The sequence below is a fragment of the Chiroxiphia lanceolata genome, chromosome 22, assembly GCF_009829145.1.
Source record: "Chiroxiphia lanceolata isolate bChiLan1 chromosome 22, bChiLan1.pri, whole genome shotgun sequence".
In the NCBI taxonomy this organism is placed as follows: Eukaryota; Metazoa; Chordata; class Aves; order Passeriformes; family Pipridae; genus Chiroxiphia; species Chiroxiphia lanceolata.
Genome location: NC_045658.1, coordinates 2069863 through 2140137, shown reverse-complemented (window position 1 = coordinate 2140137; position 70275 = coordinate 2069863). Strand labels below are relative to the sequence as shown.

General features: G+C 50.4%; 1 protein-coding gene and 1 long non-coding RNA gene across 2 annotated transcripts; one reads left to right on the top strand and one right to left on the bottom strand.

The window, feature by feature from the left end:
• Window positions 1-26587: 26587 nt before the first annotated feature.
• Window positions 26588-27377, bottom strand: LOC116797515. The gene is made up of 2 exons (XR_004360669.1): window positions 27193-27377; window positions 26588-26906 (listed from the first exon to the last, which is right to left on the bottom strand). It is a non-coding gene; the product is annotated as an uncharacterized LOC116797515 (long non-coding RNA).
• A 6528-nt stretch (window positions 27378-33905) lies between these two features.
• ZBTB40 (zinc finger and BTB domain containing 40) lies at window positions 33906-64523 on the top strand. Its single transcript, XM_032709311.1, is given in 20 exon segments — window positions 33906-35454; window positions 35457-35917; window positions 36063-36118; window positions 36258-36284; window positions 36407-36509; window positions 36511-36535; window positions 42377-42602; window positions 43121-43259; window positions 47938-48032; window positions 48132-48148; window positions 48196-48388; window positions 49616-49619; window positions 49823-49886; window positions 50479-50643; window positions 54823-55001; window positions 55003-55070; window positions 55552-55761; window positions 56617-56796; window positions 56799-56824; window positions 57989-64523. Coding segments are annotated over 20 exon segments (2940 nt in total). The 5' UTR covers window positions 33906-35079; the 3' UTR covers window positions 58316-64523.
• The last annotated feature ends 5752 nt before the right edge of the window (window positions 64524-70275 follow it).

The window sequence follows — 70275 nt, the reverse complement described above, 5'->3', positions numbered from 1 at the left end:
AAACCCACTTGTCCTGGGGGGGGCAGGTGGCTGCCAGCCGGTCTCGTGGCTCCAGCTCTGCCAAGCTTCTGGATGGGGTGGCTCTCCCAGCTCTCCAAGCCTTGCTCGGGTCAGTGGGATGGCAAGGCTGGAAATGTCAATGTTTTAGGCCCAGCTCTGTGCCTGGGCTCCTGTCTCTGGGCTGCTGACCTGGCCAGGCACGTGTTCCCATGTGTCCATGCTTCTCCACAGCAAGCCCTGAGCTGGGATGGAGCTGGTGGTCATGCCAAGACTGACACACTTGTGGGTCAGACAGGCTTGGCTGGGAGGTGAGGGGTGCTCTCAGCACTGAAACAGGGTTTGTGAGGGATGGATGATAACTCGTTTTGGGAGGTATCCACTGAGGAAGACTGGAGAGGCTGTTGGTCTTATCATCTTTGCTCTTCCTTCTCCCCAGGAGACACAAAGTTGGAAGTGGTCCACAAAAGCTCCCTCACCCAGCAGTGCCTGAATGCAGACTACACTGTGTGGCACAGACCCCACAGGATGCAAATTGCTCAGCTCAGAGACCCTGCAACATTTCTGCTTTTCAGCCAGGGACTGTCAAATGTGATGTGCATAATCCACCCAAGGGGAGAGGACACATCTCAGGGCTTCCATGCTGAAGCTGAGGGCCAAAGCCTCCAGACTGCAGCCAGGGCCTGCCTGCCTGCTCCCTGCCTGTGCCTTGGAGCCTCTGCCTTGCTCATTGATGGTCTCTGGTCCAATGCTCCCAGTGGGGGATGTTGGGAAGCTGCCTGGGCCCCCTCCCCAGCTTCCCTGTCCACCACAGAGAGAATCCAGCCTTGCAAATCCATCTCTTGATCCAGATGCCTAAACTCAGGCTGTGCAGTGCAGAGCATCACAGCAAACCCCCTTCTTGGCTCTGGTCCTGTGAAACCAAGGGTGTGTGTTGACTTCAGACAGCTTCACAGAATCATGGAATCATTATGGTTTGAAAAGCCCTCCAAGATCACCAGGTCAAACCATTAACCCAGCACTGCCAGGTTCACCACTAAACTATGTCCCCAAGTGCCACATGCACATGTTTGTTGAGCAATTCCAGGGATGGTGACTCTATCACTGCCCTGGGCAGCCTGTTCCAATGCCTGACCACCTCTTCTGTGAGGTTCAGGCCCTGCAGTCATCCTGCTGCAGAAGCACAAGGACAAGTCATCCTCCCCACATCTGGTGTCCCATAAGCCCCAAGTGGTGCCCAAAGAGGCTCAGCCCATTACAGGAGACCAAGTTGAGGCTGGATGCATTTGCATTCCTTCTGAATGCAGGTCAGATGAGATGTGAAACATCACATGTCAGGAAGACTGGCCCAACAACCAAACCCACGTTGCTCTCAGCAAGATGTACAAACCCTTCCCTGTCTCCCTTAATCATCAATCTGCCTTTTGTTGCTCTCATAAACTCTCTTGCAGAGAGCACACGTGGCTTAAAAACCCCAGACCCACTCTAGGCTGAGGAGAAGCAAGAAATCACTGTGAGCGTTTAACGAAGGGATAAAGGGCTGAAGTCCCCAACAGGTACCATGGAAGACCTTCCCCAGATGTGTGCAGATGTTGCACAGGTGTCTGCAGGTACCCAGGCACAGCTCAGACATCTCATGGCTGTGTCGATCCCTGACAGCAGTGCTGGGTGGGTGCAGTCCTTTCAAAAAGGAAGATCCTTGCTCCACCTGGACACAACAGCTGGGAAGAGCAAAATAAATCAGGCTCCAAAGCCTTCCCTGCTTGTCTGATGAATGTGCTGAGGGCCTCAGGCTCCCAGCTCTCACCAGGGGTTGCACCCAGGGCTCCCTGGAGGTTGCAGGAACTTCTGATGCTCAGGGAAAGCTGGTGAGCGCAGGAATGGCTGTGGGAATTGGAGAGCACTGCAGCAGCCACTGCCTAGGGCAGGTCTGTCCATCACCAACACAGCCCAGTTGCTCTGGAGACCTCATCCAGGCATTCCCTGGATGCATTTGGGACCATCGGGAAATATACTTAGTTGAAAGCTGAAGAAATTCCTCCCTGGGAGGGTGGGGAGGCCCTGGCACAGGTTGCCCAGAGAAGCTGTGGCTGCCCCATCCCTGAAAGTGTTCAAGGCCAGGTTGGACAGGGCTTGGAGCAGCCTGGCCTAGAGGGAGGCATCCCTGCCCATGGCAGGGGATGGGACAAGATGGGCTTTAAGGTCCCTCCAACCCAACTCTCTCTGTGATTCTCTGATTCTCTGCTGCTGTCGCTCTCAGTGGGAATCCTGCAGCACCCCGGTGCTTGGGGGTGGCAGCAGACATCTCTCCACCTCCTTCCTTTACTTCCAAATCTCAGCATCTCCCCCTCAACCCCTTCTCTCTCCTGTTTGGAGCTCCCCCATACAGCAGCCTGGGCAGAGATGCTATAAACAGGATATGGGCTCTCTGGAAATCTGCAAGCAGGAATGGCTGAAGGTATTTAATAGTATCCCTGCAGTAAACAGGGATAAAGGGGGATCAGCTGTATGCAGCAGGGAGTGAGTATCAGATGGAGTTGCTCTACCATGGTGACTATTTACTGAAACAGGAAACAAATATTTTTTGGCTTTTGCCAGAGAAAGATTTCTTTAAAAATGTGTTAATATTAGAAGTAAAAATGGATCTTTTAGACATGTTAAGTGGCCGCATTCACTGGAGTTTTATTTACTATATAAAGGTTAACATTGGTCTGTTTATCCTACGGACGAGATTTCCAGCAAATTACAAGAAGGGTCATGTAACAGTCAGCTCCTGCTTGCCTGAGCTTATTTGCCAGAGCCAAATCCCTGGAGCCTGCGGAGCTGGAGCAGAGAGAAGGGATATTCAAAAGGACTCTGAGAATGGGAGAAAAGAAATAACAGGGACTTAAGTTTCTTTGAGTTTGCTCACTGGGAAGGTGGAGGCTGGGCTTATCCCCGTGCTGGGGTGGGGGTGAGAGGCAGAGGTGCTGCATTGGACCCCCCTGAGCTGTCCAGAGGGAGAGCGGCCAGTTGGAGGGAGGCTGAGGAAAACCCCTTGATGGTGCAAGAAAGCTGCTTTCCTGCTAACCCCAAAGAGCCAGTTTAAAGCCTGGATCAGGAGATCTGATCCCTTGGCCAACCCTTCTTATGTAATTTTACTATGATTACTCTGCTTGAGATATGGTTGTGCTCCAGAGAAACATCCAGCCTCTGTCCTTTGTCCAGGAAGGACATACTGGGACTTGTGCTGAGAGAACACAATCATTTAAATTTCCCTCACAGCCATGCTGTCCCTTTCCTGAGGGGTTAGGCTGTCTTCCACCTTGCCCTGTCCCCCAGGATCTGGCAGTCCCCTGCCCTGCATGGGCTGGACATCCCTTCCTCCTGCCAGTTTTGGGACTTACTTCTGCCTGCAGCTTCCCACACTGCCCCGAGGGGAGCCAATTGTCAAAACAGTTGTGAAAGTCCTGGAAAATTATTCTGCGTTAAAAAATACATTATAAAATGGCTGCATTATTAATGGTCCTGCTGTCAGCACCATGAAATCCTGACTGAACAGTGAGGAAAGGATTTTCTTTAATGAAGCAGTGTCGGTGCAATCCTCCTGGAAGAGGAGCTTGAGCCAAATTATTAGCCCTAATATAGAAAAATCAAGGTAAATATCAAAGGCCTGAGATACCTAGGAGGCTGGATTAGGTGGTTTACTGCTTTTCTCATGATTTGCATAGCCTTGTTAGCTGGAATCAACCACAACCTTGGGAGGATCCTGGCAGAGTCTGGCTGTGGTCTGGAGGTCTTGGCTCTCAGCTATGGGGTGGGAGCCCTGGGATCTGGTCCTGCTGTCTGTTTAACACCTGGGGACATCTCAGGCATGGACATTCCTCAGTGTTTGGCACCAAAAGGTGCAATGGGACCTGCTGCTCATTCATGGCGAGAAGAGGTACCCTGGGCTCGACTCACTGAGTCCTGGCAGCACTTCCATGGCACAGGTGAAAAACCTGGCATGGCCAGGGAGGGTGGGGGACGTGTGTCTGGAGGGGAGGGGCGGCCAGAGCAAGCCAACACCAACCTGTGAAAGTCAAGATATGGGCTGGGCTCTGCACCTGCCACCATGTGTGGTTCCATCTGGCTTCAGGCTTCACCATGGCTTCACCATGGGCTCTCATGGAGGGGGGCAGTTCATTTCTCCCTGCTGCTTTTCACTATCCACCCACATCTACCCACATGAAGGGACTGGAGCACAAGTCCTGTGAGGAGAGGCTGAGGGAGCTGGGGCTGTTCAGCCTGGAGAAGAGGAGGCTCAGGGGAGACCTCCTCACTCTCTGCAACTCCCTGACAGGAGGGGGGAGCCAGGTGGGGGTTGGTCTCTTTTCCCAGGCAACCATCAGCAAGACAAGAGGGCTCGGGCTTCAGCTGTGCCAGGGGAGGTTTAGGTTGGAGATTAGAAAGAATTTCTTTCCAGAGAGGGTGCTCAGCCATTGGAATGGGCTGCCCAGGGAAGTGGTGGATTCTCTGTCCCTGGAGGTTTTTAAAAAGAGACTGGATGTGGCATCAGTGCCATGGGCTGGGAACCACAGCGGGGTTGGATCAAGGGTTGGACTTGATGATCTCGGAGGTCCCTTCCAACCCAGCTGATTCTGTGATTCTATGATTCTATGATTCTATGATCGGAGCTGATAGACATCAAAATATCACAAATACACTTTCAGCTCCAAAACTGAAGGCTGGAGGCAGCCAAGAGCCACTTCACAGAGATGCACAGAGAAATGTCTCGGCTGCTGAAGCTGCTGCCACAGGCATTGGCTGTCACAAGAGGGAAAATCTGAATCAGAAATAATCAACCAATGGGAGACACCTGAGGATGGTAAGAGTGGAGACTGCTGTTCCCTGAACACTACAAGCACCCCAGCATCAGCCTGAAAGGGATTGTCCCTCTCAGGTGAACCTTTCCAGGACCAGTCCTCCTCAGGGGTTCAACTTCTTGCCTTTGTTGCCTGGTGAATAATGAGAGGCGTCCCCAGGCCCTCACTTTGTCAGAGAGGTGTGAATGACTTTCCATGACCTTCCTGGATCTGGGTTTCCCATGCTCAACAAGCAGGAAAGCTGAGCTGTGTCCTGCCCCAGGGAGTCACTGTAAGTGGAGAATCCCTGAAGGAAATCTCCAGCATGCCAAATTTCCTTTCCACCTTGTGATGGAGAGGCAGCCTGCATGGTAAAGGATGGGGAGAAGAACATCTACTCAGTTACATCCCAAAACATAAGGTTCATTGGGGTCTGTGCCTTCTTTGAGGGATCAGCCCAATCTACCATTAAAAAGGATGGGTTTCTGGCATAGGCTGGACCTTAATTTTATGCTGTTCTTTGTTTTGAGCTGCTCTTTATTTTCACAGTTGGCAGGTACTCACAGATGTGCTGCAGTCTGAATTGCCTTAGTGCCATAAATGCCTGATATTCTTCTATTCCTTTCGCCACTTTTTCCTGGGCTTTGACCCCTCATTTAGACTTTATGTACCTACTACACCTCTCCATAGATGCTCTCAGACAGGTCTTTTAAAGGAGTTGGCATGGCCTTTGCCCTCCTAGGAGCAGTCTTTTTTTTATTCTCCCCCAAGGAAGTCTTGATCCATATTTCTTTGACTGCTGGGCAAGGTGAAGCAGCCATGGGGAAGAGAGGAGTCATTGGGCTTCCAACCACTAATCCTCTACTGTCCAGCTGGCACAACTCTAGTGGCATGTCCCCCCTTGCTGGTCAGTGCTATCTTCACACCACTGCTGGAAATGGAGGATTAATAAACTGCAGCTCAGAAATGCTGATGAACGTGTGGGTTGGCTGTGCTGGACAGAAGATAATTTGTGGTGAAATCCACAAAACGTCTGGGATTTGTAAATGTTTTCATGATGACTTGGCTCTTCTCCAAACACTCCCATCTACTGACAAACATGAGCCATGAATCACTGCACACAGGAAAATCTTCCAAGCCCTTGACTTACTCCTCACCCAGTTCCACTACACTGCTGAGAGCACTCGCTGCCCAGTGTGGGGACAGGGGCTTCAGTGTCAAGGTGAAGGAGATGCTTGGCAGCCCCATGGATGCTCTGTGCAGGTCTCTGGGTGGAGGAGGTGGGGACATGGCACTGGGTGGCAGCCCACAGGACTGAACTGAGACTGTCCTGGCTGATGTCATGGTCAGGCTCCCTGAAACAGCCCAGAGATCACCTCCTTCCCCAGAGAGCGGATTCACTTTCCTTGCTGCAGGTGGGGCCCAGGAAGCTTTCTGCCTGATATCAGATGCAGTCAGTGATGTCTTTCTGCAGCCTGGGCTGTTGGTACTGCAGAGCTCCTTCTGGGCTGCCTGCAGCGTTTCCCATCAGTTCTGAGTTTTGGACTCAGGAGTAAGGCTCTGGCCAGCTGGCTTAGCATGAAAAACCCTCAAGAGCTGCTACATCAGGGCATCTTTGCCATCTGCCACCCTACAACCAGCAGGACCCTCCAGCAGGGTGGTGGCTCCCCCCAGTCAAGTAGACCAGCTCCTGGGGACTGATCACCTCAGCCCAAGTCATAAAACATGGAACAGTTGATTCACAAACACAGTGGTTGGCAGCAGAATGCTGGCTACCAGCACTCAGCCTGTGGGCCAGGGACAGGCTCACAAAAATAGCTGGTGATATGGGGGCAGGATGCCTTGTCCCCCTGTCCCATTCCTGACTCTGTTCCCATTCGTGACTCTGTCCCCTAGTGAGGGCAGGGGAAGATAAAGAGGTGATTCTGGTCTCTGGTGTCTCCTGGTCTCTCCAAGTGGAAAGCATTAAGAGGAACCCTTCCTTGTCAGAGCCTCTGATGTGGGCTGTTAGAACAGCCATGCTTTCCCTGGTGCCCTCCATCCCCTGCACCTGGAAAGCAGCACATCCCTGGGGGGTGGACGTCCTAGGGGGTGCCTTGGTGGCTCTTGTGGAGGACCACAGGCAGCAGCTTGTGCACAATATTACTCCTGGATGGCAACAGCTAACAGCACATCCTCCTGCAGGAGGGAAATGGACCTGGGGATCCTCTCCTCTCCCACTTCTGCTTCAATGAGCTCCAGTGCCATAATCTTCCATGAAGACACAACAAAGCTGTACCAAGGAGGGACTCCTCTGGCTTGAGGAATGCAGGCATTTCTGTCAGTATAGCCTGTAGGTGTGGCATGGAGCACTACAGCTCTTCCTCAGATGGATGTGGTATGTCCCCTAGCTGTAAACATGATGGAGCCCAGGGATCTGAGTCGACAGCAATTTCTGGAAAGATACTTCATGTTTCTTCCTAAATCACCTTCACTTTCAACATCAGACAGAGGGAATTGCCAGGTTTTCCCATGGGTATCCTGTGCTCTGCTTTGGCGAAGCCCCTTGGATCCTAGGGGTGGTTTGAAGACCCAGCTAGAGGCCAGTTTCTGTCTGGTCCAAGCAAATACCTCAGAAAGGGCAAACTGTGTCACTATTTTGTTGCCTGGGATCCCCAGAGACTTGAGCACATTCTCCCTACCTGCAGAATTTCTCCTTTCCTTGGATTACAGCAGATTTTTTTTCCCTCTCTCTCACTGTTCTTGTGATGTTTCCACCAAAATGTATCAATGAGCCAATCACAGCCTGTCTGGCACAAGGGAATAGTTGATCTGGAAGCAGGACTTCCAAGCACATGGATCACCTAGCTGGTCCTAGTGTCTCCTCAGAAGCAGGAGTTGCCATCCTGGCTGAGATGATGTGGAGCAGAAGGAAAGGAAACTTCCTCTGAAATGAACTACAGACAAACCCATCCTCTCTATTTGCTCCTTGCAATCCTCAGGTCTGGGTTTGCCACTTGGCATCTCTGGCAACCTTGTACAGATACTTCAGAGATGGACCAGGCACCTTTGAATGGCAAGTAGAGGACAGAAACATCTCTCCCAGCTCCAGCAGAGCAGTCTAAGGTTGGGATTTGAAAAGGACACCCCACAATTTCTACTGAAAAACACTGCCACTTGTGGGAAAGGCTTGGGAATTTTGGTTTGCTGCTTCCCATCTCCCTGTTAGTGACAGGATGTCAGACTGCAGCTGCCTTCCTCTCCCACAGGAGATGTGCCAGGAGAAAAGGAGAACAGAGCAATGTTTTGGTGGTCAGACATGTGCCCCCAAAGCCTTGCCAACTTCTTGAGAAAGGAGGTTGTGGACTCCCCATTCCTGGAAGGGTTCAAGGCCAGGTTGGATGGGGCTTGGAGCAACCTGGTCTAGTGCAAGGTGTCCTTGCCCATGGCGGGGGTGGAATGAGATGGGTTTTGAGATCCCTTCCAACACAAACCATTCTGTTATTCTATGATTCTTGGCATTGTCAGTATTTTGCCATTACATGGCAGAAGTAACCCTCCTGAAAAGTTTGAAATCTTAGGAAAATGCCTTTTTCTGAGCTGGACTGAGACAAACTTCATGAAACATTTCATAGAAGGAAAGCTACTGAGATGTTTTGTTTTGGAAATACCTGGAGTCCAAACAGTTTGGTATTCCTGAAACCAAACTATTCACAACTTCCTGCAAACCTGGAAGCCGCTGCTTCCTGCCAGCTGCTCTGGAAGTGGCTGAGGAGCACAGGAGGTCTGAGACTTGTGGTTGCCTCAGAGCCAGGAGGGCAGATGAGCCAGCAGGAGTGGGGGAGCTCAGAGATACCAGCCTGCACTCAGTCAAATGTGCAAGATGTCGTGCACTGCCAAAAACCATCTGCTAGAGAGCTCCCAGCCTGTCCCAGCCCCACCTCCTAAGGAGATAGGAGTCATTTAGCAGAATGCAGCAGAGAGGAACAGCAGCCAGGATGGGTAAGCAGTGGGCAGTAAGTGTGAAGGCTGAGCACATGGCTCTGACAAGGCAGTACCAGGTATATTCTTCCCATGCACCCCTGGAATTCCTGCTTTCAGAGCAATGCCACACAACCTGGACAGGGGCACCTTTATATCGGTGGTATGTGCCAGCTGTCTTCCCACAAGGACATTTTCCACTGACTGGTAGATGTGCCCCTCTGACTATAAATGTCAGGACATTCCCAGTGTTCTCCCACAGGTTTTCCTACAGGGTACTTGCCAAGGGGTGCTGTGAAAAAGGCCAGGATAAGGACAGGGTTGGAGAACCAACAAGCCAGGAACAATGAAATATTACAAATGCAGAGGCATAGAACATGTCTGCTGGCAGTGGTTTTGTCCAATGCCTCTTGGGCAAGTGCCACCCTTTACAGGTAGATGCTTTTCTTTATCAGCACACTTCCTTCCTGGGACTTTTATGTTTGCTGAACAGATTGTACCCCCAGGACATGATCCCTGATGTGGCAAAGGGAAAGGTCCTTGCTCCTGCCAGAACTGCAGGGACTGATACAATGATACCAGTCCATATCCTGGTTTTTCAGACAGAGTTCAGTTAAACCAACAGTGTAACAGGGATGCTCTTGGAAGCAAGTGATGTGTGGTCACTTCCAAAAAACACCCCTGATCACACTGCCTACGGTATCTCTGCAGGTCTTCCCAAGAGATCGTCTCTCTCCACACCCAAGGGTGGGTTTCAGATGAGATTTCAGTAATGGCACCGGGCTTCTAGAGAGGTCTTGCTGCACTGCAGAGGCCGGTTGGCAATTTGGAGAGGTTAGGGTGTGAGGTCTCACACCAACAACAGCCCTTGATGGAAAGAAGGTGCTTGGGTGGCGTTTCCAACCAGAAGGAGGTCACTAGAAGAGATGGTTTGGGGAACTCCATAGGGAGCCTGTGGTATGTGGAGAGCAGGTCTCCCTCAAACATGTGCAGTGTGTCTGTGGGGAAAGAGTCTATTTTCTTGGGATTTGCAATGAAGTTTTAATTCAGCAATGAAATTAAAATTCATTTTATTATGGGGCCTTTAAATATTTCCAGAGCCTGACCTTTCTGGAGGCTGTTGACTAATTAATGTCTGGTCTGGTGTTCTTCAAACTTTCCACATAGTTCAACTTGTTGCCAGCTGCTTTCAAACACATTTTTCAAGAAATTAGGTTGTAATTAAGTACAGTTATTAATGACTGTTTTTCCTGCATGTCCCATTGGGTTTGCAACTTACTTTGCTCCATGTGGCAGAAAATGGCCAATATTTCACAGGATGAGTGAAGGAATGCCTAATATGATCTTTGACATGTTGACTTGACACAGTTCCAACTCTGCAAAGCACAGTGGTGATCACCCAACCATGTAGGAGAGACCTGGGTAGAATATACAGAGTCAGGGTCAGGTCCCTGTGGGCAACCTAAGAAAGGGGGCAGGGAGCTCCTCCACCCTTGGAGAGCCCGCCCATGGGGCGAGCAGTTCATGCAGATGGGTTGGTGGGAGGATGGAGAGGAAGGAGGATGGAGAGGGGAGGATGCAGACCTGCTGCAACGATGGCAGTCGCTCTCCTGCTTAAAATTCAGGGCATGAATCTGGGAGCTCTGCAAAGAACGCGAAGCCCATTCGTGTGAACATTTGTCTCCTGCCCTGGTCCTCTCTCCGCCCAAGAGGGACCATCAGGGGAGACCCATGTGTGGAGAGAGCAGATGGAGCCGAGAGCAGCCAAGAAGGGAAGCGGCACTCCTACGCAGAGCCCAGAAAGGTTTTATACGCTCTCTGCTCTCCGGTGTCGCTGAGGTCACTCCTCTTTGTCAGGCACATGGCAGCAAATCCTCCTCTAAGCCCCAGATCTCCAAGGCATTATAATAATAAAAGCCTGGGCTGAAGCGTCTGAGCAAACACATCGGCTGAGCAAAGTGTTTTTCCCCGGCCCCGGGACCGGGTTATTCTGGGAACTGGCAGTGCTGAAACATCAAGGCGGCAACATCATCCAGTGAAATCTGCTGCCAGAGGGCCGGTGGGGTGCGGGGGGTGACGGGCAGGTGAGGGAGCCCACCCACGAGGGGGGGACAAGGGGGGTACATAGCACCTATTTCATTTCCTGACTGGCCTTCAACTGAGTCCTGGCAGCTCCGGGCAGCCAAGGCACAGGGGTGGAGGCAGAGAGATGCTGACAAGTCACATGTGCATATGTGCACAGACCCTGGGCACACACACGAACAGCCCCTTGCCAGAGGGCTAGGGTTTGTCCAGGCCTTTTACGTCCCCCTTGTTTCCAGGGTCTCACTCTTTTCCTTGGTCCACAGGCCATCCATTCCCAGTGGGACAGAGGAGCCCTGTGGACTGGCACCACCGTGGCCATGGGGAGCAGTGGAGATGCCCCCCACCCCTGCCACTTCTGGCACAGTGTGTCCCACGTGGTGCCAGCTGTGCCCATGCACTGGGTGATGGGCCAACATGGACACTGGTGCTAGAGGTATCCCAACAGCACAGAAACCCATCTGTGCTCTGCTCCCAAACACAACAGCTCTGCTTAGGAGAGAACACTGAAAACAAGCCCAGCAGCCACCTGCCTGGAGAGGTGCTGAGGGGCAGGTCAGCCCACAGAGCACCACTCCTCACCATGCAGCTCCAGCCACACCTGGGGCCTGTCCCCGCCTTGTGTTTTATCAGCAGATGCCCACACATCTCAGCCAGGCTGCTCTGCAGTTTATCAGCATCTACTGCTGCCCTTCAGCACCTGGGACCTGGTTTGGGCTGATCTTTGTGGGCTCAGTGATGGAAGAAGCAGCAGGAAGGAGGAGTTAGGAGGGAGGTGGTGAGAGAGGACACAGGGAGATGAGACACCAATGGAGGTGAATCTAGAAAGGTAGAACTTGACCTTGATCAAGAGCCAGGGCAGCCCGTGGTCATTCCTGGAATCAGAGCAAAGCTGGCGTCTCCAAAAGGATGAACAACAGGCCTGCTTCATCAGCTCAGCCGCTAGAAAGGAGGAGCAGAGCCAAAAATCCGGGAGAAAAATGTTATGCAAAATTGTTCATCTGTTACTGATTGGGAGGCTGAGAGCTCAATACAAACCACCCAATAAAACTGGCTTGGATGAGAATTTCCTGAATCCCAGATTAAGTGAATAAAGATGTTTCAGGAGTTCAGGGCCGTAGTTGGGTGGTTTGCACACAATTTGCTGTTGGTTTCACCCTTTGTTTCTTAATGAAGAACAGAAGGAGGATCTCCCATCTCATTCAAGCAAGGGAAAAAATTATTTCTTCTAAATTTAAATTAATTTCCTGTTGCAGTCACGGCTCTGTTTATCTGTCCTGCACAGGGTGTCCATCTTGGATTGTGGCTCGTTCTGCTCCTTGCAAGACACTGTTCCCCTCAGGGACTGTGGCATCCCCAGGCTGGTGGCATTGAGGCAGCTTGGCAGGATTTTGGCATGACAAGGTTTTTGTCAGAAGTTAATGGTAAGAAGTATTTTGAAAGCCAAGTCCAGTTCTGAGGAAATACCTGCAATTTTGCACACTCTGTGTGTGTGTCCCTGACTCATTCAAGGTCCTTCCTCTCCATACACCTCACTGCCACCAGTGTGCTCCCAGTCATGTCCTTGGAGGAAGCTGCAAGGAGCAATGGGTGCTCCTCTCAATCTATAGATCTACCTATCATGGTTTTTTTCCCTGTCTTTTACCTTGCAAGTAAATGCCTGTGTCTCTCTACAAACTGCAAACCTTTAAGTCACCTGGCACCTGGAACATTCCTTCAAGTGGCTCCATGAGCCTTGCTGGTGCTTCAAGCTCTAATTAAGTGTGGAAATGGGATGAAGATCCCTGGAGCAACCAGAGATTAAATTTTAAAGAAGGAAAACTAGATCAGAACAAAAGATAAAGAACTATAATGAGAAACTTGACCCAATGGCCCATCTCTCTAAGCCTCATCCTAGATTTTGCACAAAAATCTCTCCAGAATATTCCCCTTTGCAGAATGTCTGGGGAATACAGCTTCTTAGGAGGAGCCCAAAGGCTCCAAGGATGCAGAAAGCTGTTTGCAGCCTTGGGTCTGGAGTCCTTACCACCACACAGTGAAATGCAGCTTGTCCAAATGGCAACTCAGGGAAAATCTGAGCATAACTGTCAGCAGGAAGGTGATGGGTACAAACACCAAGGAGAGACGTGCTTTCAAAGAGTCCCACGGGAGGATCAGCAGGAGTAACGGGATGTGTGTGAGCAACAGCATATTTAGGCAGGATATCAGGAAACGTTTCCATCTCAGCTGTTAGTTTTATTAGGAAAAGTCTCCCGTGGGAAACTGGAAGCTGCATCACTTGACTCACTCCAAGCTCAGCTCTAGATAACATGAAGCAGAGAACAGGCGGGTACTGGCGGAGGCAGATGGCCCAGATGACCTAATGGTCTTTTCCATCACTCCGATTACAATCCAGAGGCTCTTCACTCGTCTCCATCTGACTCAGGGTAATGACAGGCTGGAGAATAACATCTGAGTTTGTTCCAGGGTTATATTCCAGTGTCTTCATTTGAGGTCTGTGGGCAGAAGATGGGCTGCAGAGTGACCTCAGCTGAAGTGACAATATTTCCCAGTCCTTTTGCCAGGTTCTCCTCCTCACAGAGCTTGTGTGTGTTGGTGTGGGGGCTGCAGGGTGGCCTGGGCTGCAAAGGCCAGGTCCTGGGTCAGGAACTTAGCAAAGGAGTGAAGGAAATACAGGTACAAAAGCCACCCAGAAAAGCTAGAAGAGCATCTCACCAGCTTTTGCCATCTGAGACACAGTTGTTTCGGAGTTGGTTATTTCCTTTTCTTGGCATTTGCTAGGTTCCCGTGGATGGACGGTGGGAGGGGTGGAAGAAGCAGGATATTTAGGTGCAGTTGAACAAGCAGAAGGTACTGAGTGCTTTTTCCTGGTGCTTGGGGAAAGCACAGCTCTGCTGAGATGGTGCCAGGAGTGATCCAGAGATTTGTCTTGTCCCCAGAGGGTACCCTCAGGAAAGCCTATTCCTCTGAAAACAAAGTCTTTTTCAGCTCCTGAGACCTCCTCCCATGGTCTGAGGTATGCAGACTGACACATGCTTGGCACCCATGCTGGAGTCCTCCTCTCTCCCCTGTGGTAGTTCCCCATTCCATTATCCTTAATGTCTGGGAGCAATATTCCTTCTTCTCAGCTGACTTCACTCTCCCCTCTATTTCAAATCCCCTTTTTAAACTATTTCATCAGAAATCCAGCAGCCTCTGCCCACCCAGCCTGGCCAGGCTGCCCTGCTCTGTTCATGGCTGAGACAAAGCAACTTCTGATCTACCAAACAGGTCATACAGCCTCAGTCCACCCTTCTCCCAACCACGTGCGGAGCCAAGTGGGATGTGCAGGGAGACAGCAAAGGGCTCTGGGTTCACCCTGGTGGCTCTGGAGCCCACCCAGCTCCTCTGCTGAAACCTCCCAGGTTGCCTCTGGCTTCACAGGGCTTGGGTTTGACACTCTACCCTCAGCAACACAGCTCAGGCATGATTGAGCTGACATTTCCATGCTCTTCCCACTGCAAAGTGCTTCACTGAAGTTCACCTCTTAACATCAAAGGTATTTCTAAGTGCATTATTAAGAGGCACCAAAACCTCTTAAATATTTTGTTAACTAAGAGCCTTTACAGATAGATGGGAAGGAGCTGTGGCAGGGCAGGGTTAGGTTGGATCTCAGGAAAAGGTTCTTCCCCCACAGGGTGGTTGGGCACTGAACAGGCTCCCCAGGGCAGTGGTCCCCAAGGCTGCCAGAGCTCAAGGAGCACTTGGACAACACCCTCAGGCACATGGAATTCTTAGGGTGTCCTGTACAGGGCCTGGAGCTGGACTCGACGGACCCTTCCAACTCAGGATATTCCATGATTCTTTGACTCTTGTTGGCTATCTGAAAAATAGGACTTTTACTCTGTCACTCAGCTTCCCTCACTCTGCTTTCTAGTCTAAGAGCTGTCTGGGATTCTCTGCAGCTGGAGAAGAAAGGTGGATCCCTCCAAATGGCAATTCCTTTCAGTACTTCAGATGCCTTTTCAGAGTGGGATGCACTGCCTCTGCCAACCCCATGATACTCTTCCCAGCATGCAAACATGGGACTGCCTGTGATGCTTCCTAAAAGGTTCTCATTTTAGAAATACCTGACTCAATGCTACAGAAATCACCTGAAATGGGCTGTACTGCAAAGGGATAGCAAGAATTTTCTTTCCCTCTTGGAAGCAACTGGTATGCTGCAAGCACAAGAACATCATGGGAAAAGCTTGTTTATGGGACTAATGACAGCACAGAGTGGTTGTCTGGTGTGGGATAAAAGCTTATCTAAAGAAAAACACAGACAGATACTTGGTGGCACAGGAAAAATCAAGCTGGAGGGATGAGGGGTTCATAGGCACTGGAATACAGAAAAACAGGGACATTTCGGTCACCATTTAATGATGGCTTGATATCAGATGTGCAGGCCACCCTGTGACGATGGAACAGAGAGAGTGGGGACTCTGGAGAGGGTTCAGGCTTCAGCTGAAAGCCAGAGAACAGAACTGCTGCTGCAAGGCTGGACAGGATCTTGCCATTCACAGGTAGGGAATATCACGGAGGTGGCACTGCTCCTGCATGTGATTTTAGTGACTTCATCACCAAGATGGCACATTCAGGTTTAGTGCTTAGGCTTGGGAGTCACAGTGAAAACTTGGAAAAGGCTCAGGAAAGAAGTAGAAAATTATCCCAGGGCTAGAAATCATTCTCAGTGAGAGACTAATGGAACATGATCTGTTTAGTTTATCTGGTTTTTAAGAGGTGATTTAATCATGGTCTGTGAGAACTGATGTGGGGAAATACTTTGAGTGCAAAGGGCTCTTTAAGAGGGCAGACAAAGACAGAAAAAGATCCAGGGATTGGAAAGCAAAGCTGGTGGTTGTTGGGCTCAAGATAAAGTAACTATTTTTAACAGTGGGAATAACTGACCATTGGAACAAGGAGCTCAGAGACATGGTAAACTCTCCATCCCACACAGCCTTGGAACGTAGACTGGCCACTCTTCCCTGGATATGAACTGAATCATATAAGCTATTGGTCTTGGTTAAATTAAAAATGTGAATTTTCAGCTAAGAAAACCTGAAATGACCCATGGTGGCACGAGAGGGACACTCCATCTCCATCACATGCTCCCATTGACACTGGTGAAGGCTGAGAGGCACAAAGCTGCTCTTCCTTTGCACCAAGTCCTGCCTGAGACTGCAAAATTTCTGCTATTGAACCTCCCTTCCGGGATGCATTCTTCCTTGTTGATCCCTTCTTCATTGATCCATCAATGCCATGTTACTGGGAGCTCATTTGACACCATACCTTTCTGCCACTGACCGATATTTTGAAAATATATTTTGGAAACGCATCTTCACGAGGAGAAAGCTCCTGGGAAGTTATACAGAACAAAACTTGGTGAAACAGGAGTGTCGTGGCTGGGCCCTGTGGCAGTTCAGTTGCTCCTTCTTGCACCAGCTCAGCCTGTAGGAGTGAATTAGTGCAGCATATCTCAGCCCAGCCTGACGAGGTTGATAACATGAAGGCACCAAGGGCAGGATTCCATGAATGTGCAGACTGTCACCTTTCCTTTGGAGAGGATCCTGGCTGGTGACCCTTGGAGGTGAGGGGGTCCCCCTTCCCTCAGCATGCAACGAATTTCCCCAGGCAGCCCCCAGGTCTCATAACTCCCCAACTCACTGGGTTGCCTCATTTGGAAATTGCTGTAATTCTCCTAAAAGGCAGCTCTAGACCAACAGAGATAAACTTTATTCTAGGAAAGCAAGAGGTTAGGTTTCTCAGGAGAAAACTGAAAATAAGTTTTCTCAAAGAAAACATGAAACAAGGAATCACCATGCCTGAACTTCCCTGACATTGTCTGCTCAAGTGTCAGCAGAGGGGATGTTGGGTCCTGCAGAAGCAGGTGTCAATGGGGCAGCTCAGCCTCTCTCCCCAGACACCCTTCCTAAGGAACTCCCTCTTCCCAGTTACACTGAAGGGTTAACAATATGTTCAGACTCCTTTGTGGACTTTGCTCTCTTGCCTCTAGGAAGGAACAATAATCATGTCATATCTTTCACGAGTATGGTGATGAAAACTGCTGGGCTGCAGCTGATGTAGCAGAAGCCCTTTACAGGCTGCTTTGGTCCAGGAGGAGTCAGTGGACTCATCACTTCCCCAGGCACCTTCTATGGCATCACAACAGCCCACAGTGTCTGAATTAGGGAGACTGGGAGATGCTGCAGGGTCTCCCAGGGCATTACTGGATGGTATCACAACAATCACAGCATACAAATAACGTAGCTCTGCTCTGCAGAGGCTCCTCCTCCACGTCTTATGGCACTAAGAAGGTCTCAGCACTGCCACAGTAAGATGCCTTCTGGTCAGTCAGATGAAGATGCTTTGTGTAGGTGGTCTTTGCACCTTAAACCACCCTTTCTCTGATGTGAGAGGGCTCAGACAAGCAGAGCCCTCATGGTGGAAAGGTTGACATCTGACATTGCCATGACGTAAACCACAGGCTCCCTACATGGCAGCCAAGCTGGTCACCTCTCTGGTGCACTGAATAGAAGCCACCCAAATGTGGCCAAGCAGCCCAGACAGGCAGTGTGGTGAACAAATAGCAAATAGCAGAAAATATTCTCGAAATAGTTTAAGGCTAACTCTTGTTTGTCCAAGTTACTTGACCGAGACTCATGACTGAGGAAGTTACTGGCAGGAACTGAGATCACCCTGGGAAGGACTTGGAAAAGAGGGAAATTCATCTGCAGCTTTGTGTTGCTGGACAGTGGCAGCTTTCACACCTGACTAGTTGTGTTTTGAAATGCCTCTCATGCCTGAAGCCCCAGTCGATGCTTTGGTCAAGCTGAAATCCTGGGCTTGAACTGCACCCCTCAGCTCACTGCTACAGACAGGGTTTATCTAAGCATGTTACCAAGGCTGGGAGGAGTCCTGCATCCCGATACAGAATCCTGAAGTGCAGCTTACACATTAGTTTCTGGGAAGGACATAAGATCTAAATAACTTCTCTGTGAAACTGGGAACTGAGAGGTGGAGACAAAAGCTTTTCTTCCTAACTCAGCCCAACCGATTTTACCCATCCCAGGTTGCTTCCTATGTATCTTTACGAGCATTTCCTTGTCATGCAGCACTTGCAGTGAGATCAGTGTTAGCTGGCTGGGAAGATGGCTCATTATTATGATGTCCTAGGTCTGCCTCAACGTCACACCACTCCTCCTGCTCAGATAGGAATCACAGAATGGTTCATGTTGGATGGGACTTTAGAGCCCATCTCATTCCAAACCCCTGCCATGGGAGGGACAGCTTCCACTAGACCAGGTTGCTCCAAGCCCCATCCAAAGTCTCAGTAATTTACAGGTAATCTGCTGGAAAAGCAGATGCACCCTGGGATGCATCTCTCCAGCACAGAGGCACAGCAAGGCCTCTGGCTCCAGTATGAGGCACAGGCACTTCAGGGCTGTGCAGGCAAGAATTGAGCTGCCAAGGGTGTTCTGTGTTTGCAGCTGAGTGTGGATGGACACGGGCACAGGACACACCATCTGCTCCAGCCCTATCAATATGAGCTTGTCCTTCCCACGATGAGGGTGGAGGTTATTTATCCTCCTGGGCACACCCCTCAGCCCCATTGCTGAGACACCCCATTAGCTGAGTGCTAACTCATGGAAAAATCCTGCAGAAGAAAACTGGAACAGGAAAGGGAACAGGAACTTTACTGGGTCAGAGCTACAGCCCAGCTAGCCTGCAACTAACAGGGCAAATAGGAGATGCTGTTTTGGGGGAGCCTTCTGCAGCCTAAGAACCTCCTACTTCAGCATTCACAGTCACTGGGCTTGGGACAGCAGAAGACACAAGCCTGACTGTTCCCTTGGATATTCCCCTATGGCCCTGCTCTCCATTAGCTCTAATCCCTTTCTCACCATGCTGACAGCATCTCCCTCCACAGCTTCTTGTGGCAGCAGATTCTTGAGGTTTTACTCACTGGATGAAGAAATTTTTGCTTTTCTCTGTTTCAGAGTGATATCCTACCAGTTCCACTGATTGCTCCCAGCTCTTGGTCTCAGGATTTGATTTCAGTTTCACCTGATTCGCTCCCTTGGGGAGTTTGCAAACTTCAGTCACATCCCTCCCAGTTTTCTCTACTCTTCAAAATTACTCATTCCAATCTTGTCTTGCTTTTCACAAGACAGCTCCTCCAGCCTCTTGATCATTTTAATTATTAATTGAATTGCCCTTAGTATATGAAAATTATCTCTGAGTCTCTTCTCCATTTCTCCAGGTGGTGCAGGTGCCTGTGAGGTACAGAGGAGGTGCCAGTGGAGTTTTTCCCAGAGAATGATTGTTGCTGGGTCCCATACATTAGAACAGAGAACACCACACAACTGGCACAGGGTTAGTGTTGCCCTGAGCCAGCTCTGCAGGGGAAGGTGGTCGTGCACAACCTGTCCCCAGTGCGTGGGGACAGAGCTAAAACAATCAGAGGGGCTAAAACACTTCCTTTGCAAAGAGCTCTGTGGCAGACAGACCTTTTCCATGTCTGCCCTGCCCAGAGAGATCCCAAAATAAATAATCCCGAGGCATGGAGCCCCAGGGGAGAGAGGAGCAGGAGCAGGGAGCAGGCTCAGGCCAGAGCACTCAGCCCCACACACAGGGCAGCCACACAGATCCACGCTGTTTACAGAGCCAAGAATAACTCCAGCATCTCTATTTAATGCTATTTAGAAAAGCCTCCTTCTCTGAAATTGGTGAGCTTCCCCAAAGACAGGATCAATATTTATAAAGGCCATAACTTCCAGGCCCTGGTGATTTATGCAGGACCCAGGTTGGACAGGGCTGCTGCAGCCCTGGCTGGGTCTGTGGGCAGTAACAGTGTCCATAATTTTGGCTGTTCCCAGGGAAGCAGGATGGCCTGGGGCAGCCCGAGGAGAAGGTCTGGGCTGCTGGGTAGGGGCAGCTCACGCAGAGCCTGAACTTTCCTCCCACGTGAAAATATGATGAATTTTTGAGGGAATTCAGTGCCAGTGCCAACCGAGTCAGGATGAAGTTGCCCAGTAAGGCTGGCTGGTGGTGAGCTGGTTTCCCACATCAGAAAGAGCTGGGGGCTCCTCTGTGATGGCAGAGGGAGCTGGGGGTAACCCCCAAACACAGAAGATTGACTCCATCCTCCCATGCCCAGGTTTCAGGTCATCCTTCCCCTTCCCAGAAGCATGTCTTCTTGGGGGACAAAGATGATTTTAATAATTTCTTTCCCCTCGGGGCCTTGTCATCCCCTCCACTGCTCCTACCCAGCTGACTGTGAGTGCTATAGAAAGCAGATGGGGGGTTATATTTAACCCCCCCAAGTCATCCCCACAGCTCAATCTTTAGCACAAACAAAGGTGTCAGCAGACCACGGGGACAGCAAGCTGTGGATGAGGATGGAGAGATGATCTTCAGCAACCCCACAAATTGATTTCCCTTGAGAAAAAAAGCTTCCTTTGCAACATCACTTCCCAAAATGTCTTGCCTGGCATTCAGACTGGGATAGCCAAGGGGTGATATATGGGGTACAGGTTACTCTGCCTGCATCAGTTAGGGATAGGTCCCACCTCTCTAGATGCCAGCCATCAAGACCTCTCCCACTTGGCCTCCCTTGATCCTACAACAGGACAGGTCCCAGTCCATGAGAAAGGACCTTTGTGAAGTATTTGGGGCACAAGTCCTCTGTGATGGAGGCCTGGAGGAAGGATGCTTCCCATGCAGGTGCACAGGGCACAGATTTATCTGCATGGCTGAGTGATGGAGGACATCCCCCTTGACAGGACAATGGGGAATGGCCTTAAGCTGAAGGAGGGTAGATTTAGATTGGATGTTAGGAAGAAATTCTTCCCTGTGAGGGTGGTGAGATCCTGGAACAGGTTGCCCAGACAAGCTGTGGCTGCCCCATCTCTGGAAGTGTTTCAGGCCAGGTTGGACGGGGCTTGGAGCAACCTGGGATAGTGGAAGGTGTCCCTGCCCACGGCAGGGGGCTAGAAAGAGATGAGCTTTAGGGTCCCTTCCAACCTAAACCATCTTACGATTCTTTGCTCATGCCCTTCTCTTTTCTGCAGCTCAACACTCCTGCCCAGGGAGAAGCTCGTGATCCAAACCATGATACTGCCTTGGAACCATCAGGGGACTGCAGGAGGTTCCATCCCCCATTCCTCCAGCAGAAAAAGCAAAGCAAGGTGGTGGGAAGGCCGAGCACTGCCTTCCCTTCCAGCCAGCAGCAGGCACTGGTGTGCAGCTGCCTGCCTGTGCTGAGGGCCAAAAAGGGACAGAGAGGGATTGACCCCAGCAGGAACATGGCCCATGCTGCAACTGGGTTGGGACGTGCAGAGGGACATGTGCCATGGGGAGTCGTTTGGAGGGAGAGCAACTAAATCAGCAAGGCTGGAGCCCTGCCAGCACCTGCCACCTCTGGAAATAGCTCTTACAGAGCCCCGGGGTCCAGGCATCGAGCCCCCTTCCCTTGGGTTATTACGCAGCACAGGATACGTGAAACATGTTGGCAGCAGTCAGTCTAGGGAGAGCTGAGGAAGGGAGGGAGGCAGATTAATAGGAAAACAAATCAGCACCTAGAAACAGAGCAAATGGACAACATGTAGGGACTCAGACCACCGGGGATGCTGGATCGCAGACAAACCCAGGCACATGCACGGAAGGGAAAACAGACTGTGAGCAGAGCTGACCACCTGGAGCAAAGGCAGGAAAACGAAAGGAAAACCTTTTATTGTCTAAATGAGGACACAATTTCTGCAAGAACAGACTCTTCAGCTCAGGAATGGTGTTTGAAGCACTAGAACAGCTGAGAGAGGTGTTGATGGGTGCTGTCATGAGAAAAAATGAGAGTACAGAGATACTGGGCTTTACCTAAAGCCAAGGCACAGGAGAAAGAAATAGATACTTGATTCTGGAGCAGGGAACTCTGCAGCAGCATGGGCCTGTGGAGGGAGCAAAGCAGTGGAAGAACTGCATGTGCTCAGTGTCCAGGACAGTCTGCAGCTTGCAGATCTTGGAGCAGGGATCCTGCTAAGCCAGGATCTTGCTGCTCTGCTAACAGCAGCTATAGATAGGAAGGAGGTTGTGCTCAGACAGAGCAGGAGCTGCTGACTGTGGCCTCTGGCCTCTGAACCCCCAGCTCACTGCACTGCAGATGCTGAGAGACCCCTGCTCACCATGAAGCCCCTCCTGAGGAGCTTTGGAGACCAGTTCTGAGAGAAAAGAGTTCAAGCAGAGCTGGGCAACCCCTTCACCACACACGCAGATGGATCTGCAGCCTGTTACTTTGTGATAGCGTTGGTGTGGCTGGAAGGAGAGACCCAAGGGGTACCCCAAAGATCCCAACATACGTGAGTACCGTGGCAGGACAATAATTTGTACAGCAGGGTTGGTGAGATCACAGAAAATCAATGTGACAGGTACCAGTAGTTCCTACCAGCAGGTGAGGGGTGAGCTTTGGGTCGCATTTAGGGTGGGATTTTGCTTAAAAGAGGCCAGGCACTAATAGCAAGGGACTGGAGAGCTGACATCATGGACAGATGCCTAGGCATGCTGAGTGGAGGATGAAGGCATGCCTGGAGTGGTGCCAGGACTGGATATTGATGCTCAGCTGAAGACGAGTGCTGTGCCCCATTCTGAAAGGAATCTCTGCAGCCTCCTGAAACTCCAACCTGTCTGTGGAAAGACTGGAAGAAACCTGATCATGTTTAGGAATGGATCACAGATATGTGCTAGCTGCAATAGCAACCACAGAGCCTGGGAACCGGACTTTCTAGAGGCCACAGAAGTCAGAATCTGATGGAGAAGGGGCAGTGCCTTTTGGAAAGCCTGATGTTCTCAACATGTTCTTCTCAGACACTGGGCCACCACACTCAGCAACAGTGGGCACAGTCCAGTATCCTGTGGGAACCAGGACACAAGACTTCTTCTCCCACATACCCCACAGAAGGGAGCAGGAATAGCAAATGCCACAGAGATGGTCTCCCTTGGGAATCCTTGCAATAAAAAGCAATGAAGTCAAAGCCAAGGAAATTGGTGGACCAGGAACTACAAGAGGGCATTACAAAGTCAGTCTGGGTGCCACCAGTCCACCTCTTCAGTGAAACTTCACTTCGGCTGTAGAGACACAGCAGTGAAGTATTCCAATCCCATTTATAGTCTCTTCCTAACGGGAACGTCCCCTTCCCCACAACATCATCCAACTCAGTTTTGAGGGCAATTCAGCTGGAATAACAGGGCAACTTACAGTCTCTGAGTACAACCCTGGAATTTGCTGGCAAAGGCAAGAGGATGGGGCAAAAGGGGAAACAGGGATTTCTCTGCCATAAAGCAGCTGCTCTAGTGGGAGCTCCAGGAGAGGGGAGGATTGGGGTGGGAGGAAATCTGGAGTTTGGTACAGGGAGAGTGCACTTTGCTTGGTAACTCCCAGCATGTCCGCTGGGACAGCTCGGAGGGGTTGTGCATGGTGTTCCACTCCATTAGCTATTACTTTATGCCAGCACATGTAAATAGTAATTCTGGCACAGGTTCCAGCAGAGAGCTGTGTGCACTGACCCTCAGCACACCCTGTGATTCCAGCTCCCTTGGGGACCAACACCAGGAGCAAGGAGATTTTTGTCCACACATGGACAGGCTGTGCCTCCTTGCATCGAAAGTGCTTTGGAAACTTAAAGGATCTGTGCAGGTGAAGTGTAATTTCATGTGATCAAACTCTCTGCTTCCTCTTGAGAACTACTGTGCAGCCCCGAGATCTGGCCCTCAAGAGAGAAGCCTCGGGGTTAAAAAGATGGAAGGGAGAAATGTTTACAGAAAAAGGAAGATAAATGAAGTCTGCGTGACTCGATATTTTCTGTGAAAGGTTTTGCCCCAGATGGAGCGTTCAGGCCAAAGCTACGAACCCCTGAGAACAGCAGTGTTCCAATGGAAGCCACAAAACTGATGTGCCTCTCTGCCTGGTGTGACACGAAACAAATCTTTCACGCAGAAATCTGCCTCTTTCCGAACTCCAACAGTGCCCTCAAGTGCTCAAAGCAGAAGCCGCAAGCCAGGGATGGAGCTCGCTGCCACCCAGGCTGCGGCGCAGAAGGGACTGTGAACGAGGAGGGGAGAGATGTGGTCGCATGGCCTTGAGCTTGGCTCGCTGCTGTCCCTGCCCGAACTAAGCTGAAATGTCCGTGTCTTTTCCTACTTCTTTTGCCCTGAATGGGCGAATCTGTGCCGCGTGACAGCCCATCTGTCACTGAGAGATGCTCCAAGAGCATCAAAAGCAGATCCAAAGTCTGCGTTGCCCGGAAAAGATGCACACGTCGCAATCTGGTGAAAAGAGCATGGTTTGGATTTCGCCACCGCAGTGATCCCACCCAGGAGACTTCCTGGACCCATTCCTGCAGAAGACGTGACCTCTGGAGAGGAAAGGACTGCGCCCCAGTGTCCCAGCTCCAGAGGGGAGGTTGAGTTTCACCCCTTCTGACTCCCTGCCGTGAGCTTTTCAAGCTGTGTGGAGGCAGTTTTGGCAGCGCAAGGCAGGGCAGTCCTCACTCCTTCAGTGGGCTGGGTCTCAGCAAGAGGGGCTCTTTCCAGGGGCAAGAGATAAGGCCTGTTTGGATCTGTGGGACCTCTGACTCCACTCCCAGTAAGAGGGGGAACTGCAGACATGCTCACCTGGGCTCCTTTGTGCGATATTCAGGTGATCCTTGTCAGGATAGTGAACTCAAAACCAGCTCACCTCACTCAGGGCTTCCCCTGAGGGTTCCCTGGAGATTCATGTGGTACAGCTTTATCCCACAGTCCTACACTTCAGGGAAAGCAAGCACTCAATGCTATAGCTTCACTCACCAGGACTTGCTGCACAAGAATTAAGATGACTCCAAGGGACAACAGGGAGTTACTGTGGTGGGAACTGACAGACCTATACTGGGACACTCTTCTTGTTTCCTGTTTCCTCACCCTTTTCCTTTTTTGGGGAGGATACTCCTGGATCATGGTACTGGTTTGATTTACACTGCATGGACCCAAATCCCATTGAGTTAAGCAGCAGAGGGGACAGAAACAGGGAGATGGGGAAGGGAACTTCTGAATCTGTTTTTGTCCCTGCAGCCAGAGTGTCATGGTGCCCCTGACCACCCTACCCCAGCCCTTGGAGGAAAGTCTGCCCAGCTCCTCTGAAGGCATGTGTGTTGTTCTCTTCCATCAGTTCTCAACATGCCACTGTCTTGTCACCTCCTACACCCCTGTCCATCCCCCACAAGGCAGAAGACCACAGCTGCTCTCCCAGCAGGCTGCTGTCATCCCATCAGGCCACCCTGAATCACAGACACTGTCCAGCAAACAGCAATTTCAGCTGCAGAGCTGGTTTCAGCAAAGAGCCACCCCTTTATCAGCTTTTGCTGCACTAGCTTGATCTGGGCAGGGATAGACATTGAGCTTTTTCCTCTCCCTAATTCTGGCAAAAAGCTGTTCCCACAGGTGCCTGCTCCAGGAGCTTGCTGGAAGTACCACAACACAAAGCCACACACCACACAGGCAGGCTCACAAGCATGTAGCCAAAACCTCACTGCTTTTAGTGCCTGAACTGCAAGTTTCTCCCCCAAGGACCAAATCTCAAGGTACCAGAGACATCAGGACTCTGCTATCAAGGACGGTCTTGCAGGAAAAGTTTTTCTGCTGCAGAGAAGGCACCTGATGCAACACACAGCTCCTGCTCATCACACCACAGACAGAATGAGATGGCCCTGCAGCAAGCACAGATCTGACAGTGATGGGGATGGTGTGCCTTGTGTAGCAGTCACTGGCCTTCGTCTCACCAATGCTCCCTGTCCAGGGCCAGTCTCTCCCCACGGCAGCCTGGAGCAGGTTATCATCCCAGCCAGGGCATCACCTCCAGGTCAGCTGCTGACAGCAGCCTCAGAGCAAAAGCCACTGGTGACTTCTCAGGGCTTCAGCATCCCCTTGTTTTGATCATCACCAGCCCGAGGATAAAAATAACCAGCTGTGGGTGCAGCGTTTTCTCACAGGGATCCCTTCAGCATATAAAATAGGAACACTCAGGAGAAAACTGGTGGAGCGGGCACTGACAGCCATAGCAGAGACAGCTCAGTACAGGAGACTGGCAAAGGACTGTGGTCTGAACAGGTCCCCAGGAACCTCTCTTCACAACTCCACAAGAAAACAGCCTGTCCTGCTTTTGTTGCATGCATCAAAAGTGACCTTGAAACCTACTGCTGCTATGCCATTTCTATTGTACTGGCAGAATAGCTGCTGTGCCACTCTTGGCCAAGAATCCTGGCCAAGAGGCATTTCCCTGGCAGAGAACAGAGGCCTCAGAGCAGAGCAGGTCTCATCATGACGTTGTGGGTTTATAATTAATACCCATTTGTCTGCAAGCTGATCTGCTTGACCACATGCCAGCCCCAGAATTTCATCTGCATCCCTGTGGAGAGAGCTTGGCAGTCACCAGGACCCACAGTCCCAGGCCCTGCTGCCTGTCTGGTGCTCCTATACCAGGTCACACACAGCCTAGGATATCACTCTCCACACCTCTGTGCACTTATCCTGCAATTAGCACTTGTTTATGCAAATGAGCCAGTTCATTAGCTCTCCTCCTCAATCTATCAATAGGTGGAGCAGATAACCCCCCTCCAGGCCTAGGAATGTGAATGGTCACACCTGAACCTGCTGCTGCCAGGCAAGGCTGGGGTTTTTTTTTATTATTTTTCATGCAGAATACAGCCAAAATCTTTCTGCTTCCCCAGTGATGCTAGTCAAAAACAAAGCTTCCCCAGAGCCCTGTTGCAGCCAAGCACAGAGGGACCGGCAGTTTTCAGGTGTCCAACCATGCAGAGCGCAGAGAATGCCCACGGGAGAGGAGAGGGGTCACATCAGCGCTGGCACAGGCACGGTCCCTGCAGAGCCGTGGCTCAGCAAGGCCAGCGGGGCGACTCGGTGGCCTCCGACTGTCCCCTGCACTGGCTGTTGGAGGCAGGGCCAGTCCCGCTTGCTGGGGCCATCTGGAAACTCTCAGACCTGCTGAAATGAAATTCACCCGGAGCCCTCGTGTGAGCCGCGGGCCGGGTCAGGTTACTGACAGGGAGACCCGGAACGTAAACACACCGAGGTCTCCAGGAGGCGCAAGGAGCACTCGTGCTGTGGCAGAAATACAGACCTCGATCTCAGGGAGGAACAAGGAGCGCCCGTGCTATGGCAGAAATACAGACCGGGGTCCTGTCACCCCTGCCCTGAGGGCAGGATGCCGGCGCACAGACTGGGAACAGCCTGTTCCCACCCTGCATCCCGCTGCACGCCGACACACGGCTGACACATTGGCAAGCACGGTGGTCTTCAGCATCTGAGGGCTCCTCTGCCCCTCGCATGCCCCGGGGGCAGCCATACACCCTGGTGTCCCTGCCTGCGACACACACACCCCCCTCACCACCCCAGGTTTAGGCCCGGTGCTGGGAAAGGCCTCTGGGATCAAGTCCAACCTACGGCCCAACACCACCTTGTCAACTAGACGACGGCACTAAGCACCATGTCCAGTCTTTCCTTGAACACCTCCAGGGACGGTGACTCCCCCACCTCCCCGGGCAGCCCGGCCCGATGTCTGCCCGCGGGGGCTGCGAGAGCGCCTGAGGCGGCGGGCACGGGGTGAGGGCGCGGCGGGAGGAGCAGCCACGGCCGGCGGGTCCCTCAGGGGTGGTTGTTCGCGACTTCGGGAGCTCTCAAAGTACAGACACAGCGTTTCTAGCTCAGAAAGGAGTTTATGTTTATTCGGCTCAAGATGCAACGCGGAGGTTTCCGCAAACCAAGTACACCCAGGGCCAAAAAGCTACATCTTTTACACAGTAAAATCCGCATGAACCCGCCTATCTAACACATATTCTCCGCCTACCTAATGCATATTTATTTAGGCGATGTGACCTCGCGCAATGCTTGAGACACAGAATTCTTTCCCTCATTAAGCAGCTTCTGTTGCAGAAGTTATCTGACTACACCAGTCACCTTTACAAAAGGTGAGAAAAGTCAGCCTGGGGGACAGAGAATTCCACTGAAGACACCGCGGGGAGGCGGCGGCTCCGCCGCGGCCTCAAGATGGCGGCGCCGTGAGGGGGGAGCGGGCGGGGCCGGGGGCGGCTGTTGTTGAGGGTGGTTTTGTTCCCGCCGCCGCCCGCCCGCCGTGTCCACCGCACCGCTCCCAATAAAGGTAAAACTATGCCGATGGGGCTCGGGGCTGCGACCCCGTCGGGCTGTCCCGGCTCCGGCCGCCTCCGCCCTCGCTACCCCAGACCCGCGCCGCGGGTTCGCCTCGTTCCGCGGGGCTGAGGGACGGGAGGGTCCCTCCCTCGCCCGCAGGGCCCCTGCGAAGCCTTTCAGGAGGTTAAGGGGGGCCTGGGGGTGCCCGTGCCTGCATCCTGGCATCCTGGCCGGGAGGGGAGACCCCCGCGGCCCACCCGTGGGTGCTGTGTTACATCGGAGTGAGCCTTTGCAGGTGCTCCGCGGGTGCCCAAAAAAACACTTTGCCCCTCATTTAAAACACTACCCGCATTCCCTCTGCCAAAGGGAGCTGGGTGATCCCATGTGGCAGGGGCTTTTCCTTTTGTAACCTGCACATAAAAGATGCTCCCGCCGGAATTTTGGCTCCACCTGCCCGCTGGGTACCTCTGACCCTCCAAAGGTGTTTGTCATTAGCTGTGCGTTAGGGCCTCTTTGAGCTGTGACCCTCTCCAGGACGTTTTTTTAAAGGTACGCTTGGAGGGGGGTTTATCTTTTGCTTTCACACCTATGGCCACAGCACATTCCTCTCTAATCACATCCACTAATCACATCTGTTCTTTGCCATAATCCATCAAGACCGGGCCTTCAAGAGACAAATAAATAGGTTTTTTGCACAATACCAAAAAGCGAGCAGTCGGATCCGTTTTTTCCTGTGTGATCTCCAGCTCGACAGAGCTGCTGCAGAGGAGCAGTGAGAAGAGAGCAGCAGGGCTGACCCTGTTCCCAGGTCAGGTTAGATGTCTTACAGAAAGGTGCTGTGGTGGGTTCTGGTCACTAAAGCCCAGCTCCTCCCTACAGAGGGTGAGTCTTGGGGGCAGTTTGCTCTCCCGTGCTGACACACCTATGGGCCAGACGTGACATAAGGCAGCAGGATTCTGCAGGGTTTTGATTAAGAGATGCCAAGCGTCTTGTGTTTGAGGAGGAATTTGGGTTAAAACCCCCATTCGAAGACAGGGTGATGCAGGAACAGCCTGTCAGAGCACAAACTGGAACAGAGGTCCTCTCCCAGCCTCTCGGCCCTCCTCATTTGCTCATGTTTCACCTCTTTCCACTATATTTTAACTACCTCAACAAACGCTTAAAGAAGGTGCCAAAGACGAGCCCGTTGTCACCTGAAAAGCTGCTCAGCAGTTAGAGAGTTCTTCCAGGAGGTGGAGGAAGCGCATTGGCTTCCTGGGGTAAACCCCACTCAGCTTTCACAGTGCTGGATCTTCCTCTGCTGGGTCTTAGAGCAGGGTTTGAAGAGTTGTTGAAGGGCCTTTTGTGTTAATGGAATTTTGTGGCTGAGAAGGTGCCTCGGATGGCCCAAAGCAGGTGGAGACAGCGATGGAAGTCCAAATGTCCACAGACTCAGCTCAGTAATTGTGTGTACTTACTAAGAAGTCTGAGGGAATTGGACCCATTTTGGGGTGACCACGCTTGAGAAATGTAATTTTCAAGCTTTTTTTTTTTTTTTTTTTTAAATTCCCTGTGTGCTTAAACAGGCCTTTGGATCAAGGCACCTCAGGGATGTGTTGAGCCATGTCTGCCCTTGGCTGTGGGAACAGAGGTCTCCTGTGCTTCTGCTGATGCAAAATGGGTGACAAAAACTGGTCTAGTGTCGTTTTGACAAGTCACAAATAAATTACAACACACTGACGTAAACCTGCCTTACAAACAGCAGTTCAAATGTCCAGCTTCTGTTTTCTGAGGATGTTAGGGGAACCTGCAGAATACAATTAGCACTTTTCAGTGTTCTTGGGAACAGTGATCTGTGGCTGAGCAGTGACTGGAGCAAACTGGCATTTTTTTGGGTTTGTGCAGCTTTTCCACTGCGTGATTTTATTCGCTTTTTGAGGCAGCCCTCGGTTTGAAGAGTAACAGAAAACTTAACATTAAGAGTTGGAGCAGAGCTGTTTGTTTTTCAATCTGTTTGTATTTCTGTTCTGAGCATCAGCACAGACAAAATGCGTGGGGTTTGAGCGGTATATTCTGCTGCCTTTAGAGACTGTGGAGCGCTGAATTTAGTCAAAGTGTTGCTTATTTTCCTCTGTTATCAGTCTGCACTGATGCTCTGAACTGCAACAAAATAGATTGAAAAACAAATTGGTGTGCCCTATCTCCTTGTGCTGGATTTCACATTATCCTCTGGGCGAGCTGCCTGCTCTGCCCCTTTGGAGCACCCCAGAGACAAGTAATGACCCCTCAAGCCTCTTTCAGCACTTCAAAGACTGAATTGCTTTTGGTGGGAGAGGTAAGAAAATTGAATTGCAGTCCTTGATTTTCTGGCTTTTCAATAACCCTCATTGTAAGATCATCATCTTGGTAACAAAAAACCAGGAAACTGGTAAACACACGCAGAAAATATTCAGATTGTGATTTAAGGCTGTCACTGCCCTTAACTCCTCAGAGATAAAACCAAAACACTGCCCCTCGTTTAGAGGCCAGTGTCATTCCCAGGGTCGAGGAACATGAGAGATGAATCCCAGCTTTCCATCCTGCTGAATTCACTGATTTCCATAAGAACTGTGAAATGAGCCTTTGAGTGGTTGTAAGTGGGCCGGGATGGGGTGAGCCCCTCTCACAGGGCAAGGAGCCTTTGTGGGCTGGCACCTGCTTCAGTGACCACTGCAGGTTTTAGCTCCCTGAGCAGAGGGTGCTGGGGAGCAGGAGGGTTGAGGGGTGCTCCTGTGAGTGCCTCCCGTCAGCTCCAGCAGAAGTGGCATTTACTTAACACAGGGAAGTTGGATTCTTCCATTTTGCTTCTCCCTTTCTGTCCACTTTGCGTTTTGTTTTGTTTTGTTTTCTGCCTGCTTTGGTTCAGCTTTTTAGAAACTCACATAGGACTTACTTTCTTCTACTTTCTCATCGGGTGTGCCGGCTGATTTTATGAAGCTTCATTATCCATGTGGGTGCTCCAAGTTATCCATCTCTGCCTGGCCCTGGGCAGTGCTGGGCAGTGCTGGACTGTGCTGGGCTGTGCTGTGCCGGCAGCAGAGGGAGCAGCAGGCTGTGGGTTTGTGCCTTTCAGAACCACTGTGCTGGGAGTGCTTCATTTTTCGGTAGCGTGCAGCAATAGTAGTTGGTTTTGGGTTTATTTTAAAGCTACAAAAAGCCTGCTCCAGGAGGAATTTCAGGTGTGGAACACATCCTCAAGTTGGCCACTGAGATGGATGCAGAAAGAGCTTTTGGTGTTATTAGTGGCAGCAGCTGTGTTGACCAGCACCTTGCAAAAGTCCTTAGTTCTGGCAGTGAGGGACATACAGAATCCTTTTGCTAAGGCCACAGAGACATTACAATTCTTTCTGTGCCTTGTGATGGGTGTTCTAAAGGTGTGGGTACTGTGGCAGCAGGAATTGTGAGGGAAGAGTGGTCTCATCCATGCACCTTTGGAGCACCTGTCTCTGCAGTCTTAATTGCTAAAGTGCTTGGTCCTAAATTTCAATTATCTTTTGATGAACCTGGTGATGTGGGTGGCTTTTGAATCTGTTGGATCTAGATGGAAGTAATTATATGAATAATGAAGAGAAGTAATTTAATTTGGGCACTCTTTTTTTGTTGTTTGGATAGAATTGGGTGTCCATCTTTCCTCCTTCTCTGTGAAGAAAGGTTGTTGCTCTCGACAGATCTTTTTCCTGTTCTACTGTAGCTTAAAGGAAAAGACATGATTCCCTCAAACTGTGGAGTTGTGTGAGGGCAGGAATACCTGGGAAAAGGTGGAATGAGCTGGAACTGAACAGTGGAGGGTGATGTTTGCTGCAGACCTGTTCTGGACCACCTCTACTTGGGAGTTCAGAAGAAGAAGAGGCATTTTGCTGAAGTGGGTGTCCTGAGAGCAATCACAGATGGCAACTGCTGCTTAAGGATGACGGGGGACATTTATTGACATGTTGTCAAGTAGAGCCTTAGGAACTTTAGGCACTGTTGAAAACTTGGCTTAAATTGCTTATTTCACAGTCTCACTGGAAGCTGGTGGAAGGAAAACTCTTAAGCCATCTTGGTGTTCTCCCTGGAAAGCTGGAAGGATGGGGTTTAAGATGTCCCATCAAAGGATTAATTTTGCAAAGCCTGTTTCTTGTGCAGCTCAGATGGGCAAATGCCCTGTCTCCTTTGTCCCCTTTGTGACTCAAGTGAGTCAGACCTTGTCTTGGTTTACTGGCAATATGTCCCAGGAGGGCTGCAGAGAAGCAGCTTTAAGATGAAGACGTGACAGTTGGCCATTTCTTACCAGTGCTGCTGGCAGAGGCAGACAGCTCATGTTCTGTCAGCACTCATCGCTGCTGAAGGATGTTACCTGCTCTCAGAGGTTCCCAGTTCCACCCAGTCCCCCAGCCAGCTCTCCCAGAAGTCATCCAGAGGATGGCTGGGAGATGAAGCCAGACAAAACTCAGGTGAGAAAGAAGACATGTAAATTAACAGTTAGAATAACTGTGGTGGTGGAGGGTCCTCCCCCTAAAAATCAGTTCTTATCATGACTAGGCACCTTACTGGAAGAGAGGCTTTAGCCAAACCCAAGTTATGAGCCTGGAAATCTGGGAGGCAGTGATGGATGAGGAATCAGATTGCTGGTGTGGTCCCTTCTGGCTCTAAGCTTTGAATAAAAGCCTGAAGTGTGCTCTAAGTAGGGGGCAGTTGCCTTGAGGCTGGTCTTGGCCAGCACCCCTTGTTACAAATGCCTGTTCTCTTTGGCAGTACGGGGTTGTTGGGTCCCTATAATTAAAGCGGTAAAATGTATTTAAACAAATACGTCTGTGCTAATTGCTTAGGACACATTTTCCAGAAGAAGGGGACATGCTGCTAGGCTGCTTAGAGCTTCACTGTTTCGAGCTGTCATGAGCAAATATGTCTTCTATATTCCTGCCAGGAATAGAGGGAGCAGACGGTGCTGCTGCTTCCTCCAGCTTGCCACGGTGCAAGCAATAGGTTTTGTGCAGAAGGCTGTTCATGGCAAAGTGAGCAGACGTCTCTTCCAGGACATCGATGTTTCCTGCTTGTCCTTTTGTAGGAAGAGCCACAGCTATTATTATTTAACCAGCAGACCCAATTTCATCTCAGATACTGGAAGTCCTTCAGCTTCAGGAAAGAGTGGGTGGACTGAAAATGCTATTTACATTGAGCCTGGCAAAAGAATCAGGTCTTTCTCTTCTCCCACGGCCAGCAGTGACTCTGCTCATGGCAGCTTGATTCCTTGGGGGAGGAGAGCAGAGCCCACATGTTGGATAGGCTGGAAGTGCAGGTGGCCAGCCCTGTGCAAGGCTGAAGGGGTGGATCTGGTGCAGCAAAGATGAGCTGCAAACCAGCCAACCTTTGTTAGTGATGTGCCCGGAGGAGCTCTGTCTCTGAGAAGCAGGAGGGTGGGCTGTCATTCCGCTCAGGTTTTCCTGCCTTCCAGAGAAGGACCTAACCACCATGTGCTCTTGCTTCACAGGTACCCAGATGGGGAGCAGGACACCTCTGCTTGGAGGTGATGGCAAAACCATCTGGGATCTTCACCTGGTGATTGAAAAACATGTTCCATAGTACTTCACCTTTAAAGCCTGTGGGAGTTCTTGGCCACTCAGGAGAGCTCTCCTGCGTGGCTGGGATCCACCAACCAGTTGCTCAGCTGTCTGTACCTCTGCAATGAGGTGATGCCTCTTGGCTTCTTCTGTCTTCCCACAGCCACCACAGGCAGTGCCACTCAGAAGGACAGCTGGGGTCCTGCCTGCCAGTGGGCAGGAAGTCCTACTTCCCACAAAGGCTGAGCTCCAGAGGGGTTTGTGCCTTGAAGAAGCAGGGTGCCAGCTCAGCCCGTGCCCAGTGTCTGCTTGTGACTTGCAGTGTTGGGGATTGCTCCAAGCCTGCTTTCCTGAGAGGCAGCACTTCGAGGTGGAGTGTGTGCTCCTTAAAGCTCATGCCCTGCTGACAGGCAGTATTAGTCCTGTTCTCTGCAAGAGAGCAGGAAGCTGAGTGCAAAGATGTTAAGTGTTGAAGGTCATGTAAATTGTGTCCATCCAAGTGCTCTTTCTCTGGTGTTCATGCTGTTTTGTGGCCTGCACTAGTGTTAGGCATCCAAGTGTGTAGACAAGGCAGTGACATCTTTATCTTGTCTAGCTTAGATAAAAACTCCAGGTATCCCGCTGATACAAAATTCTGTTGGCAGATGTCCTATACATTCTCCCTCCTGCAACAGGGTGGGGAGGGGGGAAGTAAAAGGAAGGCTCTGGTAGATGAGATTTAAGACTCTGGACTTCTGCAAAAAAATTACAGCTTGGGAACAAAGACTTGTAAATTGATGAGTTGGGACTGTGGTGTGCTGAGAAGGGGGTGCTGAAGGCCCTGGGCTGCAAGCAGACCTCTGTCTCTAATGTTCACGTGGCCCTGCTCATCTTAGCAGTGATGTAGGGAGAAAATGAGCTGGTCCCAAACCACTTAGTGCTTTGCAGATCAAAACTAGCTTCTCAGATTCTCCTCTGTGTTTCATAGATGATCTGAACAGGTCTTCCTGCCCTGCTTTCCCACCTGTCCTTTCAGAAACCAGCTGCTGAATTTGGCATCAGCTCCAGCCCCTGGCTGCAGGCACAGCCTGGCACTGCAGTGCCTGGTCTGGTGGGCACTCACACCTCCATGAGCTGTATGGCACAGCGGGGAGGTTCTGCTCCCTTTTTAAAGCTCCTGGGACTCAGCACTCAATCCAGATCTGCTCACTGAGGTTTGAATACTATCAAGGTTCTTTAGGTCTCAGGGTAAACTGCTGAATTTGTGGAATGTGAGTTCAGAATGGGGATCTTGCTGTAACCACAGAACTGCAGCACAGTAAACTACTGGAATGTGTAAACTGAAAAGTAGTTTTTACTTACTCTTCTGTCTTGCAGAGCAAAATGCTGACGGGGTCCCTTTCCTTCTCATTAGCTGGGTTTTGTGAGAGCAGTGTGGAGGCCACGGTGAGAGGAGGCCAGTGGGTGCCATGGAGCTCCCCAGTTGCAGCCAGCAGCTGCTACCCCAGCTGTACACCCTGTGCAAGGAGCAGCACTGCTGTGACTGCACCATCTTTACTGGGGACGTGCATTTTAGAGCACACAAGGTGGTTTTGGCTGCTGCCAGCCTGCTGTTTAAATCCCTCTCGGGCCATACAGACAGCACCTCCATTGATGCTTCTGTGGTGATGCCTGAGGAGTTTGCAGTCTTGCTGGAGATGATGTACAGTGGCAAACTCCCACTGGGGAAACACAATTGCACCAAAGTTACCTCTGTGGCAGATAGTCTGCAGATGTTTGATGTGGCTGTTAGTTGCAAAAGCCTCCTCAGGGACCTCATAAGCTGTTCTCCTCGGGACCAGGTACACTGAGAGGAGTCTCCAGCCAGGCAGCAGATTCATCTGAAAACAAAGCTGAAGCTAATAACCTGCCCCAGTCTGGAAAACCCAAAGAAGAAAAAACAGATATCCTCCTCACTCAGAGAGTTTTCCCTTTACCTGGCCCTGTAGAAGCAGAAATGGAAGCAGATGTTTCTCCTCCTGGCCAGGAACTTACTGTGAATTGCACCTGGGTTCACGAGGACTTGATGCTGAATGTCTCCAGGTCCCTCCAGGAGGATTCAAGCTCTGGCCCTGACCAGCCTGCCCATGCTGAGTGAAGTGGCTGTGTGGAAGAGCCTCCAGAGCTTGCTGAGCCTCCAGAGGGGAAAGGGCCATCAAGGGATTTAGGTCTTCCCAGGTCTGGGCACAGCATTGCCTCCTGTTGGCAACACATCGACTCGCATTTTCCTGTTATGGGGTATCTTTTTCTCCATGTTGGATCTTTTTAGTTTGCCCTGGGTTGGTAGCAACACCCCGTTCTGCAGGGATTTTCTTCCTTTGGCTTTTGCAGTTGTTTCACGCTCACCATTTTGCCAGAGCTGTAGTGAGCAAAATTTTTCACACCTAGGTGTGTGAATGCATCTGCCGTGCAGTGGGATCTGTGTTTGTGCAGGACATGGGGCTGATCAGACAGTCTGTCTAACAGCAAGTGAACAGAGTTGCCTACTAATGCTACCTTATCCTTTAAACTCCTATTCAGCATGAGAGGAAAACAGAGGCTGTACTGGGTTTAAAATAAATGTTCCATTTATAACTGGTGTTAAATAAACCGTTGGTTTTCCCTCCAGGCTGTGTGATGTCTTCAGAAGGGATTTGTAAGTCACAGTTTTCCTATTATAGCCAATGTGCTGGTTACAAACCGATGCCTTTCAGTCACATCGTGCTTTCTGCGAATCCCTTCAATTAGCAAATAACTCATCTTGTTTCTCTCGCACAGCAGCAGAGAGCAGAAGCTGTAAACTGGATTTCTTTCTTCGAAATGAAAGTGTTTTCTCTGAGGCCCCTTCTGATGCCCAGGCTGTGCTGAAAAGACTCGAGCAGAGAAACTGATGCCTCTCAAAAGGAGGTAGGTGTGTTTACTTCCATAAATGATACAAGTTTTTTCTTAGCCCATCCTGCTAAGGGCTAGAATAGTGTGCCTTGCTCAGGAAATTGTTGCATGGGAAACTGGTGCCTGGTTGTTTGAAGGGCACCATGTGCTCACCTGAGCACCACCCTGGAGAGAAGCATCTGTAAGTGCAAGCTGCTCATGCACACAGATAAAAAGTATGTCCTGCCCTGAAGACATCCTTGTGTTTTAGGAGAGCTCCAGCACAGATTTCTCTCCTCCTGTTTATGGCATTTGCTTCAGAAACTGCATCGACTTGTAAACAACTGACATATGAGATCCCAATATAGATTTCCCAAGCTCTTGGCACTGTCTTGCTGTGGAGCCTCTGCTGCACTCTGTGGATGGCAGAGCTGCTGAGGGGGCAGTGGAATGGAGGGTGGAAGGGGGGTGCCAGGTGCTGCCCCGTGATGCTTCTCCTGGCTGCTTTAAGAGCAGTCAGAGCTGGTGAATGGTGCTTGGTTTCTGTTGGAGGGGATAGCTGAGTCTGGTGCTTGGGGTGTGCTGAAGAGTACTCTGGGCTCTGAGCAGTGGTAGCCACATACCAGCTGTTGTCCCAGCTCAGAGCCACCACAGAAACAGCAGGACATGCAACATTTTGGCCGTGGTGGCATTATGCTTATGAAAGCCCAAGGCTTTATGTCTGTTAGAAAAAAAAACCCAAAACATGTATGACAGCAGAGAGGAGAATTCCCTTGGGTTGGGGAGCAAAGGATTGTTTTCTGCTGAGTCCTTAAATGTTCATGGAGGGAAACCTGAGTTCCCTTAGCTGCTGGTTCTCCTGATGTTATTGAATGTAACATCTCGTGGCCTTTAGGAGACAGATTTCTATTTGCAGCAGCAAGCCCAAGCCTGGCTGGGCTGACAAGCACCTCTGAATGCCCTGCTCAGAGAAGGATTAGTTTTTTGTACGTTCGTTTGTCGCCGCGATCAGATAAATGTCAGGTTTAAGGTTTTACTGTTCTCCACCCTTACAGTAGGGGCAGAGCTGGGGTGAGTGCCGTGCAGTGGGGATGGGTGTGGCCAGAAGGGATTTGGCAGCTCAATGCCCCCGTGCCAGCAGCACCACCGCTGTCTCCTGCCCCCCTTGCTGCTCTCGGCAGGGCAGAGTTGTGCCGGCAGAGCCCAGGCAGGTGAGCTGCAGCTTCTGTGCTGCACGACGGCCTCGCTTGCTATTGCTTTGCACTCACTGCCGTTTCATGTTCCTTCAGCACCTCAGACCCAGCAGGGGAGGTTTACAGCCCCATTTGCGGCCCTTTGTGCTCCCAAAAGAGCTGTTGCAGCAGGAGCCAAGTGGAGGGGTTGTGGTGCTCAGAGCCGGTTTGGGTGTCTGACTGCAAAGCGGTAGCTGGACAATTTTTCTGCAGCTATAAATAAATGCTGAATAAATGAGAAATGGATTTTCTTTAAGCCTTCCCGAAAAATCGCTTCTCAGCTGTGACAAGCATGAAAAGTGTCAGCCCCAGGGCAGTGGGGGAACAGGCTGCATGCAGCCTGTTGTAAGCAAGGACTCAACCAGATCTGTCCCTCTCTGAGCTCCCCTCTGAGATCAGCGGGACCTCTGGGCGCCAGCACTGAGTCTGGGCTCTGTTTGTAGCACACAGAACAGCTCTTTCCCAGAAGGGCCTGGTGTTTTCTTTAGGGGGAAGCACAGCAGTGTGTTTTTAAAGTCATGCTTGAAGTGCAAGTTCAGCTCCTAAGAGCCCAGCTCGGATGTGTAATTCAGGCTGAGGTTGTGCCAGTGGTAGATGTCAATGGATTTTCTTTCTCTCTCCTTTTTTTTCCCTCCCCTTCTTTGTATCCTTTTGCTAGTCATTTGCTTGAAGTCTTGGGTGGCTCGGGACAAGTAAAAGCAGGTCTGGAAGCCAGTGAGATGTGGTTTCTTTGCAGAAGGCATTGCTGGGTGTGCTTGCCCTGCTGCAGGGGAGGTCTCCTATCCCTCGGGTGCTTCTGCCTGGGAGCCTTTTGGGGGTGGCTGATCTCTCTGAGCAAGCAGTGATGTGCTTTGGGCAGCAAAGCCTGGGCAGTGTGAGGGTTCAGAGGGGTTTTGCAAGCCTACCTGTTGGCACCAAGGCTGTCCTGGTGTTCAGGCTCCTCTGGTTTCTCTGGGATTTGGGTTTGGATGCTTCTTTATTTCCCTTCTGTTGCTGGTGAGCTCATCCCTGCATGGTGCCTTGTTCCCTGCAGCACTCCTGTCTGCTCCCCTCTGCTGTTCCTGCCTATTCCCTCTTGCTTCCAGTGGAGACTTGTTTGGTCGTGGGCTTTTTTCCCCAAGAAGGTTTGTGGTACAAGGCTGGCTTTTGTGAGAACTATTGCTTCTCTTCTGATTTTGGTGTTCTGATCTGCTCCCCGAACTGAAAAATGCAGATGAATTGCTTTTCAGTTTAGGGAGATGTGATTTTTGGGCTTGTTTTTGCTTTAGAGTTTCTCTGTATATCTCGCATAAACTACTCCTATCTAATTTGGTTCCGGCTTGGATGAAACCTGCTTGGAAATGAGAACAAGACTGAAATTGCAGTAATTTGGGGAAGCGTGGAAGAGCTTTGCTGGTGTCAAGTCTTATCTTCCTGTGCTCTCTTAGAGAAACTCAATTCAAATTATTGCACAGCTCATTTGTTCCCTGTACTGCTGGGTTCAGATGAAGTGGGGGAGCGTTGATGCTCCCACGTAGAATAAATGTCACTGTGCTTGTGGATCGTTTCCATTGCCTGTGGGCCTGTCCAATCCTTGGTTGTCGTCCTTCATTTGCAGCTGCAGGGATTTCTGGATGCAGCAGAAGAAAGAAGTTTCCTGTTATCTTCTGCATCCTGATTAGCAGTGAAAGCTTGCGAGGGTTTTGCTTTTTTCCTGTCACGGTGACAGAGCTAGAGAACTTTTTTCCACCCTATTCTGGTGTGCTTGTGTAGAAGTTTGGGCTGAGCTTTAGCTCCTGTTGTGTTGAGCAAGCAGGAGGTCAGCATCGTCCACAGAGCCTTCATGGGGTCTCCCTCATCAGTCACATACAGATGCAGGCTTGAAAAAAAAGCAGTTTGGGTTTCTGAAGGAGAAATGGGAGCGCAGTTTTTTTCTGATTATTATATGCACAGTGATAGTTGATTGACTTCATGGTGGGGTCACAGCCAAGGAGCTTCTCTGAGAGCCAGGTGTGTGGAGCCTGTCCTGGGCCTGTCCGTGCACCAACCCTGCAGGTTTCCAATGACTTTTTTATATTTTTTTCACCTTCTTCACATTGAAAATTAACAGTATAAAACCCAAAGCAGCGTTCATTCACAGGCACTGATGTTGTGGCTCTGGAAGTTTCCCCATGGTGCCCAGCCTCCTGTGGTGTACCTGAGTGTCCCTCTGCTCACATGGGAGAGGTCTGAAGGGAGCCAGCTTCTTCTGCTACCCTGAACAGCTGCTTTTCAGCCTGGCTCTTGCAGATCCCTCCTCACCACCCTCTGGAAGTTTGCATTCACTCTAAAGCCAATGCTTGAAGAAGATCACTCAGAAATAGTCACTGAGGTGGCTTTTGCTGGAACGTTGCTCTCACGGTGGGAGCAGGAGCATTGATAAGGCATGAAAAGCCATAATCCTGGTCTCCCACCTGCAGGGAAGAGCTAGTGGCCAGCTGGGCTAGTGACTGCTCTGCCCTCCCTCTCTCCTCACATCCCTCATTAGTCTCAGTTATGGGCCACTGCACCTTGCCTGGGGTGGCCAGGCCCAGGCATTGTTTGCCCATCTGGTTGAGGTCCTCTCTGGAAAAACATGGAAGATGTGGAGATGATACAGAGATAGGAGAGCTGCCTCCTGGGCCCTTACCTGCAGAGATTCCTGTTCAGAGATTGCCTTGGGGCTGCCGTGGGCATGGGAAGGCCTGAGATGAACTGGGAGGGCTGTTCCATGGTGTGTGACCACTGAGGTGGTGTGTGAGCTGGGAGTGTTGTGGCCTCCAGAACTGACATCCTCAGCTGGGACCAAACTTCTCAGTCACCATGGAGCCTGTTTGGTGGCACAGCTCAAGCTTAAGCCAGGTCTTGGTGACTCAGTTTCCCTCTTGCTCCCATCTGGAAGCTGGATGTGTGCTAATTTGTGCCAACTTGGCCAGGAAGGGTTTTGCAGCATCCCAGGCAGTGAAAGCCTGATGGATCAGGCTGTAATGTGGGGGCATATTATGACTAAGTGGAAGCTGGGATTCCACCTAGGATCAGTATTTCTCCATATTTTCCAGGATCTTTTGGAATTGTTAGCGCTTCAAAGTAAGTATAAAATGTACTGTGTGGTCTTTCATAGCAATGCTGAAAGGCTGTTGTTCCCACTGAGCAACATGTCTGAGGAAAAGTCTTCTGGAAAGAACCTATAAATAGCAGATCATTTCAGTTACTGAAAAGTCATTTCCATTAACCAAGTCCATGCACTGAGGAAGGGATGTTGCCTGGGGCTCTGGGCAGCAATGCTGTGCTATTTTAATTTTAAAAAAATCCCAAAATTAAAAAATATATTGCAACAATGACAAGTTATTTTTCATCCATATTAGTACAAACATGGATTCAGGAGGATCTGAACACCTTCAGGATGGTGAGAGTGGAGGTATTTTGTTTTGATCTGGAAGGGGCCAGGCATGCAAACCTTGAGAACAAACATGATCTGGTTATCAAGTCTCATTACAAATTAATGTTTGCATTAAAAAAAAACACCTTTAAGTTTGTTCTCCGGCGCATCTGCGGCATCTCCTTTCTTCTTTCCACCAGAGCCCTTCATGTCCACAGTCTCTGTTCAACAGGAAAACCCAAGTGGGAGAAGCTGGGAGTCGTTCAGCTTCCCCTCTGAGGACGGTCATTGCACTGGGTCATTGCACTGCCTTGCTCCCCAAATCTGTGAGCATTTCCCCCTGCTGGGAAAGCCAGCCCAGCCTCCCCCGGCACAGCCCCAAGCAGTTGCATTCAGTCTTTTTATCCCTGGAATAAAAATGACAGTGACAGCAGAAAATGGCCGTTCTCCCTGGAGCGGGGCTGAACTCCCCACTTCAAAGGTACCTTTATAGCATCCCTGGAGTCTCCAGTAAAGGCCACCTGCTCCGAAAGGCTGGCACCTCTCCTGGAGAGCTGGGGAGCGTGTGTCTTCAGGGGCAGTGTTTACAGCACTAAAGGACTTTGGGGAAATAGGAGCAAGAGTTCCAGCTTATTTCTTTGCCTTTTATTTCCGTAACTGCACAGGCACGTTTGCCTCTGGTTGCTGTTTCAGGTCACTGAAGTAGATTTTGGAGCTCTGGGTTTGATTGCCCGGCATGCTGGGAGCCCACGGCACTCAAGAGTTTGTGTGCCTCCTCTCCAGAGCTTTCTCTAGGAGACAAAACTCCACTGTGATTGAGGCTGGAGATTCCTGAAAGTCCTGTTTGAAATGCTCTCTGCTTTCTATGCAAGTGATCCCTCCTTGTTCTGCAGTGAGATCCCGTATCCCTTGCCCTAGCCTTGGCCTTCCAAAGTAGTGGTTATAATCCATGGTTTATCAGGTCCCTTACACTTATTGGCCTGTGGCTATTTGGGGAAGACATGAAGAGGGGTTTGGTGCTGGAAGCAGCTCCAGTTTGTGGGATTTGCTGTACAGGTAAGGGCTGACAGCAGGGCTTGCTGCCTTCCTTCCCAGGGCTGGAGCTTAGGTTCAGGAGTGTGTGTCTATGTGGGGTTGTTTGTTTTTTTTTTTTTCTTCTGTTTAATTTTGTCCCCTGAACAAAACCCCGGGGTTCTGCTTGTTATGTGTGTTTGTACAGGGCAGTTCACTCTGTTATCCAAGTCTTCTTGCATTTCTGTTCTGCTGTAGGCTCTGGCTGCCTGTCTCGCCGAGGCAGGGGAACAGTCACTGTTCAAGAAGTTGCTGAGCAAAGTGGAGCGTGCTCGGCTCAGGGATAGTGACACCCAGGACACTTGGCCCCTGGACACTCAGACACTCCTGTCTTTTCTGAAGCTGTTTCAAGACATGAATTCCAGGCTGAGAGCAGCTCTGCTGGAGAGGGAACAGGGCACTGGAAAAGCCCCACGGCAAGGAGGTAGGAAATGGGGTGCTGCCTCTTGCAAATTGAGTAGGTAATCTTACAGGCAAAGCAGAGAAACCCTGTGTCCTTGGATGCAGGAGGTTTATCACGTGCTGGCCAAGATCCTGGAGCGTTTCTGCCTGCAGCAGCAGGTGTAGCTGTGCAGGGCTCTCCCCATCACTGCCCGGAGGGCTGGATCGATGGCTGGCAGCTAACGTGGGTCAGAGCACAGCTGAGGCTTGGGATTGAAGGCTCCTTTCTTACTCGAGCCTGACACAAAGCAGTGGCCTTGCAAACCTGGTGTTAACCTCCAGCTTGCTTTATGGCTTTGTGCTCTGTTAGATAAATCAGACATTTTCCTTTCATAGAGTTTAAAGAGAATAGTAAAGTGATTTTCCTCTGCTGCTTGTGCTTGGGATGAGCTTTGCTATTCACTTAGATCTTTCACAGAGTCTCCCTTGCTTCAGGAGCCTGTCAGTTCCTTCAGACTGACTTGTTTCTTCTCTTGTGTTTCTGAATCCTTTTCCCCCCAGAGAACAGAGCTGAGGAGGAGACGCTGACCGCTCGCTTGCTGGGCTGCAGGGAGGAGCTGATCCAGAGCATGACACAGCTGAGCCCCATCCTGGAGTTCCTGGAGGCAGCAGAAGAGGGATTCCTGACCCCCTTGGAGAAGTGGGTAAAAACATCTGGAATGAGGCAAACTGTGGGGGCAAGGTGGGATGTCGGTGGGATGCAAAGCAGTGTCGTACCGTGGTTTGCCTCACCTGGCTGTTTCACCTGCCTTCTGCAAAGCACCTGTGTGCTCTCAGGTCCTTCTGTGCTGGACTGTGGGAACAGTGACAGCTGAGCAGTGAAGGCAACCTCAAAACCAGGATCCGTGTCAGACTGCCCCTGCAAGTGGAGCCTGGGGCAGAGGAGGTGCCTGGTATTCCTCCTAGCCCTGAAAATGCCTTTTTGGGAGCATGAAGAAGGCTCTGTAGGGGACTGTGAGCAGAACCACTCTGCTACGTGCTTGCCAGTTCCTGGTCATCAGCTTCCCTTTCAGGTGACTCCCAGCTTTAACTCTTTCTTGTGGCTCTTACCACACAGTTGTCTGCAAGACTAACTGATTTGGTGTTACTTTTTATGTGTTGAAGGCAGCAGTTGGTGGGGAGGACTGTTGCTCTCCTGTCACGTAAGCAGTTGCACTATGTGTGCTGATTTGCAGAGGCCATAAAGGACAAAGTTCTGTGTATAACCTGCTTTCCTTTGTGTTTGGGGGGAGCTGGCTGTACCCTGTGCAGCTGGAACTTACAGGGTACCCTTGCATGCTGCAGTCAGGATGCAGCTTGAGACCTCCTGTCCTAGTTTGTCACATCAGTTAGTTCCTCTGACACAGCATTATAGTGAGTGGAAAGTTGTGCTTGGTGGCATGAATGATCTCTGCTCTCTGTCTGAGTGATCCTGACCAGAGCCACGAGAGCTGGGCTGAGAACCTCTGCCCGACTCATAATCCCCTCAAGTAAGGTCTGCCTTGCTCCTGGTCCCTCACTGGATCCAGAGTGGAGCATCCCTGAGCACAGGCACAGCTGAGCACCAAGCTCTGGCAGCTTCATCAGCAGTGGGGAAATTAGTATTTTCATATATGCCTGTTCATGGTGCAGTATGGCCTTTCTTTTAAAGGCTACACCTTTTCCTTGCATTCTTCTTTTTGTCTTCGTGGAACCAGGTAGTTAAAATTCAGCCATTTTTTGCTTCCCTTCCCATTTTAAAAAACAAACACAACCCCCCAGTAATAACCAAAACCATTCTGCCATCGTAATTCTGCTCCTTGGGCACAGGATACAGCCTGTAGTTGCATCATCATATGCTGCAGGGCTTCTGCCTCCTTTGCTGGAGGAGCAGTGTTATTCCATGTTTCCTTTCATCCTTGTCAGTCACTGTGTGCTCCGTTTGCTGCAGAGCCTCCAAACCCTGCCCCGAATACCAAATCCTTCTCCTCTCTATGGGATCCCTTCATGCTCTTGTTTCAGCCCACAGTTTCCCATGGAATAACAGATGTATTTGGGGAGCCCTCTGGTAAGGAGGGGGGCAGAGCTCTGTCCTGCTGTGGCACAGGAAAACAAGGCAGAAGTTGCCAAGCGTAGACTTGATCTTAACAGCTTTCCTGGTTTTCAAGTTTGGTTTATTTGTTTAATTCTACCCTCTCCCCTCAGACCAATGGAAAAGTGTTTAGTTATTCCAGGAAAATTGATTAAAATGGCAGGCCCATAGCATATGTGCAGGTGGGATCTCTGGTATCTCAGGGACTGGGAAAAAGAACATGGAATTAGCAGCCACCTCTGAAGGTTTCATCTTACCTGATTGAGCCAGTGTTGCACTGGAGCTCTGGGCTGGCAGGGATGGGATCTAGTTCTCCAAGGGTTCATAAAGATGAGGCTTTCCTTTGTCTTCTCACAGTCGCTGCCTCATTAGCTACATATTTATTCAGCAAGATAAGTGGTAGTTTCTCATGTAACAGCCTTTTTTCTGGGCAGCTGGGTTCTTTCTGTGCCTGGTCTGAGCTGTGCGTGGAGCAAGTTTGATTTTCTTTGCTGGAAAATCAGTACACGATGTTTTTGTGAAGCCTCTTCGTAAATCTCTGCTTTTTCCTGGGGAACTTTTTAACCTTTCTCTTTTTTTGAGTGCTTAACCTCTGTGGCTTTTTGGTGTTTCTGTAACTTGGGGAGATGGGACAGAGGATTTGGAAGCAGATTATCACCTAAAAGAAATAAAGTTGGATACAAAGGAAGAGCAGGTAACCTTTCATTCGTGGTGTCTCATGGCTTAGGTTGTTGCAGAGTTCAGAGTGACCACTTCACAATACAGCCTGAGCTCCCCAAGAGATGCTGCTCTTGTACCTCTTCTCAGACTTCAGACTGAGGGATCCAGAGGCAGCTTGGTGTGAATTGAATGGGAGGATACATCAACAGGTTCGCTAACAGAGTTTGGGCTACAAAAGGACGGATCTTTAGAAATGAGAGAAACTAATTAAGGAGTTCAGGTGCTCATTAGAGCGGAGGAGGAGCTGTTGGATTAGTTTCTTTTATGTTAAAGGTAGGAGAACTGTCTGAAGTTTGCATCCTGAATGAGAGAGAACTTCTATAAGAGGTTACAGACCTGAGTGAGTGAATAACTTGAGGAAAGGTTTTAGGACCTGCAGGGAATGGCCAAAACATATGAGAGGCAAATAAATGTACTGTAGAGCTGTGAAGAGGCTTGTGGCACATCAGGCTGCTGGGCATCATGACAGATATCATGACAAGCAACAGACATTTGTCTGATCAAGTAAAGAAAAAGAATAAGGAGAGGAGATGACCTGCAAACTCTTTTCTGAGCCTGGGGCGCTATCCAGGAGAAGCACAGAAACAGAAATTTCCTACAGCTGAAGGCAAATTACAGCTCAAAGGACATCTCTCAGCAATCAGTTAAGAGCAATTTGATGCTTTCTGTGATGGCATGGCAGGATGGGGTGATGAGGGGAGAGCAGTGGATGGTGTCTACCTCGACTTCAGCAAGGCATAATATCCTCATAGGAAAGCTCAGGGAATGTGGGTGAGGTGAATGGACAGTGGGGTGGATCAAGAACTGGCTGAATGGCAGACTCAGAGGGTTGTGATCAGTGGAGTAGAATCCAGTTGGAGGCCTGTAGCCAGTGGCATTCCCTAGGGATCAGTCCTTGGTCCAGTCTCATTCAACTTGTTTATCAAACACCTGGATGAAGGGATCAAATGCACCCTGAGCAGACTTTCTGATGATATGGAACTGGGGGGAGTGGCTGGTACATCTGAAGGCTGTCCTGCCATTAAGCAGGACCTTGATAGGCTGGAGAATTGGGCAGAGAGAAACCAAATGAGGTTCAACAAGGGCAAGTGCAGGTCCTGCACCTCGGGAGGAACAACCCCAAGTACCAGCACAGGCTGGGGGCTGAATTACTAGAGAGCAGCTCTGCTGAGAAGGACCTGGGTGTCTTGGTGGGTGATGTGCCCTGGGGACCAGGAGGGCCAGTGGGATTCTGGGGTGCACTGGGAAGAGTGTTGCCAGCAGTTGAGGGTGGTGATCCTGACCCTCTACTCAGCCCTAGTGAGGCACATCTTGAGTGCTGTGTCCAGTTCTGGGCTTCTCAGGACAAGAAGTAGCTATTGGAGAGGGTCCAGTGGAGGCCAGAAAGATGGGGAGGGGTCTGGAGCATCTCTCGTATGAGGAGAGATTGCAGGAGCTGGGCCTGTTTAGTCTGGAGAAGACTGAGAGGGGAATCTCATTAATACCTTAAAGGCAGATGCTAAGAGTCTTTTCAGTGCCAGACTCTTTTCAGTGGTGCCCAGAGACAGGACGAGGAGCAATAGCCATAAACTAAAACACAACAAGTTCCACCTCAACTTGAGGAACAACTTCTTTCCATTGAGGGTGGCAGAGCACTGGAACAGCTGCCCAGGGAGGGTGTGGGGCTTTCCTCTCTGGAGACATTCCAAACCCACCTGGACAAGTTCCTGGGTCATCTGCTCTGGATGACCCTGCAGAAATTTCTGTTCCAGTCTGGTTCAAAAAAGGTGAATTCATATTGGAACTTGACAGATCTGCAGTGGGAAGATCAGGGGAATGGAAAAGCTGCTTTATGGGAGGAGCTGCCTTATATAGACAAGGGAAATGAAGACTGAAAGGGAATATGATTGTGCTCTTATAATGAAATTGGAGAGGAAGGGTAAACATCTCAGAGAGTTTAGAAGGCTTTTTAAGCTAAAAGGTAATGCTGGCACATGTACAAACAGGCATACACTGACCATGAATAAATTTGAGCTGAAAATTAGAAGAATTAGCAGGGGAATGAAGCTGTGGAAGAGCTTTTCAACCAGGGGAAAGGGAGTAAAAATGTAACTAGTTTTAGGACAGATCTTAATAATTTTATTGATGGGACTGTGAAGTGTAGTGCTTCTGTCAGCAGGGAACTGAGCTGGTGCCCTGCAGAGGTTCTCCTCAGGAGCATGGAGTTGGTGGAGAGGAGGTCAAGCTGTATTTGTTGGCTGCCTCTCCCTTGGAGGTATTTTACTGGTATCCTAGAGCTTTTCCAAGCTACAGTGGTTGCACCTAATGTAAGAGATGTCTCATGTGGCCTCGTCAGAGAAAGAATAATTCAATTAATAGATGATTATTTAAATAAAGAGAATGGTTTTTTCTGTCCATCTGTTTTTTGACGGCAAGCAGAAAAATCGGGGAGACAAGGGAAAAGAGACTCTCAATTTTAAAAGTATTTACTAAAAATGTTATGTTGGTTTGAACACTGTCTTTAAGTCTATTTTTGTTTCCTTTAAAAAAATGTTTTTTTGGTTGTCAGCCACTTCCAAGAGCTGGACTTGGTGGAAGAACCCACGAGGGTGGTCTTCGAGCCGATGCACATGGGTTACACCTGGGACACGTGCAGGTGTTCCTGTAACTAGCACCCTGTAACACCTCCCAGTTAAACTGTGGAAGCAGTGGGTATGGATTTACTGCAGTACTGTGATGCTGCTCCTGTTTTTCTGATCTCAGTTCAGATCCAAGAGTTGGTAGGAAGCTCTCACAGGCAGGTTTGTGGCTGATTTTTTTGTTGCAGGTAGCTTTGGATTGCTGTGAAAGCAGCTCCGAGAGGGAAGCCATGGACAACCTGCTCAGGAAGGTGGATGAAGAGAAAACCCTGAATGTGGAAAGCTTGATCAAACTTCTGGGGGCTGTGAAAGCATCATTGCCTGGGCTCCAGCTTCTGCTGGACAACTTGGTGGCAGCAGCAAACATCTCTGATAGCAAAGGTATGGGTAGACTGAACTTCCACTGGTGACTTTAACTTATGGTACTGACTGGCTTTGAAAGCAAATAGCTAAAAATTCCCCAAAACTGTAGATGATGACATTAAATACAGACAGTCTCATACCTGGAATTCTTTGTGATTGAGGGAGATGGGGGCGAAATTTATGTGGGCTGAGCTCCTGTCCTTGACCCAGGCAGCATTTCAGCTCGTGGTCTCTTATGTGGAGCAGAATATGCTGATGGGAATCCCACACTTAGTGTCCCTGTTAGACATCATTGTCTTGGATGGCCAGGTCCCTGCTCCTGTTTATTTTGGTGGGGTTTTATTGTTGCTGCCTCCCTGTGATGGCTCAGGGACTCGGGAGCCCCCATCTTCTGCCTGGTGGGACAGTCTTCCAACTTTGGGTGTGTTCAGACATACCCCGAGCAATTCACATTGAGAGACTCTGAAGTCACATAAAAATTAAAAACTAAATTAACATGCAGTGAAATGTAAATGAGTGCTTAATAGAAAGCAAAACTGTGCTCATAATGCTGATAATTTCCTCTGTAGCAAACATTCCCGACAGGCACTTTGCTTTGTCATTTGTTAAGCACGACTGCTTTCTTGAAACACCAGACTCCCAGCATGGTTAATTATCTCGTGGTAATACCCATTCCAAGGAGGAGCATTCCTTAATTACACAGAGCTGAATCTCCTCAAATTGCAGCTTGAACAAACAGAAGCACAAATATTTCTTATCGTGGGAATGAAGAGGGAGGGAATGATTTGATTTTCCCGGCGACTGATGGATTCGCTGGTGGCACCTTTGGTGTCACCATGCCGTCCTGCTGATGGTGAGGAGGAGGTTCTGCACCTGGCACAGGGCACACTCTGGCTCTGGAGCTCACCTTGGCATGGCAGCAGAGCTGAGAGTGCATTCGTAACAACTCAAATTTGCGTCATAAAATCAGAAGCATTCTGATGGGAGAAGGAGGGAAATAATTCACCTGTGAATTTCCCTTGGCTTTGCTGGGGATCAGACTCATGTCTCCAAGAAGTTTTTGTTCAGGGAGCTTTTCATAATAGCTCAGAATCTTTCCTTTATTATTCCCCCAGCCTGCCATTGCCTCCTTCTCCATCCCAGAGAGTTTTCTCTCCTTACCCGGCACTGTGTGTCTTCTGGGTCCCAGAGACTTTATCTTTCCTCCCCATGCTGTGTGTGTTTAGCTGTTTTTCTCCCTGGTAGTTCTGTGAGAATCATGGATTGTTCTTGTTGGTTCTGAACCAGAATGATTAAAAGACAGAAGTACAGAAAGAAAAATTGTACACGGATGTCTTGGATGAATTATAAGGTTTGGGTTTGGTTTCTCCTACAAAAGTATAACTGTGCATCTTCTTCAATTTAGAAACTTCAGTGGTGAAAAAATCCTTCTTGGATTCATCTGCTTGGCAGTTCTCACTTTTATTTATCAACTAATCAGGTGACAAGGGCTTGGCTCACAGAAGCAGTGAAAGAGGTGTGAGGGGATGCTCTTGAAGATGGCATGGTTTGGGGCTCAAAGGGTGGACAGGCCCTCATAAGCATTGAAAGCCATCCAAAGTTGGAAGTGCCTCTCTGCTGGAGTGTGTTGGATGCTTTATTGGGTGTTTTATATAAATGAGGGCCTGCAGGAAGGCTTTTTGCAAGTGACAAGACCAGGGGAAATTGCCTTAAAATGACAGAGGGCAGATTGAGATTAGATATGAGCTGTGATGAAAGATCTGATGAAGCACAGGTTGATGAGTTAGGTGAGCTGCTAATGTTGCCAGGTGTTGAGGAACAACCTCTTTTTCCATGCAAAGGTGGTTTAAAGTGGGTTAATACCAAAACAGAAGGTCTGAGAATTTATTTTGTTATAACTTCTCTTAATCCTGAAATTCTCTCAACTCATGCACATGTATCAGTGGAGGGACAGATGTGTATGGAAAGGGATTTCTTTTCTGGTTTCTCAAAGCAGATTCCCAGCAGTAGAGATGAATCAGGAAGGATGTGCCCTCACTCCCAGACCAACCTGACCTTTCACAGCCCAAAATCTTTCAGGTGATCTTCTCTTCTTATTATTTCTCCAGCTACTGAGTATTTCTGCTCAGAAGGAAAGTTCAGAGGCCTCCTTGAAAGCAGCTCTGAGCACAGCCCAGGAGAAGTGTGTCCTGACCATGAAGATCTACCAGGTGCTGTGCAGTGTCCCTGAGTCCTTCCCAGACCTGCAGCCAATGATGCAGGAGCTGGGCCATGTGGGTAAGAGAAGCACAGGCTTCACCCTTTTACACATGGTTATGGATGACAGTTTGGTGGTGGACCAAGTGTCCTGGTGGCCTGATTGACCTGGCCAGGTTTTGGGGTTGTACTTGCAGGAGGATTTGCCCTGGCCAGGTGTTGGGGTTGTACTTGCAGGAGGATTTGCAGGGGAGATCTCTGGTTCCAGGCACTGGAGTGTGTGTTTCTCCTGCTGGTAACATGCACCATGTCAAAAGTTTTGTATGTTACAAGGGTTGTGGAGCCCATAACTGACCCTATACTGGTGTTCTTTAACTGTGTTTGCATTTTTCCGCCCCAGCCCTTGCTCTGGAAGCATTTAAGCAGCTTAGTTCTGTAATTTGTATCTATACTGGATTATTTTTCAGAATTATTATCCTTAAGCTGTGGGGTTTCATTGGCTCTTCCTGGGCTGTTGGATCTCTATCAATTTGGACTTAGATTACAGTCAATTGCCTTTCTATATGTGGATTTTTCACAGGCTGCAGAAAGATCATGACAGAGCACACTTGTCACGTGCAAAGATGACCATGATGGCGCAGTTTGTAGTCAAAGACTATTTTCTGAGTTAATTTTCTTAGAATGCTTTAATTTGGCCTTGCTCCATATGCACTTCACAGAGCAAATGCTCCCCTGTGAGGATCTGTGCTAGTTTTAAAACTCAGCAGGAAGACCAAGCCCACTCAAACAGCACCCTTTTCGATAGCAGAGGGAAAAAAAATCCTAAGAGGATTACAAATTGGAGTCACAATATACTGAAGAAACTGCAATAAACACAACAATAACAGTAAAAGATTGCACGGAAGAGGGAATGGTTTAACCAACAAAGACAAGCTGTAGCCTGGCCCCCCCCAGGACAAAACCAAAATGGAGTCTGTTCCTGTGCTGTGTGCCATGTGCCAGCATCCACCATCCCATACAGAGAGCAATTTGATGAACTCCAGAACAAATGCAAAGCTGTAACCACGTGTGAGCCCTGCCCTGAGCTGTGGGAGGCTTTCCAGCTGAGCCCAGTTGTGTCTTTGCATTCGAAGGAAAAATGCTGAACTGGATTTGGTGCTTTAATGACAGGGATAACAGAGGTCCAGGAAGGTAACTGCAGGTGTGCATTCTCCTGGAAGAGATGCAAATGTGACTTGCTAATTCTGTTTGCTCACATACATTTTCATGGCATCATGTTTCCGTGTGCATCCAGATTTTTTGGGCTGAGGAGTCCACTGGGATGTGCACAGTGTGGTTTTTATCCAAGCTCAGGCGCTGGTTCAGCTCAATCCATCCCTATTTCCTTGTGTGGAAATGCCAGTAGATTGCTGGGGAGTTAGAATAAGCAGGTTGCTATTAATGTCTCCTCTTTTTTTTAGGGATAGAAAGTTGAATGACTCGGTCTGAAAATATGGGCCAGGGCCATCAGTCTTTAAGAAGGAACACAAGCCTTGTGGCTTTGAAACTCACCCTCACTCTGTGTTTGGCAGGGACAGACAAAGCCTGGCCCCCTGTGCTGGGGGCAGGTCACCCTCTGTGGTGTCCCCACAGTCTTGAGTAGTGAGGAAATGTTGCTGGAAGGTGAGACTGGGTGTCTGGGAGCAGGGCACAGGTAGGAGACATCTAGGATCTCAATGACTGTTTTAGCTGTAGGGCTTGGAGGGTGACAGCACATGCTCTGCTCCCCTTCCTTGCCTCAGTGGACTCCTGAGAGGTGTCCTACACCCAGTTCAGATCTAGGTCCTCTCTTCTAACTCCACCAAGAGCTGCCACCAATCCAGCTCTGATTTCCAGAGAAAAGGTGATTCTTTCTTATCTGCCTTTCATTCTGTCTTCCTCTGATCCTGCAGGCACTTGTCCCACTCCCCTTGACCCTGTGTGGCTATGCCTTGGGCCAGGGCTGATGCCCTGGTGACCGTGGGGCAGGTCAGCCAGCAGTTTATGTGTCTGTGAATGTGCAGCCCACACGAGCTCATGGACACCTTGCAGTGGGGACCAGAGGGGCCTGGGGAGTCGGTGCCATGGCTCTGGCAGATCCTGCCTCTCTGGCAGCAACATCAGAGAGAGCAGAACTGCTGTCACCGAGTGTCTTTGCAGGGAGTCAAGCCAAGGTTGAGACGAAACCAAGCAAGAAGCAACATCAAAAACAAAAGCCCTGGAAAATGGTATTTACTTGGCAAAAAACACCTATTCTGGATGAAGTGTCCAGAGGAGGATTGCCAGGTACCAACCTCTTTTCTGGCATCCTAAAGATCTTTGCACTGAACCTCAGTATCTTAATTTTGAGGCTCCTCAGCTCTGACACCGCTGCTTACCAGCCCCAAATGTTGCAGGTGACTTTATGAACCAATAGCCATGTGGCTCTTGGCATGAGATATGAGTGGTAACTCTGGGCCTCATGTCTCAGCAGTGTGAGCTTCCTCTGGAAGCTGAGGAGACCTTGTGTTTCTGGGAGCGTATGTGCCACATGGAGATGTGAACAGTCGCATTTCCACTTGAAAACAACAGGTTTTTGCATCTCTACTGCAAAAAAAGCCCTCAAAAATTTCTGGTAATTCATTTAGGTGAGCTGAAGCACTTGGGGTGCCCTTTGGAGGAAACTGCATCCATTCCCAACCACGCTCAGCATTACCAAAGTAATGAGTTGATTCTTTTGGTGGAGGTACAACATGGAATCTCTTGGCTTCTCCTTGGGGTCCTGCTGTAGTTGGAGCACTGTCAGTGCTGGCAGCTGGTGCATGCAAGGACAGGGTTTGGCCTTTTCAACCAACTCCATAACCTCCTCTCCAGCCATCTGCTTTCCAGTGCTCTCTACAGTCACTTCTTGGGAGATCACGTTTGTCAAGATAGGTCTCACTTTCCAGTCTCAGAAATATGTCAAAACTCTATGAAAAGCCTTTTCTTCTTCATGGTCTTGTGTTTTAAAAAAAGTACAGTTATCCTTCTTCAGTTGGGTCAGAAAAACTGACAGTGTTGGTTGCAGGGATGTGAGAAGAAACCTGAGAGGTGACAGGTCAAGGCAACCTTGGCAGAGCAGGACAAACTGGAAACCAGTCTTCCAGTCTGCTGTAAGTTCTCCCTTGATGTGTTCACAGGCTATGGTTCACCAGTTGCCATCTTAAGATTTCCAGGTCTGTTGGAATATATCATTTAGTCTCTAGTTGGTTAGACATCTGGGGCAGTAGTGGTGTGTGGGGAGACACTGCTGAGTTCTTCCCATAGTGAAGGAGGCAGAGATGAAGTTTTGCAAGCATGGGGTGAATTTCCTGTACATTGGCAAAGGGAGAAGTCTGTGCTGGTTTCCATGGTCACACAGCTTCCTGGTTCTCATTATAGCAAAGAAGACAAATGTATCTGTTTGTATTTTGATTTCTTCCATACGTACATTCCCTGTGGGTTTTTTCTGTAGATTGAGATCCTGGGTGAATTTTCCAGCTTGTGCTTTTTGAGGTGATGGTGTTACAGGCACAGGGAAAGCATTAAGCTTTGTGAGAAAGGAACATAATGAGCGATTTAAAATACCTCAGGGCCCCAAGCAGAAGACTCAAAAGGGTCATAGTAAGATTATCTGTTCCCTTTCAAAGAGTTTGTGTTTGTGAAGTGTTTCTGAGATTTCTCGTAATTAAGGGCTGGATATCCACTCTCAGTGGCAGATTTAGGCAGTATCATATCTGAGGCTCAGGTCTGCAAACATTTAAGCATGGCTGTAACTTCATGTGTCTGAGCAGGAGGCAAATGCTTGGAAGCAACAGTTTGAGGAGAGCAAGCTTTTAGGAAAATCTGGCCCTGGTATGTGTGGTGGAGAAATTCGAGGATCACTCTTTATGCATCTTACCATGTACAATGAGAGCCACTTTTGGGCAGAGCCATGTGGCACCATTGCAATGGGCAGAGTGTCTGATTGCCTCTGTGCAGGACAAACTGCCTGTGTAGGAGCATTCAGGAGATGTGAGACTGAGGGGCAGGTACCCAGTCCTACTGGTCACCACTGAACCAGTAATTGCTATTTCCATGGGTCTCTTGACTGAGAGAAGTGGGGAGAAACCCGGGATCGGGAAGTGGAAGGTGAACAGTGAATCCCAAGTTAAATCTCTGGACAAAGATGAGGACAGGAGGCAGGAGGAGCTGGTGCCAAAGAAGCAAAGGAATCTCAAGACAAAGCTTAGTCCAGGAAGAGTTTTGTCTGCAAAGCCTGTGATAAGACCTTCCACTTCTGCTGCTGCCTGAAAGTGCACATGAAACGCTGTTGGGTGTCCAGAGGAAAGCAGATCCAGTGTAAAGAGTGCAGCCGGGTCAAACTGACCAAGAAGGAGCTGGAAAATCATCAGCTGGAGGTCCACAGGGTGGGTGGGGATGGCCAAGGAAAAGAAGAAGAGGCTCCCTGTGGCGTGTGACATCCGTGGAAGAGAGTTTGCTCATGCCTCATGTAGGGTTGGTGGGAGCAGGATGTTTAGGCAGAAGTTTGGACAGTATGGTAAAGTGATAGTCTGAAACTTCCTCCTCCTCCCTGCAGCTCTGTGAGTGCCATGTGTGAGAAACGCAGCTCAGCTCATTTCTCCTGCCCCACTGAGCACAACCACTTTCTGATTAGTTCTTCCCTAATTGGTTTTCCACATGGCTCATCAAGGAAAAGTGGGGCTACTGGCAAATTTAAAAGCCTCCAAAAATAACCGAGCTGTTCCAGTTCCTGGCTGCTTTAGCAGGACAAGTAAGAGGAGCTGAGTCTCTTTGCCCTCCCAGGGGCAGCTCACAATGTCCTGGTGGACTCCAGGCTGGAGGACACCAGTGGACCCTGGTGTCACTGCTGGACCCAGCAGTACAGTGTAGTGGTGCCTCTACAGCAGAGTGAAGCAGGGCTGGCACCAGGTCCCACCAGTGCCACACTGGTGTCCTGCCTGCCTCCCCGGGGATGCAGTAGCACAAGCTGACAGAACACTTGGATGAGAAGCCCTTCTCCTGCCAGGAGTGTGGGGCCAGGTTCGTGGCAAACCCCACGCTGAAGAACCACCTGCAGCTGCACCCGGGGGACAGACCCTTCATGTGCAAGCACTGCCTGAGGACCTTCATGCAGACCTTGGCCCTTGCCTACCACAGCAAGAGGGAGCAGGCTGAGGGTGAGCTTCCCCACAGGAGCCCAGCCATGGGCTCAGCTTGCTCCATCTACCCCTTTGTGCCCTGTTCCTCCCTTTGCCTCCTGGCTGCTTCTCCATCCTTTGGGGGCCTCCTGTGCATTGGGCTACTCCCAGACCTCCTTCACCTGCATGGGTTTGCCTGCAGCTTCCCACTTTGCCCTTATCCAGCTCCTCAGATTAGCCACACAGTCCTCTCCTCCATCTTCCTTGTTTTTCTCTTGAGTCATTCCTCTCTGTCCCATCACACCTAGACTCCAGTGATGCATCCTTCCTCCGGTTATCCTACTTTCTCCTGCCCTTCCCTCTGGCTGAATTCCACATATTTTTCATGCCCCTGCTGCTCCTGCCCCTGCACTCAGTGCCATGTGCTCCAGGGGCTGAGGCAGGGCTCTTCCAGCTCATGGGCACAGAGAATGTATTGATGGGGTTGTAAAAAATGTCCTTGGCTCTATTTCCCATTTTTCCACGAGTGTGATGCAGTTGGGCAATGCATTTTGAACATGAGACACACCAGTGTGAAAGTGTGTAGTACCTCTGGATACCTGAGGTCGGTGCTAATTTAATCCTCCCTGTGCAGGTGTGGAAAAGTGAGACTTCAATGGTTTGATGCTATGAGTAGGGTTATCTCAAGAATAATGGCAAACAGGCTGCTGGGAGCTCACCATGGAAAGCTGTTGGTATGCAGGAACAGTAAAACCTATATGTGAAGCCCAAACTCCAGTTCTAGTTTCCACCTGGAAAGTAAAATGTCCCTCCCTTTTTTTGACTGTCTCTTAAGTCTTCTTTTCCCTTGATTTCTTTGCTCTCTGTGGTTTGTGCTGTGTTTCTGGGTGGCAGACACTGAAGATCCCTACAGCTGCAAGAAGTGCCAGATGAGCTTTGCCACCCTGCAGGAACACTGCAAGCATGTCCATGAAGCACCTTCCTGGGAATACCAGCCCTGCCCTACCTGCTCCAAAATCTGCAGTGCCCCATCACTCCTGGAGCACCACATGGTGACCCACACTGGGGGAAAGCCTTTGGAATCTGTGACAGGACTTACCAGGTGAGCTGGTGCAGCCAGGAGTTGGTCTCATATGCAAAGGTTGCTGTTGCCTGCTCCTGCACCAGGATGTCTCTCCAGGCCATGTGCAGCAGTTTGGGGTTGGCAGAGGGATAACTTGGACAGAGGAGGCAGAGTCCATTAGGGAAAAGGCAGGACCATGGGGAGAGATGGGCTGTGACTGCAAAGGGCTACATATCTCATTCACCCAAGTTTCTAGCTACCAAGAGGTGTAGGAATTAAAAATAGTCGTGGTGCAAATGGCATGCCTTGGAGGGAATGTGTGTGGGAGCACATTGCTACAAAGGAGCAAGAATTCACACCAAAAGGAGACCTGAGACAAGGATCAGGGATTCAGCTGTGCTCAGCTCCTCAGGGACAATTGAGAAACAGAGTGAGGTGTAAATGCTTGTCCTGTGGGAGGAGGATCAGGTCTTGTATCTGTTGAGCATAATTCCCCTGATACTTCTGCTTTCTACACGGTTCTTGCTGTTGTGATGCCCCTGGAACTGAATCATGGAATCCCGGAGTGGTTTGGGTTGAAATGATTCCCCATTTTTAGAGGGGTCTGTGATGTAACCCCCCCAGCCACAGCGCTCTGGCATTTCTGTGCTGGCACGAGGAGGTCTTGCTGGAGGGGAAGCAGCTCAATCCTGGCTTTCAGGAGCCGAGGAGGAGGATTGGCAGGGTATACAGAGGTGCCTGGCTACTCACAGGCTGTTAACACCCCGATGACACCCCATGAGACTACAGCTGTTCTGTTGGAGGCCCAGTGCTAGGGCTAGGGCCTCTTCCCCTTCAAAATCTCAGCCATCAGTGGAGAACAGTTCCTTGGATGAGAGAACCCAATGTGCAAGATTCCCTGGGATGGCATTCCTCCAGTGGATAATCACAGAGTGTTTACTGTCTACAGCTGCTTGTGGAGCTAAATTATAGCAATTTTGTGGAGAGAAATATTCAAATTACTCTCCTATCTTCTCTTGCATCACTGGTGTGTGTGGTTTGGCGTTTCCCATTAGTCCCATGCCTGTTGTAATTGCAGACCTGTGGTGTGAAGCTAAATGTTATTACCTGAGCTGAGGCTGGGGAAAGTGTGGGCAGCAAAGGGATCCTGGGGAAAGTGGTGCTGTACATGTCTGACTCTTGCACCATCTTCCTTCCACACAGGTGATTCCAACGTGGCAGCAAGGAGCAGCAGAGCACATCATCTCTTTTGATGGCACCCAACTCGTTGGCTCCCAAGTCTTTTTGGTGTTGCCTGAATCCCATGTGAGCCAAAGTGGCTCTGAGCAGGTGGCAGTGACTAAGGAGGACTTGTTTGATGACAAAGTAACTCTGAATTGTGAAGAAACCAAGTGGGAGACAGTGGGGGGTGCCTCCAACTGCCACTTGGTATCCCCTGGACTTGTTGAGGAGCTCAGTGTGCTGCTCCAGCTCAGAGATCCAGGACTTCACTGGGAAGGCAATCCCAGGCAGGCAGCAAGCACAGAATGACCAGGGACAGGAGAGGTTCATAGACATTCACTGCCTGGGAAGTCTCCCTGCATTAAGCAGCTGCCAGCTCAGGTGAGCTGGACCACCTGTCTCTCCCAGGTGAGAAATAAAGCAGAGGAAAAAAATGGGAATTGGGTGTGACCCTCTGCTGCTGTGAACGGAGGGGAGGGGACTGGTGCAGGACAAAACTGGGGTGTGTGGGTATGGGAAGGAAAAAAAAAAGCTGTCCTGAGAATTTAGGATGGAGATTTTTATGGCTGAATCAGTGATACAGTCACAGGTATCTTCTCTGCAGGGTGTGTGAGGGCTGCTTTGTGTCTTCTACTCTCACCTGTACTGATGTGCAGCCAGAGGCCTCTTCCAGCACAGATCTGACCTTTGGGTCTCTCTTCTCCAGCAGAGACTTCCTGGGAACTGGGCTAAATGACTTCAGTGCAGCACAGGTTCTGATCCCATCCATATTTTTGCTGTAACTGTCTGTTAGGAAGGAGGGTCCAAGGCAGATCTGGGGATCCCCATCCTCTCTGCAAGCAAACAGCCCTGAGATGTCCCACCACCCTCTTAATTCACCAGGAACATGCTGAAAAAGGAGGAGGAGTTGTGCCTGCATGCCAGGGTCCCTCATTACTGGTGACAGTGGCTTGGCACTAATGAAAGTATTTGAGTGTGGGATGGCTGCTGTGATGAATGCAAGTGGACATTCCCCTGCCACACGGGGGGCACTGCCTTGTAAAATGCATTCAGGTGCCCACTGTAAAGTTTGCTTCTCTGGTGCCAGCAAGATGCAACAGCTTCATTGCATCACACCACTCCCTTTAAGGCTAAATTTCATAAAGCTTTTTTATCTGCAGCTTCCTAAAATATAATCTGATAATTAATGGTTTGCTGAATCCGTTATGAAGTGCAATTAGATAGATGCAGGGTTCCTGTGGCTCTGAGGGGACTGGTAGCATTTATCTTCCTTTCCTTCGTGCCAGAAGGTTGAACTCTGCCACTGGAATATTTCCACAGGGAACGGTGATCCCGCCAGATCTCAGAGCCTGGGACCCCACGGTGAGCAGTGCCCTGTTGTGTCCTGCTGCCCAGAGCCACGGGAGGTGAACAGATTGGAGTTTTCCAGCAGCATCTTGTGCTGGCTGCTCACTGCCACCAGGCAGAGATGGTGGCACAGGAGCGTGCCAAGGTGGCTGTGCCAGTGAGAGAGTTTGTTCCCATTATAACTTGGAAGGAACAGGGGAGCAGCAGAGCTCCCAGGAGAGGGGCTTGGGGGAGCTCATGACATTTTGTGTGTGTGTGTGTAGCAGCAAGCATATGACCCTGCTGAAGTGTTGCACATGTCTTGAAGGGCTCCCACATATGGTTTGTCCCCCCAAGCTTTTCAAGGATGGTGACACGGAGGAAGCATGAGGTTAAGCTGCCACTGAATCCAGAAATGACCAGGAGATGGTGCTCAAGGCCTTGAGGATTAGTGTTAGTGGCCAGGTGCCTCTGCACCTTTGTGGAAGCTCCTCTGAGCCTTCCCAGGCCTTCCCCAGCTCCTGGGCTGCCAGCCATGGGGAGATCTTGAGCCACTGCCAAGCTGAAGGAGAACTCCAAGCCCTGGACAGGTCACCTCCAACCCTGGATATCACTGCTTAAAGAGCCTGAAGCTGGGTCTTGGCCACTTGTAGAGAGGGTAAAATGCACTTGTTACTGAGGTGAAGAGATAAAAAAGCCTGGGATCCCCCTTGACCAGGAGAGGGGCCAGAGGGGGAGCTGCTGGAGCCCATCTCATGTGTGGCATGTGTGCATGGCACTTGGGCTGAGCATGGGGATAATGACACAACGAGCAACTGTGTCTTGATGGTTTCAGAGCAGATGTGCTGGGAGGAAAGTAGTGGATTTTGTCCCACAAACTGGTGGAGTTGGAAGCTGTTCCCCCTTTTCTGACTCCATGGGAGCTGGGAGCTGTGGAAATCCTACACAGGCTGTGGGGTGGCTCTGGAGTGGGGAGTGGATTGTCCAGACAATGCTTTGCAGGTGTCCTGGCCTTTGTGTGTGAGCCAATATCTGCAGGGAGAGCTAAGGTGAAGCTAATGTCCATTTGTTCCTGAAAAACTGTGGAGGGGGGTAAAGGTTTAGCAGGGCTTATGGAGAAGTTTCCCTTATTTCTATCCATCTCACAGGGCAGAGGCAGCTCAGCCAGGGCACAGCAGGTGTTTGGGGCCTGTTGGCTGTGATACCTTTGGTCCCTGATTCCTTCTTGTTGTTACAGCTGGAGGGGGACGGTGTGGGTATCACTTCAGGGGTGGTTCAGGCTCACCTCTCCTGTTTGGGGCCATCTCTCCTGCCTTTCTGCCCAGCAAGGTCCTGTGTGGGCATATCCTCAGCAGAATCCTGCCAGCTCCACACACCCAGTGAGAGCTCTGTAGCTCGACAGAGCCCATCAAGTGTCTCCTATATCATTATGAGGAGATAATAACTTACTTCCCCCCATTCCAGTTCCTTCTTGATAGATGAGGTATGTAGAGCAGAGCAAATTGCAGCATTAGCAACACCCATGTCCTAACCGGGAGGGAGATGCATTTCCCAGGACACATCCTGGTCTGGTGTGCACCACACTGGAGATGCTGATTGCTGGTGATTCCTTGTTTTCTCTGTAAAAGTAAAACATGGAGAAGGAAAGATGTATCTGCAGAGTGTCATTTGAAGCAATTCGCTGGAAAAGAAAACCTTCTTGTGCTTGAAAATATGATTTTTTTCAAATCTTCTCCCAGGTGCTGGGTGACCCACTGGGTTTTGGGTCCTGTGCCCCCCTTGACCTTGGTGCCATCCTCTAAGGAAGCAGGTCAGGCTGGAGCATGGGACCATCCTGCCCTTCACTGTGTCCTCCTGTTGGAGCTGCCAGATGCTTTTGGGAAAAGGGCAGAGTGCCTCTAACAAACTGAGAAGTGACATCCCATGGAGGACTTTAGGTCAGGTACTGGTGGAATGACAAGACAAGGTGAAATGGCTTTAAGCTGGAAGAGGATAGATTTAGATGGGATATTAGGAAGAAATTCTCCCCTGTGAGAGTGGTGAGGCCCTGGTTCTGACCCCGTGTCTGTCCTGTTGCTGTGGGATCCTTCGGAACAAGGCAGTGTGCCTTGTGTACAGCACTTGACCTTTCCCATGTAAAGTGTCATTTCACAGCCTCAAGGTGCTATTTTAACAGTGCCTGCAAATTCAGTGCTCTGGGCTTCATTTTTGGGTTGAGGTTTTTATTATTTTTAAATCCAACCTGTCTGTAATTAGGGGCAAAGATGCCGCTGCTCACCCAGGGGTTAAAGAAGGAGGTGGCAGGAGCATGGAGGGAGTTTGGACAGAGCTTGAAGCCTCTTGTGGGGGAGAGGAAGAGGAGAATGGTCTGAAAACACTGTGTGTGTGGTTCAGGCAAGCCCTGGCAGCCCCAGGTGATGCTGATATCTTGGCAAATTTTAATGATGGTCTGGCAGGCTGCCGGCATGGCCCCAGTGAATTCAGGCACTGGAGAAGGGAAGTGATGTCTCCAACAGCCTCCATCCAGCTCAGCAAAACCTGAGTGCCCTTTCACAGCATGGAAATGAGACACAGCAGCAGCCAGAGGGATCCTCCCAAATTTCGGTGGTTTGCTGCAGACGGTGAGAGCTGAGGCACTTCCCTGGGACATGGGCTTGGTAACCTTCTGTCCTGGGATGAGCAGGCTGATGGCTGATGGGGGGCCTGGCTGCCTCCCCAGCATCAATTCCTGAGCCCCAGCACCGTCAGCTGCAAGAGGCCTCCTTACAGTAACCTCCACAATTCCCGATTTCCTTTTGTCAGGTCTCCAGCCAGCTTTCTGCACAAGCAGAAGCTCTCACTCTGCCTTCCCTGAAGCTCTCATTCTGCCTTCCCTGCACCCTTTATGATCACTCAAAGCAGGAAATCTACCCAGGTTTCTAATCATGTTTAAGCAAACCTGATAAAGTGCAGTTCTTAGTCCATTTAACATCAGACACACGGATGCTGTGTAAGTTGTGGTATAAAATCTTCATCTACAGTGGGAGTGGGGCTGGGAAGCACCTGTGGCTCAGACCATGCCACTGGTTTCTGTGACCTGCAAGGAAGCAGAAAGCCCTTGCTGGTGAGACAGAGGCTGGAGGAGCAGTGAGGAGCAGTGGGGATCTGAAGTGCCTGGCATCACTAAGTGTCAGGCTGTGTGCCTGGGAAGGTGCCACGCTGGCTGTGTGGGGACAGGAGGGGATTGGTTAGGATGTGTGACAGCGTCCTGAGGGCTGCTGGGTGGAACAAGAGCCCTGAGCAACGTTTGGGGGCTTTAGGAGCTGCTTCTGGCAGAAGTCAAGAGGAGTTTCCTGTTGCCCCTGCTCTGAGCATTGCTGCAATGAGATGTCAGTGCTCACCCACAGCAGCGTGTGACAAGGAAATGACAAACTGAAGGCTCTGCAGGAGACATGTACCTGACAGCACGAGTCAGGAGGTGGGAAACCTGTCTTGAAGCTCTCACTGCTCCACGTGGCTGAGGAGTGACCCGGAGGTACCTTCATCCCCTGTGCTGGGAGATGGTGCTCTTTACCATCTCTGCACTCTGGCAAGTGCTGGAGAGCATCAGTATTAGTCAAGGTCCATTTGTACAGAGCACAAATACTCAGCTTGGCCTTATTTCCCTTTTCTTGGACACCCTGGAAATGCCTGGCATTGTGGGTGGTCCAGACAGTGACCTTTCCACTCCTGACAGGAGCAGTCAGTCCCTGTCTTGCTTCTGAGGAGCTCAGGGTCAAGTTTGTTGGCCGATATTCCTTCATCCCGTGGATCAGGGATGCTCAGAGCCCTGCAGCATATGGGAAGCCTTGTCTGGGCAGGCTGGCTGCTTGTGTTCTCTGTGCTTCCCAGACTTTCTCCCGCTGGCCCCAAAGCCTCCTGCAGATGGGGAGGGCTGGCTGGGATGGGTCTGGTGTGCACATCCTCCCTTCGAGCACCAGGAGGAGCTGCCAGCAAATGGGTCTGTCCTGATAGATTAGATCTATCTTGAGGCTGTGCAAGATCATCTCAGCCCACAGGTCTTCCAGCCACTGGAGGCTTCCTGCTGGAGCTGGAGTTTGCTCTCTTTCTCTTGGCTGCAGTAAGGTGAGCAGAGCCCTGCCTCAGGTTTCAGGCTGCCTGGGGAGATAATCCATGCCCCTCCAGCTGTGCTGAACCTGCTAATGGGTGTGATGATGGCTTTCCCTGACATGTGAATCTGGCTTTCCCTACCCAAGGAGGCCAAGGCCATATGTCACCTCCTCCATGGCCTTGGCCTTCCTGGCCAGCACTTTGATGGGGAAGAGTTGAGCTCCAGTCTTTGCCAGCTGCCCTCATCCCTCAACTTTGCTGTCCTTCACCTGGACTAGGTCTCCCTGCAGGTTCACCCCAGCCCTCCACCTACCTTCCCCTGATCTGCCATCACCCAGACCTTCTTCCCCAAAGCTCCTCCTGCAGAGGTGTGCCTGCACCTCGATGTGTTCCTGCCCCATGCAGGGTTTTGCTCTCTGTAGAGACTACATGTGGGGGCACATCTGGAAAGTCTCCAATTGCAGGTATATAATTCCCATTCTGATCTTCTGCAGGAGCCACAGGGGGACTCAGTGCTGGGTGGAAGATGGGTGGAATGGCTGTAAGGACCCCACAAATGTGGGGGTCGTTCCCTTTGTCCAACTCGTGTGTTTATTTTTCCAGCTCAGAGGCTCCAGCGAGACACTGTTTAGAGCAGAGCTGCCCCATCCACTGATACTTAGTGCCATAATAACATCACATTGGTTCAGCACATTGCACTTCAGACCTGCAGTTGTTTCCTTTGTCCCTGAGTGTTTAAAGCTGTTGTTACTGAGCTGTCCAGTGACACAAGGGGCTTTCTCCAGCAGGGTTATAGATGATAGTGAGTTTGGTGATACACAGGAGCAGGTCAGATGATCTCTGTGGCGTGTGTGAACTCCTGTTTATCAACAGCCGGTCTCTGTGAGCAGTGAATTCCCTCTGCAGCTCCCTCCAGCCTCTCACATCAGCTAACCCAGATAATCCTTTGCTATCTGCCACATCTCAGTAGATCTATTAAACACACACGAGTTCTGGTGTCCTTGTGCATAACCAGGGTATGTTGCAAGATTTCAAATTCCCCAGTGCAGGATTCTGTCAAAGTTTTGTTGAAAGTCTAAATAAATAAACCCCTTTTACACATCCATTTCTCAGTGGTTCTGAGGGCTGTTCTGTTTTAAAGGTGAGGCATTGCTGTTCCCCCAACAGACTGCTTCACATTGTTGGTGGTACAGCTGGCCAGGAGCTGCTGCAGCTGATGAGACCCCATGGTAGGTGATTGGATTTGGAATTCCAGGGGCTTTGCACAGCTGAGGTTGGGTCTCCCTACAGCTCTAGTGGAGGATGAGGACAGATCAGACCTGCTTTGGGGGTTCACAGTGACTCATTTCATGATGAAGAAATCAAACCCTCAGCCCTGCCATGTGTCCAGCCTCTCTGGCTGTGTCCCTCTGGGATGTGCACAGGTGACTGCCAAGCACTGGCACTCTGGAGGGCCAGCAGAGCAGGAGCACAGGGAGCACATTCCTGCTGCTACTCCTCGTTGCTTCTGTGTCAGTACCTGTCCCCCCCTGCCCGGCTCTCACTGCAAAAGGCTCTACCACTCCTGCATTCCTAATGCAAACATTGCAGGAGGATGATTCAGCACTTGGCAGAGAATTGCAGATGCTCCAGAGATTATTTTGAGCGTCTTGGAGTGGCTCTGGGAAGCAGTGGGGTGATCAGGGTCCCTGCACTCTTCCCTGTGTCAGTCGAGGCTCTGTGCAGGGATGTGGAATGCAGCACTGGGCAAGCCCAGCACGCTGCCCTCCTGTCTCTGAGTCTGCTTTCCCCCTCCCAAAACTCTGCAGCCCCGGCAGGGATCCAGTGCTCCCCTTCCCCCTCAGGGAGCAGACAGCTCATCCTGCCAAAAAGATCGAACACAATTTCCTTTTTCTGTGTCACAGGCTCATTCCTGGGGCTGTGCTCAGGCCAGGTGCTTGCAGGGAGAGGTCTCCTGTTGGGAACAATCCCTTCCACTGGGCTGGGGGGATTACTCAGACCTGTAATTTGAGTGGGGACTAACTGGTTTTGGTTTAAACGTGGAAACTGCTGTCTGCCATGATGGGAAGCAAAAAGAATCCAAAAGCAGCTGGAATCAATGGGCTGCAGCTCAAGGGGATGAACAGAGCCCCAAGCTGCTGATGGGATTCAGCAGGGGCTGTAGGACCTGCCTGTCCCTTGGGAACAATGGCTGGACCCTGAGGGCTTGGACAGTGGCATCTCTGCTAATCTCTGATCCCCAGAGCACCTCTGCTGGCTTGGCCCTGTCGTCCCTCTGAGCCCTTGCACTGATGGTGGTGCCTTGGGGGAAACCACACTGCTGGTGCTCTGGAGACCCCGAACAGGGGGTTGGCAGTTTCACCCACAGAAGCTGTTTAATTTGGGGTGGTGGTGAGGGCTGGGGGCAGTCTCCCTCCCTGCACTGTGGGGAGCTATCCCCATCCTCTGCTCTGTGTGTTTGGAGCAGGTCTCTGCTCATCAGTGGGTTTCTCTGTTTTCTTCTGGACCTGCTTGTCGTGCCACATCCCTCCCTTGTCTCCAGTGAGCTCGCTTGGCAAGCCTTCCTCCATGCTCCATATGCTCTGTACTGCATGGGCTGGACAGAATGGATGAGTTTTCCCCTCCCAACCTTGTGGGAGCGTGACCAGAATAACTGTCTGCTGAGACCACGGGCCTCCTGCCCTGTCCTGGACAATGGGGCCATTGGCACTGAGTGCCAAGGAACCAGCCTGGTCACTCTCCTCTGGAGGCAACACCCAGGGTGACGATGGGGGCCCAGAATCTTCGAGATGCCTGCCCAAGGGATGGTCCAGGAGGGGATCTCACATGCTCAGGTGCCCTGATCCACCCACCTGGTCTGCTCTGGGTAGCTTCAGCAGGAAAGGGGAGAGGAGGGAGGTGCTCACATGAGGCTGCCTGGTCTTGGAGGAGGAGCAGAGTGGAGCGGCTGTTGCTGGGCAGAATGATGGAAAAAGAGGATTGTGACAACCAGTATTACCAGGGAGTGTTCCCTGTCCTCCCCCACCACTCCCCATTGCCTTTTTCTTTTTATTTTTCTCTAAACTCAAATAATGCAGAACACATCCACGGAGATTTTGGCTCAGTTTTCCCCCCCAAAAAACCCCTTTCGTCTGTGATGAAGCCTGAGACATCTCCAGCACAAAGGGTTCTTTTTTTTTTTTTTTTTAAAGTTGTTAATGCTTTAAAAAAGGGGTTTAGGAGAGAATGACCTTCGGTGTCGGTTCTAATCTCACTGCACGAGTCTCTAATATCCCTTGCTCACACAAATACATAACACCCAGCTTCCTCCAGAGCATCCTTCAAGAAAATCAATGAGGAAATGGGATTTGCCATGCTGGTCCAGCTCGCTCAGGGCCCTCTCTTCAGAGGTGACTGGACTCACGCACCAAAGGTAAAAATCCTCTGCCACCCACTCCTGCAGCAGCCTGAGGGAAAAAGAAATCCCTTCAGAGCATGGTTTCCCCTCAGATTTTAAGTAAATATTCTGGCCATCCCTGTTGGAGGGCCAAACCCTGTTACAGTGCTGCAAGGCCTGTAGTATCCAGGTTGGAATGAATTCACAGATCACTTGGCAAGACTTGCTTCAGGCCCCTTGCATCCAGGGGAGCAGCTCCAGGAACTTCCAGCTGTGAAATCACAACCTCAAACAGGGTGAGACAGAAATGACATCTGATGGGCACTGTTGATGTTGATGTCACCCATAGGAGGACTCCAGCTGTATGTCCTGCTGTGCCTCTGTGCTGTCACACCCTGTGGTGTGACCAGCTATGCCAGTGTGGCATCTCTGAGGGCTCAGTGATGTTGGGAGGAAAAGGCCTAGCAAGGGTTTGAGTAGGGGGCTGTGGTGAACTAGATGATCTTCAGAGTTTCTGTCCAACCTCAACTTGTTCTGCAATTCTGTGGTTGCAATTTTTTGGCAGATCTCTTCCATTTTTCCTGAGGATTGAGTCCATGGCTTTGGCTGGGTTCCCCTGCTGCAGCACAGACCACTGTCACAGAACTACAGAATGGTTTGGGTTGGAAGGGACCTTGAAGTTCATCTCATTCCATCCCCCTGCCATGGGCAGGGGCACCTTCCACTAGACCAGGTTGTCCAACCTGACCTTGGACACTTCAGGGATGGGGCAGCCACAGCTTCTCTGGGCAACCTGTGCCAGGGCCTCCTCACCCTCACAGGAAGAATTTCTTCCCAATATCCAGTCTAAATCTACTCTCCTTCAGCTTAAGGTCATTCCCCCTTGTCCTATCACTTCATGTCCTTGACTGAAGTCCCTCTCCAACCTAAGCAAACCCTAAACTCAAGAGTGCTGCTTCCATATTTCTGCTAGTCTAAAAACCAAACACCTTTGCTGTAGGCTCCAGTGCAATCCTAGTGTCAAGACAGAATGAAGCAAGGTGGACATTTTGTCTCACCTGGTTCCTGAGGGAGGAATATCTGACTCCCAGTTATGCCACTTATCCAGAAAGATGGGTGTGTGGTACTTTGGTCTGCTCTGTGCAGAGCCTGGGAGGTTCCCTGTAGTTCGAGTGACCATTTGACAGCTCTGTGCCCAAGGTAGTAGCCCTATGAGAGCACTGTTATGACCTCTTTCACTTCCCACAGGTCATACCAGCTCTGTCTTACTGTGAACACGATTTGTACCCGGCTCTGGAGGTATCAAACCATAGGTTCCTCTGTCCTGGACCACACTGCCCTCTTGTCCCAGTGACGTTAATCTGACCATGCAGCTTCCACAAGTACCCAGACATCCAGCTGGATGGCAGCCCCATCCTGCCAGCATTGCAGTCTTGGGGCCTCAGGCTTGTCACAGTGCAAGACACCACCAGGTAGGTCCTAGAAGCTGTGGGATCACACACCTGAGCAGTGCATCACTGTGAACATCCTGGGGGGCAGGCAGAGATATCAGCTCCTCTCTCCACGTTCAGCCTCCATGCAGGCCGTGGCTGTTTGCCAGTCTGATTCCGTCCTTCCAGGGGTTTCCTTTCTTTGAGGAAGCTGGTGTTGCTCAGTAGTAGTACAGCTTGATGCTGTCCCCTTTTCCCTGTCAGGGTCGACCATCCTCCCACCCTCATGGTTGCTGCAGCTCCAAGCCACATGCTCCATCTGTGCCGGGGACACAGCGGCTCTCGCTGCCTGCAGGCACGTCCCAGCACTCACAGAGCTGTTTTAACTTTGCCCTTCTGCCTTCTGTTCACCAGCTTCCAGATCTGCCCTTTCTGGTTCTCTCCACGTCTCCAAGGCTTCCCCAGCTCTAGGATGGTGTCTGGCCTTGGATGTGGGACGTTCCCACTCTGCACTGGCTTCAGTCTGTCCCTAATGGGAGTGAAGAAAGCTCTCATGGGACCAAGGCAAGCAGTCTGGTAGTGTTCACTTCAAAAATGCATCACTTATCCAAGCTGTAAATGCTCTGGAAGGGACTTAAAGGTTCTTCTCCTTCCAGCCTGCTTACCATGGGCAGGAACACCTTCCACTAGCCCAGGTTGCTCCAAGCCCCATCCATCCTTGAACATTTCCAGGGATGGGGCAGCCACAGCTTCTCTGGGCAACCTGTGCCAGGGCCTCCCCACCCTCACAGCCAAGAATTCCTTCCCAATATCCCATCTAACCCTGCCCTCTGTCAGTGGGAAGCCATTCCCCCTTGTCCTGTCACTACATGCCCTTGTTAAAAGTCCAACAGGCTGCTCAGAGCACAAGGCTGCTGAGTCACTGCTAGTAACAAAACTGGGCTGCAGAACCCATCCCCTTGTGTCCCACTGCTGCTGCAGAGCTCCTGGAGCACCTCCACTGGGCAAATCCAGTCCATTTGCAAGATTTCCTCCCCAGCTGGGCACACAGAGGCATGTGCATCTTCTACTGACAGCTGAGATTTGTGAGTATTGACTTCATTATTCAGTGATTAAAATATTCCAGCCTCGTTGCGACATGGGGGTGCATTAATGATTTATGGTATTGCATTTTGATTCGACACCTTTAAAAGCGGCTTGTGCGGTGGATTCTGCTGAAATCTGGAAATTAAATCTGGAAATTTACCTGTTTAACTGGCTCGAAAGGTAGGACAGTGGGCTGGATGGACCACGGAGAAAATAATCTGGAAGTGTCTTTGGACAGTGCCTGTGCCCCAGAGCGGGATGGCTGCACCCGAGGGGGTGGCACTGGCTGGGGTGACACCACCCATCTCCACCCATGACAGGAGGCTGGTGTCTGACCCTCTGCCATTCTTCTTGAGGCAGCTTTTGCAGAGTTTTAAGTCTCTTGTAAAGTGATGGGTCCTGGGAGCAGAGGGGGCTTCCAGGAGTGTTTTTGGGTCACAGGGGCTTCAAGCTCAGCACTTCTCTCCATGCTACCGTCCCACCTTCCTGTGGGACACTGCTCTGCAACCATCTGTCCCAACAGACCATCCCAGCCCTTCCCCTTGCTCCTCTGGTGGAGGAGGCTGAGAACGAGACACAGTTACCTGTGACTTTGCTGTCCCTGCAGGGAATCCATCACTGACCGTCCATCTCCATCCTCAGCCTCACCTGCTATTATCAGCAAACGCTCTGAGACCTGTTTGTCTGAGTCTCTTGTGTACGGTGGGGGGCCCCATCGATCGCTTTATCTCTTACCTCTGCTCTTAGCAGACCCCTGGGGCAGCGTCTTTTCCTCTTGCCCGCGTCCTGAGACGAGGAGGAGGGACAGCAAGGGGAGGGGGGGAGTGGGTGTGTGACCTGCAGCGTGTTTCAGAGGGATGGACGGGAGAAGGGATGTTCAACTCCAGGCATTCCCATCGCAGGATTTCCCCCTTGAACTGATGCCGGCAACAGCCTCAGCGCCTGGGGACCCCCAGGTCTCT